The sequence below is a fragment of the Plectropomus leopardus genome, chromosome 13 (genome assembly GCF_008729295.1).
Source record: "Plectropomus leopardus isolate mb chromosome 13, YSFRI_Pleo_2.0, whole genome shotgun sequence".
Lineage (NCBI taxonomy): Eukaryota > Metazoa > Chordata > Actinopteri > Perciformes > Serranidae > Plectropomus > Plectropomus leopardus.
The window spans coordinates 25791636-25850058 of NC_056475.1; the positions used below are offsets into that span (position 1 = coordinate 25791636).

The window sequence follows — 58423 nt, forward strand, 5'->3', positions numbered from 1 at the left end:
ATTTTGCATAGTTAGCTGAGGTCCCAGCGTCTAATCTATGTCAGTCGATAATATTAAACATATATATTAATGCTGCAAAGGTGCTGACATGGTGGTTCCTCTCTGGGTCTGTAGCTCAGTAACTCAGGGTGACCTCCTCCCAGTGAGTAATACATTCAATTCATTACTGATCATAATTTTAATGTCATAAAAAGGCACCTTCTAAAGAAGGATCAGTCATGAATAATGGTGCTTGACATTGAGTTTTATCGTGATATTATTGTTTTGTATGGTTTTGTGCGTATACTGTCAGATTACAGTAAATTCATGCAATTAGTTGCATTACGTTCATGTTAGTTTAAATGAGATTTTGACTGTAAATGATAGTAAAATGATAACTTTATATTGTGACTTCACAGTCAGCTGTGCCATCAAATTGCTGACATATCTGTGCGTTGCTGTAGAAATAACTAAATGTTCAAAATTGTGATGTAACAAGTCAGATCAGATTACTGTGATGTAGCAGTATGTTTCTGTAGAAATGAATCAACTTTAATAACTGACATAAAAAGTCAGATCAAATGACTGTATTGAAGCAGTATGCTATGGTAGATAAACAGTCAAATCTGTAAAAGTAATTCAACTCAGATGCCTAAAATTAACTGCACTTTGTTGCTTAGTGATATTGTGGAATACTGTCAAGTGGTATTTCTCACAGTCTTTGTCTGTTAACCCAACGCAGACACAAACATTTCAAAAAGGGTAGAATACAAATTAAAAAAAACATTCGAAATGTGGCCTTTTTTGCATTCTCAAACACATAATTGTATCCATATGCACTTAACTGATTCATAGTATTCAGCTTTCAACAACACTGACAACTGGATGGATAGTCAACAAATTTGGAGGAAATTGATATAAAACTGTAAAAAAAAAAAAATCAGGGTTCTTGTTACTGTTATAGTATATAAATATGAACTTTACAATTTGTGAGTGCTGTTGATCAAGTCTGACTTTTGCTGCCCCCAAGCGGCCAAAGAATCAATTCTTTGAAGGTTTCAATCTGCTGAGTCTGCAACATTTTTGCATACTTTGAGGCATCAGCAGTATGAACGTTGCTTGAATTGAGATGGTTGCATAATATCTGACAGAGGGACAGCCTTATTATTCTAACAGAGTATTTAACTTATCAGTCATGATGTTCACTATGTAAAAAATGTTGTTTGTAGAGTTAATAAAGTCTTTTATTTCATAAAGTTGTAATACAGAAACAGGTCTGTCTTTTGTCAAAAAAAAAAGCTAATTTCTTACATAATGTGTGACTCCTGCTTTAAAATTGTGTGTTGAAGGACCATCTGAAATTAACAAATTCTACAATAATTTGCACAGTGTCTGGCTATGGTAAATGGTGTAATTATGAAAGTGTGCTTTTCAAGCTCTCCAGCAGGATTTGTGGTTTGGGGGGTATTTAAATATATATACAAAATGCAACTATTTAAAGGTTTACATCCCACCCCTAAGCCAAAAAAAAACCCAACAACAAACAAACAAACAAACAAATACAAGTCCTTCCCCAGTGCTTAAAAAAATATTTGACATGCCTCCCTTATTTTACAGCTTCCCCTCCCCTCTTATAAATAACAAACAGTCCCTAACTTTTATTACACCAACATACATTGGTCGACATTTTTGTAACATTTCAGTGCATTACAGTATTTGTAACTTTATTTATTTAGAATACAAACATAATACATAGCCCATTGTGTACGCTTTGTAAATAATATGAAAAAAACATTTTTTTTTTTTTACCTCACATGTTGTGGAGGAAACGTATTTAGCAATTACTTGCTATTCCTCCTACTAATCTTATAACCATTCATTTTTGTGATCGACTTCTTTTTGTTTTTTTTAAACCAGAAAACTGCCTGGAAAACTTTACTCAACCGAGGTCCTGTATGTTCAATAAACTATAGAGGGCAGCAGTGCACTGTAGCGGCATGTAATCTGCAGAAATGACACGAAGAAGAACCGGATTTAGAAAAGTGACCAAAGAGTCTTTGAGGAAAGAGCCTCATGGAAAGCGCTCGAAAAAATTACGACTGGATTAACGTCAGAATCTAGTTTTATTGCCAAGTATATTTACATATACAAGGAACGTGACTTGGTGTTTTGGCGCAAAACAATTTACATAAAGGAAGAGAAAAACAGTGAATTTAAATAAAATAGAACACAAGATAAAAACATATAAAAGCCATTTATATATTTATTAATAATAAATTAAATACTAAGGAACACAAAAAAGGTATGTATAGAAGGTGCAATGGAGGGATTGTACCGTTTTGGGGAAGTACAGTTACAGTGCAAATATCTTAAGTTTAAATAATTAAATGACCTACAGTGTGCATGTAAAGAAATCCAGTCCACTGTGCGTTAATGTAACGTATAAAAACTGACTTAGCATAACATTAATGTAATGTTTTCAGACTCGTGCTGGATTAGAGCCTGTGTCATGTGGGCGGTTGGGGGGGTGGTATTGTTCATGATGGTGACAGCAGATGGGAAGAAACTGTTCTTGAGTCTTGAGGTTTTGGTCCTGATGGAGGGTAGGGTCTCGAAGTCATTATTCAATAGAGAGATTCAATTTGAAATTACATAATTATTAATTGTGTGGCTGCTTACACTAGGTCTTAGATCCATCATAAAACAAAAATAACGACAAAAACAATGTCACATAGTTTAAGGCGTCACGGAACTCATGAAATTAATACTGACATCATCATCTGCGACGCCATCTTTCTTCCAAAGCCGTTATCCTACTTGGTTTTTCTCGTTGTGACCCATCTTACGTAGTCAAAGAGTCTTTACAATTACCCATAATTCCCTTGGAGCGTATGACCTGTCTCTGGCCTTGGCGTGTAGCGCGGTGCAGCTAGTTGTCAGTGCGTGCTGGCAGTGGGATTAATTAACGCCAACCAGCTCGTGTTCCTGTCCGATTAGTCGGCTAGTAACCTGGGAGCCGTTACAGCGGAGCTGAGCCACAATGCTGAAATGTAGAAGTGCATGGAAAAAGCTTGCACCACTCGCTCGAGCCTCCTCCACTGTGTGCCGGCAGAATGTGAGAAGAGCAGGTACCGTTAAGTTTAGTAACTAACTAACACTGGTAACTTGGTGTCTCCTCGCTAGCTTGCTTCAATTCAGACACATTTTCATTGAAGCATGATAGTGGACAGCGTCGACAGTTTGTCAAACCAGACGGGGTATGTTTTAGTTGCTTAGTTTGAGTATTTTGACCTTCGTCTGGCTGTTTGAAAGCTAATGTTGACTGAGCTAATTAGCATAAAGGTAACATGCAGAAGTCAATGGCATTTCGATAACTATTTCGGCTAGCTTAAACCATATTGCACTTAATGGGTTGTAGCTTTCGCCTGAAATATGCCTGAAAGCAACGCTAGTACATCAAAAATGGACTGTCACATATGTTTTTCATTCAGTGCTTGTTTGCAGTGTGCTTATTACAGGTGTTACGCCATAGTTTGTTCCCCCACAGATATGAGCGTGCTCACATAGGCCGATTTTGATTTGAATCACGGGGGTTTTTCAGCACCTTGTGACCCTGAAAGCTTAAGCTGAGGGACAACATGTCCCACAGAGGCTTCCTGCAAACTGTGCAGGCAGGATAGTTAGGTTGCATCTGCAATGATGAAGCGAGGAAGCAATGGGGAGTTATTAAATGAAAGTTCGAGTCAAATTGTGCGCGCGTGCTTTCTTTAATTAGCCTAATTAACAAGCACAAGGGTTCTTGAGCACACAGAGCACCAAAGTGTGCCAGTCCCTTCATTCTGGGGTGATGAGAAGTCAAAACTCATGCTGACATGCAAAGATGTAATGTTACTCAGCAAATCAGCAGAACATGCTTACATCGTGCAGAGACATCTTTCAACTGTCAGAGCCTAAACGCATATTCTGTAAATATAACAATAATAATTATAATAATAATAATAATAATCTTTATTTGTATAGCACCTTTCCTACAATAGAATGCATCTTCACTTGGACAGAACCCACGAGATAATACTAGGAAAAGTCAGATAAAAATATTGATAAAAATAGATTACACAGAATCCATAACATATGATGGAAAATGAAACCCAGTGAGATTATGTTAATTAAAATGAAGCTAAAAATGGACTGTATACAATTAAGGAAAATACATCATTTTAAAGAGGTGCAGCAGTGAGAAAGTGCAAAGCAAAATGTAAAGCAGTTTAAATATATCATACAGCCATCAGCATTTACAGATATTTACCCAACTTTTTACATGCCTGCAGATTTCACCTTCACCAGCAACAGTCATACTAAAGGGACAGTTCACCCCAAAATAAAAAATAAAATACTCTTACCTCTGGTTTTATTTATCAGTCTTTGTTGTTTGGATGTAAGTTGCCAAGTGTTGGAGTTATTGGCTGGAGAGATGTCTGCCTTCTCTCTAGGATAATGGCATTAAATGGCACTCAGCTTGTGGCGTTCAAAGCGCCAAAATAAAAAGTCGCTTTCCAGAAAGCATGACCCAATTACTCAAAATAATCCACAGACCTTGTTGTGAGCAGTTTTATGTAGGAACTTTTTTCTTACTACTGAATTACACCTACTGACTGTACCACTGGGCAGAGGAAAGTGTGCATCTTCTCATGGATGAGAGCATGAGATGCGTGCTTCCTTCTGCACTTTGATACAGTTGGCAGAGTAAGTTTTATTGAAAAAAAAATTTCCTACATGAATCTGCTCACACCAAGGTCTTTGGATTATCTTGAGTAACCGGGTCATGATTTCTTTCATTGTTTTTCAAATGTATTTTTTTGGTGCTTTGGGCACCACAAGCTGAGTCTAGTTCCATGATATTGGAGGAAAGTCAGATGGTACGTTTCGCCTCAGTGTTGTTGGTGTCTGGCCAAATAGCAAAGTGAGATATTATTGACTGAACAATGAATTTATAATGGTATTGTCAGTGAAGTAGCTGCAACCCAATAAGCCTTGGGGAGCATCTCCAGCCATGGTTTGAAGCTCCACTTTTAGTGTTTTATTATACATACTTCCACTATCCAGGAAAAGGTACAGTACTCACAAAATGTGACACATTTCATCCAGAAGACCAAATTCAGTGTGTCAGTCATGCTTGTATAGTGCATGTCTTTTAGATTTTCTGCATTTGTAATCGACCTCTACTTAGATTCCTTTTAAGAGCACTGATGCAGATTTGACTGATCAAATTTTTTTTTGTGTGTCAAATTGTTTTCAGGGTTCAACAATGGGAGAATACCAGCATGTGTACCTGCGGCTCACATGTCCACCGGGCCTGCAGGGGGAGGTAGGGAAAACCAGCTGTACGCCCTCCTGGTGGGAGCAGCTTGCGTCGGTGGTGGACTATATGTGAGTTAACTTCTGTCGTAAAATACAGCACATGCATTGAAAATCACAAGTAATCACTTGATGTCAATTTGCGACCGAAAACATTTCACAGGCGTACCGAACTGTCAAGGGAGACCAACGAAGATATATGCAGCGTATTGGTGAAATTGAAGCCAGACAACAGAAATCATCTGACGAAGAAGCAGCCGCCCCCATCGAGTCCGAGCCTCCTGGTGAGCAGTCTCTACTAAGTCATTTTAGTGATGGTAAAAAATACTGTATGGTAAATTCCAGAAAGAAGTCAAAGGATGTTCCTATCAGAGACACAGTATTATATAGTGGTAATTTGTGATCATTTAAGAATGTCATTATTTTGTATTTTGTTTTACTCTAGCAGTGGAAGCCGCTGAGACAGAGGGTGAGTGATTTCTCTTTCATTTCTGAGTAGGTATTTATCTGAACATGTATTGATCAAACTTCAACTCTGTTAATGAGTCAGTGGCTCGTAAAATTTAACCATCTATTCATTACAGTGAACAAAGAGCTTGTGCTGGAGATACAAATATATTAAACATTGGGCCTCATTCACCACTTTTTAAGTTTTTTCTTAAATTTGTACTTGATTTGTTCTTAAAGTGGATATATTGGCATATGTGGTATATAATATACATAGCTATGCTCTCATTGGTGCATAATCAAACTGAGAATCATTGTGTTTTTTCACCTTATAATGAGCCCTTTATATCTACATAAGGAGCAGGTCCTCATCCTCAGAGTCTGCCATGTTGATCTACAGTGGCTTAGAATGGACAAACCAAACACTGGCTCTAGATGGGGCCATTTGCGTTTTTAGCATTTTTTTCGGTTGGCCACCGTCGTTCTTCTGCATACTTGGCAGATAGGAGACGTTTGGTTGTAATTTGCAACCTCATTGCTTGATGCCTCTAAATCCTACACAACAGAACTTCAAAATGACATTTCTTTTGAAACCATTTTGATGAATGAGGCCAATTGCCTGTGTGATATTTGCTGTATCACTCTTTTGACTGAAAGGTTTTCATTTTTAAATCGGAGTTAAATGTTATTTGGTGTAAGATTATACTTGTAATCGGGTGACTCTGCAGGGTGCAGTTTAGCTGCCTTTGCTGTGCAGTGGTAACAGCAGAGTTTGAGACTGCAGAACAATCTATATTCAAATGTCAGGAGAATTGATTTAATTTCTCACTTGAAACCCTCCTTTCGCTCTTATTAATAAACCGTCTGCATGTCATATAAATGAAAGAAAATAGGCTGAATTTTAGTCAGGGCTAATTATTTCACATCTTATGTTTAATGTATTTGTTCATTTGTCTCTCAGCTGTCACTGAGCCAGAGCCTGAGGCAGCACCGTCACCGGAGCCCGAGGCAGCGCCGTCACCAGAAGAGCCAAGCCCTCCCGCCCCTGAAGCAGAAGTAGTGGCCTCCACTGAAACAACTGAACCAACCAAAGGTTGTCTGCTTCATACTTTTCTATACTCTGTTATGCATGTGTAACAAGTGCCTCCTGTATGAACAGTATGTTTGAACCAAAAAGAAATTGGGGAAAAACTTCAAAACACAGTAGATGTTGAAGTATGTGTACTACCACACTTTGTATCATACCTTGTACACATATTATCCTTCAAAGAGAACTGAGATGTCAAAAATGGTGACACTAACTGGGGAAGTCAGGTTGGTACAAAAATAGCAGGCTGTAAAATACACCTGTCTTTCCACTGCTCTTTATACCCTGTTCTTAATTCTCCCACACTAGTAAAATGTTAAAAATACAATTTTATGGTGATGATATGTTTCATACACGAGGCCTGTTAGATATATAGGCTTGTATTGTCTTGTCTGTGTAGTTAGTGTCCACAATATTCAGACGGTGACAAGTTCACAGCACGAGCTGTGACTTTGCCCTCTGGTTGCATGTCTAACTTTCATTCACCTTCTCGTATTTAGTGATGCATGTGTCCTTTTCAGTGTCTTCTGTTGGGTTTAATTTATTTTGTGTCCTCTAACCTTGTATATTAACCCTTTACAGTTTCAGTACAACTTTGCATTCTCATGTACAGTTCGCTCGTCCATTCTGAACTGTAAATATTTCTGTTTTGGGGGGGACAGACTCGTTGGATTTCCGTTGGATTTCTCAACATTTTCTTCAAATATGCTGCCTCCTGGTGCACTTTGTCATATTTGTGATATAGAATGGGACCCCTCCTTTCTGATATTTTATGAATGTCATACTTGGTGAAACTTTGTCTTAGGATAGTACTCACATTTCTTTTTCACTGTTTATGTGATAGTATTGTTAATAATTAGAAGCTGCCCTGTCAAGTGGGTTGTATTTCTTACCTCAAAGTCAAAGTCTTGCACAAAGTCTTCACAGCAGTTTCTGGTGAACATCAGTGTGGAAAGACATGTTTGAGTGAAAAATAGCAGTGACACTGTCATCAACGCTTAGAAATGTTCCAACTCCATACTCAGCTCCTTGATAATGTTTCGTTCGATTTGGATGGTATAGGAAATGTACATCTCTGTACAAGTCGACCACAAATTGGGCAGCTTCCACTTGTTACTATTAGAGTGCATGCCTTACAGAATGTTCCCAGGGTAAAGCTCAAGAAATGCATGGATGCTGATGGTCTTCCCCTTCAATTTTCTCATGAAGAATATCATTTTAACCCATGCTATGGATTGCCCCAACAGCAGATGAACCAGTGGTAGAAGCATCTCCAGCAGAGGCAGCAGAACCACCTGCTGCAGCTGTAGTTGAGGAGGGTAAGACATGAAAGGAGCAGGGTGGGCGATAGATCGGATTTCTTTTAGGCCACCAACATGAGACTTGTTTTGGCGTTTCGGTTCCCTCCCTCTTACAGACACACACAGAAAAAGACTCACTAACATGAGTCTTCAGATGTACTTTTCCGCCCGTCCAGACCACTTTCTCCTGAGTGATAATATTTGGGCAAAACGTGTGGATAAATCATCACTATTAACGGCACCACAGTAACAGTTCAACTTATTGAGTTAAACAGTAGTCTGAACAGGCGGGGTGTCTGTTTTTTGTATCTTCAGGGCTCCAGACAGTGACTTTTTAGTCACAGTTTGCAACCACAGAGTGCCAGTGCGAGTTACAAATACTATTAATATATGAACTGCGGAGCTGTTGTTATTTTTCCAGGTCACAGTGAATAAATCTGTCCACGGTGCCGCTGTAATAGTTAAACTTGGGGCTGTGTGTATTTGTTTCTGCAGAGTTCGGATTGTGATTATGGAGTCACATTTTGTGACGATGGAGCACCAGTGCAACTTGCCAGGTTTTATTAATGTATGAACTGGAAAACTGTTAGTTTGATTCCAGCTCACAGTGAATAAATCCTCACGGTTAAAGGTGCAGCGGTAACAGTTTAACTTTCTGCTAAAATCCAAATGTTGGGCGGAATATTCAAGTTCACAGTAAAAACATAATCACTTCCAGCCCAAGAAGAGCCAGGTGCTTCAAAATAAAAGCACCAGTCATTCTGCTTTGATAACAATACTTTATATGATTTGATTATAGCATAACTTTATTATAACAGCAGCTACATTATTGTAACTGTAGTTTATATAGTAAGTTTGTATTTTAGTAGTCTATAGTAGTTTAGAGATGTTTAAATATAGAAATATATATTGCATAATGCAATAAGGCCTAAAAATATATGGATAGTACTGTCAAGCCATATTGCCAAGCCCTGCTCTGATCTAATTATTTACTCATTCTTTTGGAAGAATTGGACTAATGCTGACATTTAAGATGTCATTCAAACCTCAGATTTTCCATCTGACCCGAGTCTGTGGAGTACATACATACTGCAGCTCAGTTAAGATGTATTTCACGTATTAACTGTACATATTAACATTAAAGGTAATTATATTACTTTGCCACTATACTAGCAGAACCATCCTCTCCCTCTGAGCCATCCCCAGCCGAGCTTACAGAGCCGCCCCCTGCACCCGTTGTAGAGAGTGGTAAGCACTCAGTCGGACCTGTGCATGGAACCAGAGATATACACTTCTGAGGGTTTTTTTTCTGTCTTAACTATTCAATGCTCCGGTTATACTAACAGAACCTCCAGCAGCAGCAGAAAGCCCCACAGCAGAGCCAACCGAGCCTCAACCTGAAGTTGTGGCACAGAGTGGTAAGAGTCCAGCCTCGGTTGGAGTGGGGAAGCGGGCAGTCACCGATACTTTGTTCCATTTTGTTAATTTCAAACACTTTTTCTCCTTTTTATATTTTATAGCTTTTTCCCTTTACAGCTCTTTTCCTTGCCTGTTCATGTCTTTCTCACATTATTTCAGATGCATTTTTCTTGTAATGATAAAGGTTAATCTCACTCATAAGTATTTCCTTACAACTCTGGCCACTAACATACTCACATCCTTTCTGAACGGTTAATATTTCTGTTTTTGTGGGACACAGTTGTTTGAGTTTTCGGTATTTCCTCCAAATACGTTGCCCTCTGGTGCACCTTATTGTCATATTTGTGTTATAAAATGGAGCCGCTCCTGTGTCACATTTCCTGTGAATGTGACCTTAGCTGAACTTTGTCCTGGTATATTGCTCATTTTTTCCTTTTAATGTGATAGTGTTTTTCATAATTGGAAGCTGCCTTTTGAAGTGGATTATATTTCTTATCTCTACACTTTTTGTACACTTTGCCTAAGATGCAAAAAGTCTTTGCAGCAGTTTGTAATTTAATTGGGAAGTCAGAAAAAAAAGTTGCTGCAACTTTTGAACATCAGTGTGCAAAGACATGCTTGAGCAAAAAATAGCAGTGACATTGTCATCATTGCATACGGCGGTTACACCTCCATACTCGGCTCACTGGTGGTATTCATCATGGACATCTCTGCAGAATTTAACCACAACTTGGGCAGCTTCCTCTTATTATTGTTAGCGTGCATGTCCTGCAGAATGTTCCCAGGGTAAAGCTGAAGAGATGCATGGATCCTCGTGGTCTTCCCCTTTAATAATCCCTTAAAGAATTGAATCTTAAATTACACTATGAATTGCCCCAACAGCAGATGAACCAGTGGTAGAAGCACCTCCAGAAGAGGCAGCAGAACCACCTGCTGCTCCTGTAGTTGAGGAGGGTAAGATATGAAAAGAAAGGATGCTCTGAAATAAGTTTCTCATCCTATTGAACATGTATTCAGATGCATTTCTTTCTTATCTGAATCAGATACACAGTACAGCTCAGTTAAATATGTATTTCACATAATAACTGTGGTGTACATCAGAGTTCATTATATAACTTTATACTAGCAGAACCATCCCCTCCCTCCGAGCCGTCCCCAGCCGAGCTTACAGAGCCGCCCCCTGCACCTGTTGTGGAGAGTGGTAAGCACTCAGTCAGACCTGTGCATGGAACCAGATATATACATTTACCATTAGGGCTGGACAATGTATATGGACATTGATATGAGACTAGATATCGTCTTAGTTTTTGAAAAACAGAATATTGTAAGTGTGTCCTTCTCCTGGTTTTAAAGGCTGAATTACAATAATGACATTTTCTGAACTCACTGGACTGTTTTAGGTGCTATGTTATTTGCCTTTAGACATTATATCCACATTACAAATTCTTTATTATTTATTAAAAAACCTCATTGTGTATTTATTTGAGAAAGCACCAGTTGTTAACCCTACATTATTATGTTAATATCAGTATGGAGGTAATTGGTCAAAAATATTGTGATGCTTCATATTCTTGCTGAACCCTGTTCATGATATCTGAGGGTTTTTTCGTCTTAACTGGTTAACGCTCCGGTTATACTAACAGAACCTCCAGCAGCAGCAGAAAGCCCCGCAGCAGAGCCAACCGAGCCTCAACCTGAAGTTGTGGCACAGAGTGGTAAGACCATAGTCCAGCCTTGGTTGGAGCGGGGAAGCGGGCAGTCACCGATACTTTTCCCTTTCTGTTAATGTTAATATTCATTTCAAACACCCTTTCTTCTCCTATTTATATTTTTGACCTTTTTTCCTATTACAGCCTTTCTCCCTGCCTCCTTATGTGTTTTTCACGTTGTTTGATTTTATGTAATGATAAGGTTAATCTCACTCACATGAAATTGCAATTTCTTTTTCCATTTTCACATTTCAGGAGTATTTTTGAAAGTCATGGGTACGGATGAGCGTCAGAGATTGTGCACTGATTGTGTTTCTCTCCTGCTTTTGCTTTTTGCCTTTCTCTTTCCCTCTCTCTGTCACTCTCCCTCTCTCTTTCACTCTCCATCTCTCGTGCTTGCTTTTGCTTTTATATGCAAACTCCAGGAGACTCGGCACCTGTCGCTCCCAAGATCCCCTCACACGCCCCCTACGTCCTTATTGGTGGAGGCACAGCCTCCTTCGCTGCTGCCCGATCTATTCGAGCCAGAGACCCCGGTGCAAGGGTCAGTCAGCATCTGTTTCCACTATTAATGCCAAGCGCAGAATTCAGTTCATCATCCACTATATCGTACTTGAGTTTGTCAGTTTGTGTCATGTACTATAGCTGCCGTTTTTGAATTCTTGCTCCCAGGTGTTGATTGTGACTGATGAGCCAGACCCTCCATACATGAGACCACCTCTTTCTAAGGAGCTGTGGTTCTCTGATGACCCCAGTGTGACGGAAACACTGCGATTCAAACAGTGGAATGGAAAGGAAAGAAGGTGCGTTTTAACTTTCTTGTATTGTGCTTTTGGTTTTGGCTCTCCTTGAATTCTTTCTGTCTCAAAGGGACTTTGCCTTTCTTACTCAACATCTGTCCACCTCTGCTGTGATAAGTTGTCCATACAGTCACACCATGTTGTCCTGTGGCGTCTCTTTGCTGTTTTTACAAGGGAAAAGGGAAACGTCACTGTTTTTGCACCAGGACTTTATTTTCCCTTATTTGTGTCGAAGAGATTAATGGAGACAACAATTATTAAAATTGGTTCAATACTGAGAAAGAGGGCTACAGCCGTGGGGGCGAAACCGGCTGCAGTGTTATGCTTTGGGGATATCGTGCACTGTCAAAGTAATTTCCACTAAAAAGTGTTTGTTTTTGCCACTGACAGGCAACGGAAAGGACCCTACAGATAAATGAAATGTTTTTTACCTTTTGCTGATCTGGTCTGTTTGTTAGTGTGTGTAACCACGTCTTGAGCAAGGAGAACTCTTATTGTGCATTGTTGAAATTAGCTAAATATTTAGCCATGACATTTACAATCTTTCACATAACACAAAGCTATGCTGTCCGTACTACAACTCAACAAACTGTACCCCCTGTCTCCAACTCTCTCTAACTGTTCCACTGTTATTTTCCTGCAACACATCACCTCTTGTTATGTTTTAGATCAAGCCTTCTCCTTAAGTGAGAATTTGTGAAAATAGCAAACAGGCCAGCGAAACATCAAAAAAAAAGTTTCATTTCTCTGCAGGCTCCTTTCTGTGATACTGTCAGACACTTATAAGAATCTGAGACAATCTGCAAAAACAAACACTTAGTGGACGTAAATATATGGTGCAAGTTTCCCTTTAGCTATCTGCACAACACTCTGTTCTTACTGACTTCCCCTTTTTACAGTATTCATAACAAACCATTGTTGAACAAGACTTGCATCATGTCCTGTGCTGCTTGGATTTTATCTTCTCCAGGAAAAAGCTGTTGAACACAAAATTTTTGCAACTTGGTATTGTCATAATACCAAATAAAACTGATACTGTCTGAAGATTTCTCATTCCTATTAGCTGGCTCATGTGTGACTTGCTGCCTGGAAGTTTTATATTTTATTTGAATAAGAAAAAATGTTCAAAAAATGTCATACTTTTGTGTTTATTTGGCAGTATCTACTTCCAGCCGCCATCGTTTTACATTAATGCAGAAGAACTCGATAGTGCAGAAAATGGTGGAGTGGCAGTTCTCTCTGGCAAAAAGGTCAGTTTATATTTGTTTTCCGTTATGACTCAAGCACCAGTATGTGTATCTTATTGGAAGATGCTCATTTTTTACTTCATATGTGCATTTTTTTTTTTTTTTTTTTTTACAACAAACTTGTGACTTGGTCCATTTTAGGTGGTTCACATGGATGTGAGAGGCAATAAAATAAAGTTGGACGATGATACTGAGATTTCCTATGACAAGTGTTTGATTGCTACAGGTAAGCCTATTTAATATTTATTTATTACAGTGTGTGGTCGGTGTGAACTTGATAGAGTCTATTGTCAACTGTTCTCTACAGTTGAGTCTAATGTCAACTGTTCTCTACAGGCGGTGTGCCAAGAAATCTACAGGTCATTGAGAGAGCAGGAGAGGAAGTGATGAACAGGACAACGTTGTTCCGTAAGGTCAGTGTTTCGCCACAAGGGGGCGATAGCTTTGTTTCAGTTTGGGAATTGCCTGCTGATTGTACAAACCTCCAAAAAGGGTCATATTTTGCTTGTGGGAGTTTCACTATTGGTTTGACATGATGGATATATTAAAATAGAAGTATTTGTGACTATGAAAAAGTTGTTTGGAAGTGTTGGATAGCAAGAAATACTCTCTGAATGTTGATTCCATCACAGGTAGAAACTCCAACAACATTAAGGCGGATGCTGTGTGCAACTTTACTTTTGTTTGTCCACTGATCTAAAGTTTCTTATAATAAGAATCTTTACAGTCACATAATAAGTGCACAGATAGCCATATACTAATTGAAGGCCTTTTTTTTATATGTTAAACAGGTGTAATTATGTGACATTACCAAAAATATTCTAAAAAAAAGTACATTTGAAATAAAAGTTGTTGTCTTCCACAGATTGAGGATTTCAGATCACTGGATAAAGTCTCCAGAAACATCAAGTCCATCACAATTATTGGAGGCGGCTTCTTGGGCAGCGAGCTGGCCTGTGCCCTCGGCAGGAGATGTAAGACTGCGGAGCAAGATGTGAAAATGACTCAAATAATGTTTCACAGAATTAATTTGTTGCAACGGTGTTGAATGGCTCATCCTCTTTTTTCTTTTTAAGCAGCTGACGGTGGCCTGGAGGTGATACAGATGTTCCCTGAGAAGGGAAACATGGGAAAAGTGTTGCCTGAATATCTGAGCAACTGGACAACAGAAAAAGTCAAGAAAGGTTCATGTCCGTTTAGTTCTCTAGCGTGTCTGAACCAATGTTTTTAAAATCTCATTGCTTCTTCTCTTATGAAATATTCCCCCTTTGGTTTTCTAGAGGGTGTGAAAATTGTCTCGGAAGCTCTGGTGAAATCTGTTGTCTACAAAGATGATAAGTTAGAAATCCAACTGAAAGATGGCCGATTGGTAGGTCCACATTTTTGCACAAATTCAGTCTAATTTATGAAATGAGTCATTAGTTACTGATTATCTTGTGCTTCACCCTGCAGGTGAAAACCGACCACATAGTTGCAGCTGTTGGCCTGGAGCCCAATGTTGACCTTGCCAAGTCAGCAGGTCTGGAGGTGGACTCTGACTTTGGTGGATTTCGGGTCAATGCAGAGCTGCAAGCCAGATCCAATATTTGGGTGGTAAGTTAATGTTTATAAGATGGCTCAAATATTCCAATAACACTGAAAGGATCATGACTTGCTGAAATAGTGACTGATTAGGTTAAACCCCATGTTCCAATTTTAATTTAATGTTATGTTTTTTCAAAAGTTGAGATTAATGATAAGTGGATCATCTTTCAATGAGTTAATAGTCATGTGGTGATATAAGCAGACAAACATGTATTTATTTTAAGACCCAGTGAAATGAGGAATAGATTTTCCCAGTTTCAGTCCTGTGCCCCTGTCTTAACTGATCATTTATCTATTGTTATATGACAAAAAAAGTTAAAAATTGATATCAAAGTCCAGTTGTTGTTTTTCTCTCTTCCAGTCAACTGGTTTCAAATGTTTGACTTATCTTGCACTGAAATCCTTCCAATCTGTCAGTACGTAATATTACCAAAAGTCAATTATTGTGTCTGTCCGACTAAAACTGGACTTTTAAAATATGTGTAAACATGTTTGTCCGACGGTATTGGACTAAATCAAATTTCTCAAAATCGGACTAACAATGATAGTTTGGGCCACACTGATTATATAAAACCACACACCAGCAATTTAGAGAGAAATGTGAACGGTTGTGGTTTTGGATATCACTGGGGAAAAAAACTTTTTCATTTTGAGAACAATGTGACTGAATTGTTTTTAATTAATTTCCCTCGTACACCTCAGAATCTAACAGCAGGGTTCCCACACCTTCTTAAACATCAAGTTTAAGTCGTTTTTTAGGACATTCTGGGCCCACTTACCTTAAATTCAAGGAACCAATGCGCACACTTTGTTTCAGTGATCAAAGTTAATTACTGTTATAACGCTGAACATTTTTATAATGACAGGTAGCAGGCTTTACAGAAGTTCAACAACAACAGACAAAAAAAGAGAGAGGCTTGAATGTGTACACTTGTGTTACAGATGGAAGACTGCATCAAAACAACTTCTATTCAGTTCTTGCAAAAAATACAAAAATTCAAACACTTTCAATCTGCCATGTTGATGCATTGCTATTTTCAAAAAGGCCTTAACTTTTCTTTAAATTCATAATCTTTCAAGGATTTCAATGAGCCATAGGACCCTGCACTTAATCTCACGTAATTGTAAGCCTACTTGCTTTTTAGCAGCCCATTTAATTGTGAAGGATATGATTTCAGTCTTTCTTGTGACTGTACACTGCTCAAATATTCAGACTCACTGATCACAATACAGAAGCTAAAATCACTTTTATTTGGAATTCAAACATGGCAGCTCTTTTTATCAACCACTTTTAATGAGTTGGTAAAAAAGTACTTAAATGTTAAATGAATTTCAATAAATTTAAGAATAACTAAATATCTTGTGCTGGATATTTGAGGTTTATTATGATATACTTATTAGGTCGAGATTAGCTGCATACAACATTTCATACATATTTTAGTTGTTGAGTGTCTTATTTTATTGTAGTGCCCTTTATGGCAAACTCAGGTCATGATCCAGAAACAATGCACCTCTGTAGACATGAAATACAGTTGTAGTATAGTTAGAAATCTAAATCCATGCCACACATTAATCCCTTCTGTCTTGATCTAGGCAGGAGATGCTGCGTGTTTCTATGACATCAGACTGGGCCGCAGACGAGTGGAGCACCATGATCACGCCGTCGTGAGTGGGAGACTAGCAGGAGAGAACATGACAGGAGCAAGCAAACCCTACTGGCATCAGTCCATGTTCTGGTGGGTATAATTAGGGTAGTTCCTATTTCCTGCTAGTGACGTTAACTCAAGGTTTTCATGGGTCACAAATTCAAACGGTTTTGCAAGTGAGAGCTGTGGCTGTGAGCTATGAAACCAGCTTGAAGTTGAAATGAAGGGAAATATTTAAGAAAGCGAGGGCCAGTCTGAATAGTTAATTGTGCAGGCCCCCACTTATTGAATATATTTAATAAGTGGGCACTGGAGCAGCATGTACGATTTCACAAATGACTCGGATTCAATCCTTTTAGACGTCAGATGCACATGCATGATTGCTCTGAAGTCTTGAATACCATTAAGTTCTAAAATATTTAAAGTGCCTTTAGAGGACATTAGGATAGGAATTTCCAGCAGAGGGCTGCGCTACTCAGCCAGACATTTTTTAAGCCCGTCATAAATTCACTAACTGTTAAAAACATCACTGATATGATTGCTAGAGGACTCTACCAGATATTCAGGGAGATGCCAAAAATTTAACTGCAGTGTGGATTGTGGTCTGTACTGTGCAGATGAATGTTGTGACTGCATGTTTTTAGCAGCTGGTGAAACATGACACACTATTGACAATATTATTACATTGCCATCCATAAAATAATGCACAAACATTCTTCACGCTATCATGCAGTTGTAGTCAGATGATATTCCTGTGCCAGTGTAGTCAGTGTGTGTGCAGAATTAGGCTGCCTTAATGCCTTCTGGGCATCATGTACAACGTCACCTCATGAACCAGCAGCAGCCAGTTAGTTCATTTGAAGGTCATCAAGTCCATTTTTTATGCCACATGATGTGATAAGATTTTGGTGATCAAAGGTCAAGGTCACTGTCACCTTGTGCCTCTTTAATGCAAAATCTTAAAAAAAACCTTGAGGGAATGTCTTCAAATTTGGCACAAATGTCCACTTGGACATATCAGTGAACTCATTTGGTGGCCAAAGGTCACGGTTATCGTGGCTTTGCATCTCATTTTCGTGAACAAGTTATCTCAAGAGGGCCGTGATGGAATGTTCTCGAATTTGGCACAAACATTCACTTGGACCCAATGATGAAGTGATTGGAATTTGGTTGGGCTGCCCCTTGAAAGTCGGAGACTCAAATCTTCTTCAAATCTGCTTCAAGTCGAGCAGTTGCTTGTTTGTTTTTTATTTATTTTTGACTTTTATGCAACATTTGATTCCAGCAGCTGCAGACACACTTGCAAAGGGGCTATACTTGGCCCTATTTTGTTTAGTAGGGTAATACTACAGCTCACAGCAAGTTAATGCACTGCAGTCTCTTGTTTTTGTTTTAATATCTAGTGTCGGCACAAAATGTTGCACATTTGCAGTCCGTCTATAGTGCTGTTATGTTGTTTACTATGTCGCTGTCACACTGAATGTCTTGCAGAGTCTGTTCAAACAACAATATGAGTTGGGTACCCTAGAATTTAGGGTTCAAAGTTCAAGGTCACTGTGACCTCACAAAACTTGCTTTTGGCCATAACTCAAGAATTCATATGCTAATTATCACAAAATTTCACAAAAATGTCTAATAGGATAAAATGATGAAGTAATGATTTTTTATATCCTAAAAGCTCAAAGATCAACTTCACTGTGACATCATAATGTTCTGCAAAAACACTTTTCTGGCCACCATTCAATAAAACAACTCAGGAACAGAAGGGGAGACATTTGGTCAGATTTTGAATTAGGTGTCCACCTTGAAACTGTGCCAATTGTCTAGAACTTCTTGTGCTGCCGGGCTGAAGATGTGTATGAAGCATCCATATTTTACAGTATGTAGCTTCTTTGCAGCAAAATCCATATTTGACACATTGTCAGCTGTCATGGCAACATTTGAGTTTGGACAGACATGGATGTAAACTGTACCTGCAAATGGTTCACGGAGGCATACAACTGTGTTCAGTTTATTCTAGTTTTCATGTTTAACTTGTAAACATGTGATATATGCACTGAAAAACATTTCAACAGACCCAAATTAATATCAGCTATAGGTCTGGATGTTTCTGAATGATGTGAAAGTTAGTGTACAGGCTCTCTGGTAGAATGACCACAGTGTGTAATTTGTTAATGTCATTTCACTGTGACATTACTTCAGGTCATCAGCCAGCTTGAAACTCATCCGTCACTGAAGTTTACAACTAAGTTTTTAACAAGTGCGCTGTCAGTCCTGCTTGTTTTGTGTGTGTGTGTGTGTGTGTGTGTGTGTGTGTGTGTGTGTGTGTCAAGAATGGGAGCTGCGTGAGATACACAAACATAAATAGTGTTTGTTTTTAAAGCTGTTTTGACAGTTAAGTTTTAAAATCTTGAAAGTGCTGTACTTCACTTTTGAGAATGAACTTCAGCCCCAAAACTTTTTAACAGAAATTTGCAGAAGATTTTGTTTTTGACACTTCTTGGCACAAAATGACAAGCATGTTTCCCTGCAGTGTTGGCCTATATTGACTCAAAGCAACAGTTGGTGTCTTTTTATGAAAACTTCTTGTTGTATTTGCTGAAACTGTCACTATATCCACAAAGTAGTGTATGAGAGCGATATTCTGTGGAAAAAAAATCATGCCCCTCTGCCCCTCCTACTGCCTCTAACAGCATTCACTAGAATCTATCAGTATTGAGAAGTCTCTAATGATTCTCTAAAGAGTCTGTTACTGAATTTTTCATAAACATATTTTAGTTAACTGTTTAGCTGTTAAATGAAAACGATTGCGACTGGCCGCCACGTTGGAAATAGTCAAGGGATGCACCAAGCACTGTCCACTGCCCTGCGGCCAGAGCAGATTTTCAGAATCTTGATTCATGTGTGATCTGCACTGTCTAGTTTGACAATATGACTGCAGGTTATGAGAAGTGATTAATAGCTACGTTAGAGTCTCCTCGGCTCTGATTGGTTGTCTTTTGTTCAAGTGTGGTAAGGCCATTAGAACCGCAACAAGGCAATAGAGGAAGCAGAGGAATATAAATATTTTACATCTCTCTCATGTACTTCTGTGTTAACAAAGTGGTAGTTTCAGCAACTATGACTAAAAGTTATTAATATAACAACTACAGTTTAAACTACAAAAATAAAATATCAAAAATAGAAAAACTGCTCGTGCACAGCTGAGCCTGATGAAGCTGTAAGCGAAACGCGTTGCTCCATTAAAATCTTAATCCTCTTTTCTAAGTTCTGTCTTGAGTGCGGTATGTAGCCACAACATATGTGGCTTTTCTTTACATGTTTGTACAGAAATAATATAATTAGAATGGATGGGGGGAAAAAGCTGTTTTGTAAAAGGTATATTTGTTTAGATATTCTTTAATACCATGTAGCACTGAAAGATTTTTTCATAGTGCGGGAAAAAGAAATCAGCGGTAAGAGAATGCTCTTGTTCTGAGAGCTTTGAATCAAGTTTTTCCTTCAACGTGTTTTCCAATCTCATGTGTTTTTACGAAGGAGTGACCTGGGACCTGATGTGGGCTACGAGGCGATTGGAATAGTTGACAGCAGCCTACCAACAGTAGGAGTGTTTGCCAAAGCCACTGCCAAGGACACACCTAAAGCTGCTACAGAACAATCAGGTATTTCTAAATTCCGAAGCTAAATGCAAAAATAATCAATGTGCCCCAGTGTTTCCCCTACAATGTTACAGGCCAGGTCAACGAGACCCCCTGCCGGGCCTAAACGTTTGTGAGGTGCAGATCATGTTGCTTTACTAAGTCAATGAGTATTTATACAGGTAATAGTACATTCTGAAAGATATTTGTACCTGACAGAATAACCTACTCCAGATTAATACTGGTATAAGTTCACTCTGATGCCACATCTGCCACATTTCAGTATGTTTATACAGGTAGTAGTCCATCCTAATCAATATTTGTACCTGACAGAATGACCTACTGCACCTTTTTACAGGCAGTAGTTCATTCTGATAGATATTTCTACCTGAGAGAATGACTTCTTTACATTCATATAGATTGTGGTCCATTCTGATAGATATTTTTCTTAACAGAATAACCTACTCCACATTTATACAGGTTAGGAGTTCATTCTGGGAGGTATTTTTACCTGACAGAATGACCCAATATATATATATGTATACAGGTAGTAGTTTGTTCTGATATTTGTACCATCAGAATGACATACTCCACATTTCAGTACATTTATACAGGTAATTCTCCATTCTGATAGATATTTCTACCTGACAGAATGACATACTCCACTTTTATATATGTTTATGCAGGCAGTAGTTCATTCTGGTAGATATTTGTACCCAACAGAATAACCTACTCCACATTTAACTATATTTACACAGGTAGTAGTCTCTTTTGATAGATATTGCTACCTGACAAAATTATCTACATTTAATCGGTGTCTCCCCTACAACCTTACCAGCCTGGCACAGAGCCAGGTCGACGAGACCCCCACGCTGGGCCCCAATGTTAGTGAGGTTTGTGTAGGTCAGCAAAGTACACTGTATTTTTTCTCTTTTAGAGGTAGAAGTCATGATCCGCCCTACTCTGCTTCCGATTGGCTGGCACTCTATAGTTTAGGCCATGTATGTACTTAGGGACCTGGATAAATTGTTGGAGACAGAACCTTGTTCATTCAAAGAAAGTTGCTCAGTGACATATGAAGGCAAAAGTGTTGCAAACTGTTGTGTATAAAATTACCGTGATGTTGGGGCACCCAGTAGCTCAGTTGGTAGAGCAGGCGACCCATCTACAGACGCTATGTTCTCGTTGCAGTGGCCGCAGGTTTGATACCGGCCTCGGCCCTTTGCAGTATGTCATCCCCTCTCTCCCCCCTCTTTCATGCTTAAGCTTTCCTATTTCCAATAAATGCAAAAGCCAAAAAAAAATATTGAAGCAAATTACCTGGACAAATGGCTCTGCTTCTGTACTCATAGAGCAGGCACACTAAAGACTTCACCAGTCAAGCTGGCTACTTTCAATTGTTATCAGATCAACTGGATCAAAGCCCGAAAGTGAAACAAGTCATTTAATGGGGGTTGTTTGGCTCAAAAAAATGGATGCACTGATTTACAGCAGTCTCATACACACATATATATATATATATGTAAGTCTATGGGAAAAAGTATTTTTGTCACCAATGGCATCATGTGACGGACTTCGGAGTTTTTGCCACTACCTAAATTGGCTTCAAAGCCGGGCGCACTTCCGCACAATAAAAGTGAAGGAAAAGGCAGCTCAAATATACTTAAAAAGAAAAAAGATTCAGTTTTACCTATTAAACATATTGCAGGAACTGGTATCCGTTCAGAGAGTGAAACAGAGGACACTGCTACCAGCCCAGTGGCCTCTTCAACACCTGCTCCCGCTGTGGTGGAGCACAAAGACGAGTACGGAAAAGGAGTCATCTTCTACCTTAGAGACAAAGTGGTGGTGGGTATTATCCTGTGGAACGTGTTCAACAGAATGCCCATTGCAAGAAAGGTACGTCACTTTATTAGAAACATGATTTTTGCCATTGTAAAGATTTAAAAAAATAGATTTTGGTCATAGTAAATCATCTGTTACTTTTAGATCATTAAGGATGGAGAAGAACATGCAGATCTGAACGAAGTGGCCAAACTGTTCAACATCCACGATGATTAAAATGGAGGCTGGCACTCAATGTGGGAGGAGAGGTAACGCTTCATGTGCAGACTGAACTTTGGCAGCCATTGCCACACTCTTGAAGACACCACTGATCACACATAAAACAAAAACAGGAGGATTCATGTAAATTATGTCATGTCGCTGAGATCTTTTTCATATTTGGAATTTGTATCTGCTGCACCTGCTTTGTTTGTTTGTTTTTTTTTCTTTCCAGGAAAAACCATCGTCTCATATTCCACCCAGCGTTTTGCACATGTATTTTTAAAATCATGGTCAAGATGTGATTGTCCTGCTTTCCCCCCACCAGGCTGAAAATGCTGAGCATGGATTATTGTTTTCCTCTGTGTGATCAGAGCAGCTTGTTGTGAGAAAGGCTGCAATAAAGGCTATTTTTAAATTGGAGTGATCCCGTTGTTTTCATTTTGCTCCTATTATAGCGCAGATGACAGAGAAGTTGAGCTGTGATGCTTGTTAAAGTCTGTGTGGCTGAACTCATCTGTCCCCGAGCATTTTTATCAATGTGTACTCTGGCAAATTAACTTTGCTCATACATGTGAACTTCACTGATTTGACGTTTTAAAACTGAGTGAGGCGATGTTAAAGGTCTAACCTTTAGCTAAAAGCACTGTGTACATGCAGGCTCGTATAAAGGGCACATGACAAGTACATTTTACTGTATGTAAAAGTACAATCTAATTGAGCAGAGTCAATGTGTGCCGCAACAAGAACAACATTAAAATGAAGCTTGGCCTACTTATCTTGTCCGGAGGTGAAAATGTTCAAGCATGCAGAAACATTGTGGTATTTTTTTATTCCTCTGCTGTGGGCTTCTTGTTATTAGGATTGCATTCATGTTTTGTATTCTCACACATTTCTTATCTTATGTGACACTGTGGGCTCCAGAGCGAAGTGTGGAACGGCCTTTCAAGTGTGAGGCAAACACGTGCAGCCATAACGTCCCGTCGCTTTCTTTGACATTAATTTTACATGAGTAAATGGCTGAACTGCCTCCCCCTCTGTATGGAGGGGAAAAAACATGAGCTTCCACATTTATATTTGAATTTGCCTGGCCATTTGAAGATGAAATAATTAGACCAGAAATGTTGGACAGCTCTGCTAAAGATAAATAACCTCTGGATGTGTACTGACACCTAAAGAAACGCATTACACTTGGATTAATTTGAACTTGATGCCCCTCATCCTATTTCCCTTTTCAATGAAATACAGTAATGTTGTTTTTTTCACCGTTCTCTATACACTATGTCTTCATTAGGATGCTGTGAATACTTATAATCTTATTATAATCTGAGGCAATTCTGTCCCTATTTAAATTATCTCAAAGATAAGTAAACACATTTACACTATAAAGAGTTGTATATTGACAGTGCTGCCTTTTTTGTCACACTTTATTACCACGATGTGACAAAGTAAGGAGCTGTTGTCAAAGATATGTCATTTAAACTTGTGTAAATATTTTCATTTGGAGGGAAAAAAAAAAACTTCATTTATGGCATAGGGAGAGAGCTGTTGAATTGATTCTCTAAATTCTTTCATGTTTTTGGATTTGGGGTTAATAATCTCTTGGACTGCCCAGCAATCTTTGACCAAGTGTAAAACAAGACATGTTAAACATTTTTATTAAATTGGTGAATAATTTAAAAAAAAGCTTTAATAGGTTTTATTTTTTTTATTATTTTAAATTTAAGTTTATTTTTTTTTAGCAATAAAATAAATATTTCTCGTAATCTAATGCTGCGATGAAGAGCAACACTAGCCACTCTGCTCTGAAAATGCTCCTGTCTCTTTAAATATTCTTGCAGTAATTTCTTGAACATGCATATGGCCATGAAAAAGAGATAAAGCTTCAAGTCATCCACACAAACACGGGCAGTTTGAATAATACAGCAGCAGCTTCCTGTATTTTACACCTGCAGAGAGGGGAGGGAAGCTCAGCTGAGTTCAGAACACACAGGCAGGCTGCAAGAGCAACAACAAGTTCCCTGCATCTCTGCTCCTTTTCCTTTCTTTTTTCTTTTTCAGTTTCTCTCTCTGTCGCTTTTATATCTGCAGTTTCTGCTAATTAAGAATGCTAATGCACATGTTGTGTATGGTTTGGGCTTCATCTGTCATTTTTCTGCAAGGCAGGTAAGTGAAGATTTTAAGAAGCAGTATATCAGTCTTCCTAAACTTACTAGGAAGATTGATCTGTAAGTTGCTGTTTGGTTAGCCATTGTAATGTAAATGCATGTGTTTGACAGTGTAATAAGTGTATTTACAGCCTTTCAACACTGACAGTGTAATACAACAGATATTTGTGCTTCTTTGAGACGTTTCTGTTCTCCAAAGAGTCTTACTGTAAATGTCTAATCTATAATTAAACAACAGTTGTAATATGCAGTATAATACTGAAATAAAGAAAACGGAAGCTTGAGGTTGATTTTAGCTCCTAATATTTAACTGTTCGAACTGGATCTTTGTATGAAGACGTTAAAAATAAAAATGTAGGGACTGTTCGTTATTTATGAGGGGGTGGTACAAAATGGGGGAGGAATTTAGGTTAATTCTTTAAGACTGGGGAGGGTGTTATGCTTCTTTATCTTAGGGGAGGACATTAAACCTTAAATGGTTGTATTTTGTATTTATTTTACATAACTTCAGAACCCCCAAATCCACAAGTGGCTTTTAAAGCAATGTTTTCTTGAAAAGCAACAAAATCCCAGCATTTATCACAGCTAGAAACTGTGAAATATGGTTATTTATGGTGAATGTTTTCTTTAAATATTAAGTGAAGTAAATATCAGTTCACCCAGAGTTTGTTTTTCTTGTCACTCGGCAGGTCTGTGCTCTGTAAGGAGATGAAGCTCCCGAGCAGAGCAGCGAAAGCCCCCTCTCCATCTGACTTTCTGGACAAACTGATGGGACGCACATCTGGCTATGACGCTCGCATCCGACCCAACTTCAAAGGTAACACGGTATGGTGTGCAGTGGGAGGACCTCCTCTGTCAGGGCAGGTGTGAGTAGGGGGAAATCTGCATAACAATCTGGGCGGTGAAGTAGCACAAATCACTCACAGATGGGTCTGGAGTAAGCGGTCCTGCAGGCTGTCATGGTTTCACACAGAAGTTAGGTTTTTGTGTCATTTGCTGAACTGTTTTTCTACTGACCCACAGCCTTAGGTTATGATATTTTTTACGTACACTTCTCTTTGAGATTTGTCAGAAATGTGCACTTGCCCTTGTGTGATACCCCACAGGCCCATTTCAGTCCAATCTTGATCTGTAGTGAGTGAAGCCAGCAGATTCTCCCTGACACACTTCCCCCTCAGTCTCTGGGGTCGCATTTCATATATATTTCATACTTGCTCCACATCCTTGTCAGTGCATGTTGGGTAAATCCCGGCTGATTATCTATAAATACACTAATGTAACTAAAGGAGAATCAATAAATTATTGCCTCGTAGGAAATGAGTTCCTAAAATATTTACAGTTTCAGTGGGGGACAGATGGACTACAGTAATGGGAGGGTACTGAAAATGACAACAGTTATCTTGGATAAGTCTATTTATCAGGACACAACGTGGCAGATTTTTCGGAGAGCAAGCAGATGTTATTTTGCCGGAACGCTCTGCTCTTCAATACTTCATGCAGCCTCTTCAGAAAACATCATCGGTGGTATTTAAGAAAGCAGTGTGACTAATGTGTAATGACAATCTGCTTCTGTCAGGTCCTCCTGTTAATGTCACCTGCAACATCTTCATCAACAGCTTCGGATCCATCACTGAAACTACTATGGTGAGAACTTTCTTTATAATCCTTTGTTGTCACACTTTATTTGGATAATTTCATGGTGACAAAAACAGCAGATAAGCATGTGATTATCTGCTTTTATCATCTGATTGTTGGGTATCAAATTTAGACTACTATCTTCATACAGTGTTAAGAAAAAAAAGGTCTTTAGTAGTTGCTTTTATAGTTTTATCATTTTCCAATATCAGTGTCATTCGAGTCTTTTTTGACAGGTTGATATAGTCAGCGTGCCACAGATTCTTGTCACAGTAGTTAAGTATCACATTTCAAAAGTGGTGAAAAAAGTGACAGTGTAGAAATACTCAAAACTTTACTTCAATACAAACAAATATATACGTAAGTGTTTATCAGAATATAGTTAAAGTACCAAAAGTACAAGTAGTCATTGTGAAAAATGGCCCATATGAGACTACAATACTATATAATGAAATTTGAATTATCTATGCATCCATGTGTAAGCATCACTTTAGAGTTGCAGCAGGTAAAAAAAGGGATTATTATATCTACATTATACACTGCTGGGTAGCCTTTTCTATAACAATACAATGTATCCTCATGTATTCATTGATCACATTTTTACTGATATAATCAACAATATTGTGAATCTTGAAAGAAAATAGCAACTAAAGCTGTCAAAAAGTACAATAATTTAGATTTTATTTAGAGATGTATTCAATGATTACATTTTGTAAAGATATAATCAAGAATCTGGAAATAAAACAGTAACTAAAGCTGTCAATATTTTATATTTTATTTAGAGATGTTATCTGTACTTAAAAAGGCTTCAGCTGGTTTGATGTTCTGCCAAACACCAAACAGAGCTGGTTGATGCTTAAGAATCTGTCTCGGACGTGTTTTTGGCTCTTCTCCGTCTGTTTGGAGAGGCCATTTGGAGCCTGTTTCGTGATGCTTAAACACACTGTCATTTGATTATGACTAATTGATGACTGTAAACACCATCTTGTAACCTCATTACATGATGTCAGCTATGATTTTCTCATCTCTCTATCTGTCAAAAAAAGGGAATCCTCTATTCATGAGGCCCATGGAGATTGTTTTGGAACGATGCTGTTTTTTTTTTTTAATGTACTCAAGTTAAAAGTTAGGAAGACTAATGCTTTTTCTAAAATACCTCTTGGGACAGCCATCAAATTTTAAATGACAAAATTGTAAGTGGAGTTTTCTGTTGTTCAGGTTATGGGCACTCAGCTCTGTTTGTCAGTGTTTATTTATTTATTTTTGCTCACACACAGTTTGCATGTGCACAGTGTTCTTTGCCTGCTGAGAGACGCAGCAGGTTCATTTATCTCTTGTTTGTGACCTAATGTTGTTCGTGATCTTTGCCCTATCACGCAGTTTATTAAAATGACACCATAATTAGATGCATAGACATATGCAAAACAGAATTTGTCTTATGTATGGTGGCCTTGAGAGCTCAACACACTGCAATTGAAGGGAACAAATGCAAATAGTAAAAAAACTGATTAGATTAAGAAAACATCTTCACTAATTCAACAAAACATACTGTAGGTCCAAATACAGAAAACATACTAAATAAAGAAGCATGCTGCAAGTAGCATGTAAGAGAAACTGTTTCCAGGGGAAACTAAAAAGTGATGCATCCATCAATGCTATTGGAAATTTTGCTAAAATGTAGTTGTACTGTCTTTTTTATTGTGCATTATTCAGGTGTTAGTGCAGATATCTTGTTAGCCTTTAGTGCTTATTAGCCAGCCAATTTAAACAATCTGACAAAATTCAAACAATTAATTGTGAAACCAGTCCTGCCCATAGAATTGTCTTGGCCCTTTAAGAAATCCAGTAAAATGGCCCTGACTCCCTCAGGGGGCTTTTGTAAAAATAACCTTTTTTTAATTTTTATTTTTACTTTAAAAAGTTAGTGTACATGCTGCCTTCAAATTTTAAGTTGACTGAATTTAAGAATACACATTGAATCAATCCCCAAAATTCTCTGAACTGTAACTTTTTTGAGTTGAAACAAACTTTTTTTTACAGTGCACATGGAGTGACCAGCTTTGGTTTTTTTTCTGCAATGGTTTTATACAAAAAAAGTATACCTGCCCTTTCTGTAATGACAGAATGGGTATCTGCATTATTTTGGTTTTGTTTTCTTGTTCGCTTTACTTTTCTTTAACTGATAAAAAAGTTATACATTTTGTTAGACATGTCAGCAAAAACATACTGATAGTTTAACTTGAAGGTCCCCTATTACAGCCTCTTAAAATAATTATTAATGTTATAGACAGCTAACATAATGTTATCGTATTTTACAATTAATTGTGTTCAGGCTATTTCTTCAGATTTTTTTTTTAATTTGCTGGCTAAAAATGAACAAAAGACAGATACTAAGTTAATTTTAGATGTGCGCTTCACTTTGTAGTGTCCCCTAACAGCACGTTTCTGTATTTGGTTATGTTTTCTCTTTTTGCTGCTTGTTTTCTATATGCTAAACCTGATGTAAAATGGATGAAGATTTTTTTTTCTTTATCTGCTTGTGTTTTGCTGTTTGCATGTGTTGTTTTTTTTTGTTTGTTTGTTTTGTTTAAAAAAATTGCATTATGCTGACCTCTCATGGCTTCCTTAGCTACAAGCTTAAAACCTTTAATATGATTCTACTATGACTTGAATTTCATAATTCCCACATGCGGCTGTAATTTTCCTTCAAACATTTATTAAGTAAAGTATTATAGAATTGCTATTTTAATACTAATTCTTACTTATTCCCAACTTTAGGACTACCGGCTCAATGTATTTCTGCGACAGCAGTGGAATGACCCTCGACTGGCATATAAGGAGTATCCTGATGACTCCCTCGATCTGGACCCCTCAATGTTGGACTCCATATGGAAACCTGACCTGTTCTTTGCAAATGAAAAGGGAGCAAACTTTCACGAGGTCACGACTGACAACAAACTGTTACGGATATTCCAGAATGGAAACGTCCTCTATAGCATCAGGTGATCTGATTTCTTTTTTAATTTTTTATTTGCTGATCTGGTTGAATAATACACAGGGATTTACTTCTATCATAATACAAATTCACTTCCATGATTTGTCAAGTTGCACACTGAATATAAATTTCCAGCTCTGTGAGATGTTTAAAGCACTAAGTATATGTTCCAACAACATGTTTGTTTCACTCCAGTTCAGCTCAGTTGTCTTTGTACTGTCCAGCACCCACTGTGAATAATAACTGCAGGCGAAAACAGAATCAGGTCAGTAATGTGGCACTAAAGCAGCGGTGAATCGTAGCGTGATGGTTTTCATTAGAATATAAGAAACATGAAGCGATGTTTAAAGCTCTATTAGCGATTCTGATAAACATGAACTCAATGATCAGCTGCCTCCCTGGTTACTGAACCTTAAAAGTAATCCCCAAACTAACTAGACTGCCACTTGGCAACTTTAATCATAAAATTTGAAACTGTAAAAAAATGTATATATTCGTTAAATATATGTATGCCCTCATTTACTTACTCATATAGCTAGACCGGTTCAGCTAGATGACACTGAATCAGGATCACTTGCTTTCCTCCTCTCCACAGAATTGCTCATTTATGGGAGACTCTTAACTTTGTCCTTGCTGCAATAAAGAGAAGAGGGCTCCTTTAAAATGAGCAATGAAAGACAACATGCCTGAACAAAAAGAGCACAGGCAGCAACAGAAACTGATGTATTAGACGTCAGTCCTTGCCAACACTTCAACTGAGGAATAGGATGTTCTTTTTCTATATCTACATGTCTTGTACGGTGAGGGAACACTCTTCTATTTTGACCAATTGTGCTGCTGTGTTCTTGGCCCATTTTACATCAAGCTCTCCTTATGGTCTGACATGTTGTCACTCAGCAGCTGTCAGTCCTTTGTGCAGGTTTGTGTGGGGCGCAGCCAAGTAGAAAGATGGAAAGGAGGACAGGTGTCAGAAAGGCTGCTTGATGTGACCCTTAACATAGGGTGAGTGTGCAGAAAGTGTTTGAGTGACACATGAGCAAAGATGGCTGGAGGTTTAGTGCTGTGGGCTGGTTGGGTATCCACTCATGGGTTGGAGTGTAAGGGTGTCACCCTTTTTTTTTTTGACACACCATGAGGGTACCATTATGGTGTTTCTGTCTCTGTTTTCCAGGCTGACTCTTACCCTCTCCTGTCCCATGGATCTGAAAAACTTCCCCATGGACAGCCAGACGTGTACGATGCAGCTCGAAAGCTGTGAGTTCATCTTTAAAATCAGGCTTGAAAACATTAAAGGTTCTATATGTAACTTTTTATTGGTATTAATTCTTTCTTTTTTTTTTTGCCAATACCTGAAGAGATTGTAATGGAATTTAAAAGCGGAAACCTTTCCTGACTTTCTTGGTTACCCATAACAGCCTGTGGACAGGGGCATATCTAGGGCGTGGCCTGCGTTGGCATGGGCCTAAGAGGAAGTGATGTGCCAGAGTAGTGTCTAGCCTGACTGATTTTACACACAAATAAACTAATGCAACTGTTAAAACGTTTGTTCACAAAGGCTTATTCATTTTAATTTCTAGCACTTTCATTTTGGTTGCACTTTATACTTGCTTTTGTACCATTTACTTTTGGAGGCACAATTTCTTTAACAAAGTATGGATGTGTTTTTACATGTGTGGTGTCACTCTGTTGTGTTGTAAGGGGTAGGTATATTTATCTTTTAAAGTGAACTATAAACAGAAATGTAAGACACTGCAATGTTAGTAATTAAAAGTAGGCATTAGTAGTGAAGACAAATATGGTAAATTAAAGCCATAGACTGTATATAAAGATGAATGACATTACAGCTCCCCCAAAGTGTAACTTTTCAATCTAGATCGCGCCCTGGTGTCTATCTGTAGTATAGGTCATAAAGCCCACCCCTCCATGTTAGTTAATGGGCCACAGGCCAAACTAAAAACTTAAGTACACACCAATTAAATTTTTCCCAAAGATTGTTTCTGACACTGAAGGCAGTAATCATCAACCTGATGTTTGTTTGTTTTTATGATAAGTTTGGTTTTAATACAGATTGACAGATTTTCATTACGTATTGTATACCTTCTCTATGTCTCTTCTAGTTGGCTACACCATGAATGATCTTATTTTCGAATGGCTGGATGTGGGAGCGGTGCAGGTGGCCGATGATCTGATGCTCCCTCAGTTCGTGCTCAAAGAGGAGAAAGGCCTCGGCTACTGCACCAAGCACTACAACACAGGTACATGACACACCTGCCAGCCACCATCCTCGACAGATACTATTGATCAACTTCTAATAAGACTATCAGTTTGCACCTGTATCTCCTCCTGTGGTTAGGTAAATTCACCTGCATTGAGGTCAAATTCCACCTGGAGCGTCAGATGGGCTACTACCTGATCCAGATGTACATACCGAGCCTGCTCACTGTCATCCTGTCCTGGGTGTCATTCTGGATCAATATGGACGCAGCTCCGGCCAGAGTGGGACTGGGGATCACTACAGTGCTCACCATGACGACGCAGAGCTCGGGCTCCAGGGCGTCGCTGCCAAAGGTGGGACAGTTTGGTTTGTGACATTTATAAGTAGAAAATGCAGTTTGTTCTGAATTGTGGGATGATTTCAGGGGAAAAATGGTTGTTGCATTGAATGTGTGCATTGAGCTTTTCTGATTTTGAAATTTTATTTATTGTTATTTGGAGCAGCAATGGTACTAATCTAAAGCAAAAGTTAAGAAAAGCTATTTCATTAGCAAAATTTTATTTTTCAAACAGGCTTCAAAATATGACATTTTAGGCAATGTAATGAGGGGGGATTGAGCCGATGTCATTATCTAGTTTAGAAACGGCAGGGGTCCGAGGGTCTGTTGGAGATTACTTTATTTATGTGAAGAAAAACAAAAAAAAATTCAGGTGGCAGGTGACTGCTCAAAAATATAATGGAGAATTATGCAGTGAGGCTTTCAGGCATTCTCTGTTGCTTTCAAATATTTATGTTATCCCTGCTGAGTCAACACACGGGCGAGAATGATTTAGTCTTCATAACTCTTTTGTTTTGGGAAAATAACCTCTTCAAATGTGCATGTGGCATCTATTCATGGCAATGACACATTATTAATTTTAAGTAATTTATGAACTCCTGGCCCGTGTGACATGTGTTCTCATGTTCACAGCAAAATTTTAGAATCAGCAGGCCAGGTGGGATTTTTTGCTTACTTCTGGACAACGCACATTTGTTTCTTCTATTTTTTACATTGCATTGTATATTTCCTTATTGTACAAATGAAACTCTCTTTACCAGGAAGATTTTTTTCAGAACATTTCAAAAAAGTTCAAAAAGTGATTAGTAAGCGCTGGGGACATGTCCCCAGTGTCCCTGTGTGTGGCATAGGTCCAGACAGAACTTCAAGGACATTTGCAGCACCCAGGGCTGGCTTTTCTGATTGGGCAGGGGAACAACTTTAAATTGAGCCATTACAGTTTCTGAACGCAGGTGCATAACTATTCATTCCAGTCAATTCGATTCCAAATTTTATTCATGACGCACTGAGCCATGACAGGCCCTTTAATGCCCCAAAAATTGAAATAGAAAGGACTGCAGACATGGTTAAAATGCAGTACTGAAAAAAAGAACATAGAATTGTCGTCTTAAATAAAAGTTGTAATACCATGAATGTAAATAATACTCTCATAATAGATTTAAAAGTACGGATTATTCTCAGAACTACACTTATCAAAATAAAAGCACTGGTTTTGCAGAATAACCCTTTTCTGAGTGTTTAGCTATTATTGTATATACATTACTGTATTATTATGGATTAGGCTTATTACTATTATAGATTTTGCATCATTATACATGTATCAATAACAATGATCCCCTAAGAAATAGTCACACTGACAATCTGCATGAGTGTTTTACTTCTGATACTTTGAAGTGGATATATTGTTAGAAATGGCGTATAATATTTTAATTATAGTGTAATCACCTAAAATGAAAAATCATTTTTAAAAAACAGTGTTTTTGTTACCTGAGAATGAGCCGTTTATATTTACATACAGGGCTCGTCCTCCTCCGTGGAGTCTGCCATGTTGCTTCTACAGTAGCCCAGCATGGACAAACCAGACACTGGTTCCAAATAAAATTTGAGTGCAACTTTTTGGCCGCTTCACGGTGACATGAGGCAACACAGCAGAAGGCTTTCATCGACACTAGTTCTCTGATATCAGTTGGGTGTGTCTGGGCCTTTATATAATTGGCACATGGGAGAACTTTCAGTTGGTTGCAATCTGCAACCTCACCACTAGATATCAATAAAAGCTTCACTCTGGACCTTTAAGTACATTTTGTTGCTAATGTTTTTGTACTTTTATTTTAAATCTAACTAGTAGTGGAGACTGTCTACAGTGAAGTTTTGTTAAATTTAGTAGTTAAACTTCCTCCACTATGCATAAAGTAATCTAACATGTAACTCTTGATGTAGAGTCATGATCTTGTGTCTCTCATGTCACTGCTTAACATGGCGTGAACACTGATGTTAAGAGTGACTTCACTGATTTGATTTTTCACGGTTTCGCAGGTGTCTTACGTGAAAGCCATAGACATCTGGATGGCGGTGTGTCTTCTCTTCGTGTTTGCTGCCCTGTTGGAGTACGCAGCCGTTAATTTTGTTTCACGCCAGCACAAGGAGTTCTTCAGACTGAGGAAGAAGCTCAAAGAGCAACAGCGGCAGAGAGCTGTGAGTGCAACCCACCCACTCAGCCCCTCGGGCGGCTGTCACCTGCTATTCCCTGCGCCCAGCTATGCACAGGCTACACAACTCAGCTGCATGTTGCACTCCAGCCGAGGAAATGCAGACAGCACTGACCTGTAATTAATTCAAGCCATCACCTTATTCCGCTGCTCTCAACATCGTGCTGCCTCATGTGGAGAAGAAAAACAGTGGAGACAAAATAGGCCAAAGCACCTTTTAAATATAAAATATTTCTTAAATGAATCAGTGTGACAGCAGCTGCAGGACTCATTAATACCTTGTAACATTTATAACACAATACACAAAACATCTGCTCGAGTCCTTTGTGCTTATTCATTTGTTGGGATTATGAAACGCCGCCGAAATTTGCTCTGACTTCATCTCCGAGTCCATTTGACATTAATGTCAGACTTGTATTCACTTTGTAAAGAGCAGATGATGACTGCTTGTTAATGAGGTTTGAAAGACACGCAGCACACAGGAGTTGTTTCATGTGACTATCGGATCATGCATTCTGTTTGATGATTCAATTCATGTGCTGCTTTTTCTTCCCCCATCAGCCGGGAAGTGGTGACAGCAAGGTGAAAGGAAAAAACATGTCAGGCAACAACGCTCCTCATGGGAACGTAGTCCAGCAGTGCAGTGCATGTGCCCGGGTATGTACTGTCACCTTGTTTAGTTTCACACCAGCCAATCAGTGGCGTCAGTATGATTCTCACTTGGAGCAGGTGGTTATCCTGTTCTGTTTCTTTTTTTTTCCCAGGAGGAGGAGCTGGCTCAGCAGGGTTTACTCTTCCAGAGTTATGGACTCACCCTGGCAGCAGGAACTGCACCAGAAATGGATGCAACGCCGGTTTTTGCTGATTTACCTCCTGGTTTAGGTTTCTATGACATTCGCAGACGCTTTGTGGATCGGGCGAAAAGGATTGACACCATCGCCCGAGCTGTTTTCCCCATGAGCTTCCTCATGTTTAACGTCCTCTACTGGCTGACCTTTAAAGTTCTACGACATGAAGACCTTCTAGCCACGCTGTGACAACACATTGACTTAGGACCATAAGAAACTGGATTACTTTAATTCTGCTCTCTTCACTGAAACATTTACAGGCTGAGAGTTCTCAGCGGAGTCAGGAAAAGTGTGCTGTGACTGCATGTCCAGTGTCACTGGGACATTCCAAGACATGGAAAAGTCCATCTGTTTCTTTAAATTTTTAATACTTCCAAAGAAATGCACTTTGTCTCAGAACTGTTAATTTATACATTACAGTGTACAGTACATGTGTACTGTCAGCATCTTAAAGGTCCAGTTTGTAAGATTCAGAGGGATTAAGTGGCATCTAGTGGTAATGGTTTAAAATTTCAACCAGCTGAAATTTCTCATGTTAGAATTACTTCAGTTTTAATTGTTCGAGAGTTTTTTTCCCGAAACAAGGTGATTTAAGCCAGTATAAACAGATTAAAGCAGTTTGATGTTACAATTCAGTGTTTTCCAACACTCTGCAGCTCGTTGGAAACAATCCGTTCGCCCAGCACCTGCTAATGTGTGCTCACCTTTTTTCTCTGATTCAGACATTCAGGAGGTTTATACCAGGGGCCGAATTTTCAGAAGGGTCCTCCTCTCCAAAACAAATTGACACAGTGATTTAAATTGGTAAAAACTGTGAATAAAGCAGTTTCATGTTACAAATGAGTGTTTCTCCAATGCTGTATGGCTCATCAGAGATGGGCCGCTTGTCCAGCATTAGGTGATTTTACACTAAAGAAAACATACTTATTATATTATATTCCATTTCTGCCAATACATCCCCCTAACTCCTACACTCTGGACCTTTAAGTGTATTTAGTCACACTTTTTTTTAAAAAAAAAAAATATCTGTAGTTTCATTGCAGCACATCCAACGCAGGCCAACATTTTTTTACTGCAATTTTACTGGTTCAGCGGTCAACTGTCCAGAGCCACAGGTCTGATATAAAACATATCACAACAAGCAGGAATTACACTGTGAAACACTGGCGATTCTGCTGTGTTTCTCACCTTTATGGGCTTTTAAATGTTTCTTTGTAACTGCAGAAATCTGGAATTTAATGCTGTTTTTTAATGGCATGACTATTTTATCATAACATAATATTCATCTGTTAACATTTCAAGTCCTCCAATAGGAAGCCTATAATAAATAATTAAATAATCCTTTTCTTAAATATTAATGTATTTAAAATTTAAATTAAGGTATTTAATAGCTAAAGAGTGAAGATTGTTCAGATATTTTTAGATGTCACTATTATATATTGATATAACAGCATGGCACACACATTATTAATTTTTTCATCAGGTTACGTCTTCAGTTTCAAACCTGCATACTGGCCAGAAATTTACATTATCAAGAATGCATGAGAACACTTGTCAAAACATATTACAAGTATTACAAGTTCTTCTGAGGCTTGCACACTGGGTGGTGGTGTACTGGTGTTTAACAAAGCCCAACTAAGTCACACACAGGGAAATAAATTATCTTTGTGTATTTTTTCTTTAGAAACAAATGTATCCCTGACATTATTTGTTGGTCGATATAAAATAAAGAAGCGTTTTAATTTGAAATACTGAATGCATCACTGTGTAACCTTTCTTTCATATGATGATGTGTCTAAATTGTGTCTTGATTTTAATGATTTTTTTTCTTTTGGCTTATGCCTTTATTATAGATAGGACAGCTTTAGCGTGAAAGGGGAGGAGAGAGGGGATGACATGGAGCAAACCTGCAGCTGCTGCGGTGAGGACAAAGTCTCTGTACATGGAGCGCCCACTCTACCAGGTGAGCTACCACGTGAGTGACCAGATGCCCTCTGTTCATTTTAACCTATATGTTGTGTAAGAAATTTTGTTTTTTTGTAATGCTTTGGTTTTTAACATGCTCTTAAGAGCATGTTAAAAACCAAAGCATTACAATGAATAACTTAATTACTGTATTGGTTTTTAAATGTAGTTAAAGCTTAGCTTTTATGTGTACATGACTCGAGACTGGGATCATCTCTTGAGACCTCATTTCATTTTAAAAATAAATCTTGTTATAAGACATTGAGATGTCATATTAATATTTAATTTAAAAGGTAGCCGTCACATACATACAGTAGGAGGAGAAGGGCAACAATTTACCACTATGAGTCTGCATGGAAGATAAATGGTATTTTTTTCTAAATAGCAGCCAAAAAATGATGAGGAGGAAACTGGAAATAAACTTTTGAAGAATTTTCAGACATCTTACCTGCCGTCCCCACTCACCCACCCACCCAAAAAAAAAACCCAACAAAAAAAAACATGTAAGTAAGTAAAAACAAAACAAAACAAAACACATAAACAAGGAAATTACCTGAAAAAAAGTGCTTTAAAAAATACTATTAATTTCTTGCAACTTATGGGACATTTTTTAAGTTGCTTGTTTTTCCCAATGGGAAAAAGGTTTGAAGGTTGAAATATTTGTGAAAGGCACCTGAATGAAGCGAAAGAAAAGTGATGTCGATCCAGGTTTCAAGAGTTAAAACACATTGACAAAAAAAAAGACTTTTTTTTTGGGTGAGCTTTATATGTATATAGTTGTTGGAGGAGATACATACATCACTGCAAAGACATGATTTTGCATATCTTGAAAAATACATCTTTATTTTAAAAAAGTATTCTGTTACAGTGGGCTTATCCTCAATCATCAGTCACACGGTCTTTGAATCAAGTAACCAGAACATAGCCCATACCAAAGGCTCAAGACAGTTTATTAGGCTATATTTATACAGCACCTTTTTTCTTTTTGACTAAAAAATGGATTAATCAACTTGCAGTGCATCTCATGTATGGTACTGTATGCCAAACCTGACCATTTGTATCTGTAGCCATAAGAGGGCGCTGTTGGCTCTTTCATAGCCTATGTGAGCATGTTGCACTCTGCCACATACAGGCCACATAATACAGCACAGCTCAATGTGAGTATCCATTAGTATTTATATGTATGGTGTGGTGGTGGTGTGTATTAACTAGCAAACAAACCACTAATTTTCTACAATTATTAATAACTTGCACCAGATCTAAATGTGCAACATCTAATATTATAATTCTCTCTGTGTCTTTTTTTTCCATTTTGGAGCAGGGAGTTTAATTGATAGGCCCAACTAAATGTCAGCCTAAACTATGGCTATCACTCAGTGTGAGTTACATGTTTTAATCCAGACAAAAGTCTTTAAGTCTTTCAGAAGGCTATGCATTTACTCTTGTTTGACTTGTCACACACAGGCAATTAAATCCAGATCCACATGTTAAATCAGAGGTGATTTCACTCAAATAGTAGTGTCAGAGGACTAAAACGTGAATGGTAGCCTGGTCCTGTTAGACATCTCTCGGGCTGTAATCATAACTTTATTTATATAGCACCTTTCAAAAACAAAGTTTACAAAGATCTTTGACAAGCAAATCAAAAGCAGAAATGGGATACTTAGAGGGCAATACAACAACATTAAGCAAAAGAGTCCTACAGAACACAGTGAGACAAAACTTAGAATTAAAGTTAGAATAAAATTAAAACAAGAGGACAAATAATGCAAGATGCAGGGCACAAAATGTCAATATAAAATAATACAAAAGCATATAACCACGAATGAAATTAAATAAACATGAATAAAATAACTTGATAAAAGTAAATAAAAAGATGATATCACTTGAAAGCAAGTCTATAAAAATGACAAATTATGTGATTTTGGATCTTTTCAAAGAAAACATGCCTCAGAAACTCACTTATGGGTTTTAGGCTTCTGAGGGTATTAAAATTATATACAAATTAAAAGCTTCTAAAGTTGTATGGCCTTCCCTGTGCTTATAAGAAATATTTAAGGTGCCTCCCCCGTTTTCCTTCAGCCCCTCCCCTCTAAGTCCCTAAGGTGGTATATGTGGTGTGATTTAAAGCTAAGCAAGCATGATATATGGCTTATGACACAACACTCAAAATATACAAGTTTAAGTATGCGAAAAAAATGTGGTGGAAAAAAGGTCTACATGTTGCACATAACTTATGTGCACATATATAATGTGATTACCGTATTGTATTAATTGTTACTCCTTTTGGAACACACGTAGAAAACAGCAACGGCAACATTATATTTTTCTTTTCGACATGTGGTAAAATACTGACAAATCAATAAAAAATATTTGGGGACAGATGTGTTGAATTTGCAATAAGTTGTTTTTCCATTTTGGGAGTGGGGCTGGTCTCCCTGGGACCCTTCACAAAAAGTGTCCACTGGCTGGAGACGTGGCAGCGCCTCCGGTCATATGATTTTAGTTCACACACGAACCCCACCCCGTCATTGCCCCCCCGAAAAGATTTTTTAAAATACAACTCGTCCGTTATTTTAGCGTGTAACGTCCACCGAGAGCTGAAAAGTCCTGCAAAATACCCCCTGCACAACTCAGCACAAATACTAGACACGGGATTTAGTGGCGGTGACCACCCAAAACAGTGCCATTTTTAGACGTTTACTGCTGACGTTTACAGAGGCTTCAAATAGCTTCCGTTTTACTCTGGTAGTGATTGGACTGTACTTACCAGTGAGCTAACATATTGGCTGAACAAGTCCGACATTCTACACTTCAATGGAGGAACAGCCCAAAGATCGGGCACAAGAAAGGCAATATCACCACCACGGAGAGGACAGACACCCTATTCAACATACAACTTGTTCAAAAAATGATCAGAGCCACTTCCAGCGCCAGCATCAGGAAACGCAGACGAAGAAAACAGGTTGGGCCATCCGGAAAAGTGAGCTAACGCTTGCTAGCCTTAGTCAGCTAATGTCAACGAGCCGACTAGCATTTGCTAACTAATGTTAACTCCACCGTTATTGGGAGCGTAGCCTGCTAGCTAGCTATGTATTTAAACTACATGCTTCCTGTTGCCCTGAATTATCAAAGAAATGTTATAGCTGATGAGTTGCCAACCGACTGGACCAGTAGTTAGCCACCGTACGACCAGAAGCCAAGCATTAAGTTAGCTAAGTTAGCTAGCTGGCTAGCTGACGTTGCGTGACAGTTGTCGCTGGTGGTGGTTTGACATATCGGGGATTGACCTTGTGAGCCGGTTTCACCACCCGTTTTTCTTTTGCAAATGCAACTAAAATGTGTTAGAAAATCATTCAGTACCACAGTGTTTTCTAAACGCATTCACTGTTAGGTGTGCATGACGTTTCGTCCCCAACAGGAGCCAAATCTTTGCCCTGTTCATTTCAGCATGCTTGTGTCCAGTTTAGGAAAGCGAGCCGGCTCCACTGGAATGTTCTGAGCTGCCATTTCCTGTCGGCCATGTTAGAATATTACTGCGAGCTAATGCTACATTTATCCGGCTAGTTGAAAATGTTTGTGCAACCACGGTACTTTGCACACTGACACGTCGTTGTCGTCTTTAGCTCATTTGGTTCGCGGTTGTCAGGTGGCTGTTATGTGGCACAATCAACTACCAACGGTGCCAGGGTGTGTTAATGCCCAGCCCGGTTAGTGGCTAACGCTAGCCATCTCTGACAGGCCTGTTGCATGTTGTCCAGTCAACGTGAAGCCACGCAGCAACTCGATTTTGGCCAGTTGAGAAAGATACGGTTTGCTGCAGATGTAATCATCGACCTTAACGTTGCTGGCAGCAGTGTTAATGCAAATAAGCGAGAGGCTGCTCCTGTATAATAAGAAAAGCGAGGCTGTGTGCAGCGCGCTGTGCCCACAGACATGAGGGGCAGCAGCACCATTAAATTAGAAGCCCCACGTTGACACAGCCATGCCCATGCCTGTGTGCAATGCACATACCTATTTGTGGTTCACTGCCACTCCATGTCATAAATGCTGCTGTTAGCTGTCCTTTTACATCTTGCAGCAACTGGTCTTTGATGTTAGATCATCGCAAGAAAGTTAGCATCTAGCAGCCCGGCATGCAGTTGTGAGGTATGATACATGACCATGATTTGTTACAGTAAATACAGTGAGCACCCAGCTCATCTTGGAATGTGTTAGGAGATATATATTCAGGCAACTCATTAGCATGAACAAGCAGTGGTATTGAGCCTGCCTGGCAAGATTGACAGCCGCAATGATTTAACAGAAAAGACAATCTGTGAACACCAGAAAATGGATTGCTATCAAAGTTATGGTGTATATCTGTGGTTAACACAGGAAGTGCCAGTTTAATCTGTGAATGGCATTGAAAAATATGCCAAATGTGAATGACATGGATATCTCATATTTGGTTTAATTTCAAATGCGAGCAAAGGAAGGTACAGCATTTTTTTCAGGTTTTGCTCATATTTGCATTACAAATGGCATGCCCCAGGGTTGACATTATTCTGTAGGCTGGTGCAGAAGTTGGCGTCACCCTGGTTCCCTTGTCACAAAGCTTATAAGATTTTTTCCTTTGAGTCATTGCAGAAAATATGCTCTGTGACAAACAAACATTTATGATACTTGTTGTGTTCAGCAAAATCTCCACAAATGAACACTGCTTTGATTTTTGATTTTTGACTGCGAGAAGTAAAATATTAGGTTGGGAATAAACTACACTACAGTCGCACTCACAAAACTGCCACACTAACAAAGCTGTGGAGCTGTGTTTGGTGCGGTTTGGCGTGATGATGTTCTGCAGACTCATTTAGCCACTTGGAAGCAGCCGCCTTTTTAAGATACATGAAAGCTTTAAAGTTAATGATTGGGGTATTTACTGACGCATTTTATGCCATAGAAGAAAACATGAAAATCTATTTCGTTGAGCACAGACCATATTTTAGGCATCTAATCAAAAAAAATTACTGACTTTGAGAAAAGGGAACAGGGAGTGCTGAAGTGCTAGCTCATATATACTATAAAACATTTGATTCTTGGAATCCCAAAAAAACTTGCTAAAACCAGCATTATTTTGTAAATCTTTTAGCAGTTGGAACAGTTTTATCACTATAAAACAAAACAAATGTTTGAGGTGTTGTATCATTTCAGTTTAAACTAATTTTGTTTCCCCTTTCAGGCAATAAAAAAGTAAACATCAGTGAGGAGGAGGGAGAAAAGAATCCACATCTGTCTGATACTGTTGGTATGTCACATCCCTCCAACAGCAATGGTAACAGACACACCAGTAACGCAAATGTGAAGCAGAAGTCGACGCAGAAGTCGTACACGACTGTTCCGAAAGCGGGCAGCAAGGGATTGGACTATAAGAAGAATATGGACCTTAAAAATGACAAGGAAAAGGCTGTGGATTTGAATCATCATGAGGGCCAGCCTTTGGATAAGAAAGACTCTCTGTTGCTTCAAAATGGCGTTGTAAACTGTGGCTTAATTACAAATGGCTATTCGAGCAAGGACAATGACGGAAGCGGCTCTGAAGGTGGATATACTACTCCGAAGAAACGCAAGGCCAGATGTAACAACGCCAAGAACACTGATAATGTGATAAGAGAAAAGGACAAAGACATGCAGCAGGGAAACACTACACAAGAGCATGGGGCTTTTAATCTCGAGACAACTGAGAAGGGATTGACTTCTAGACTTGATGGCTTTAGAGCCGCCCATAAAGGAGAAGCTCAGTCAGCAGCTCGACGAGCTGTTGTGTCAGAGGCTTCGATGGGCGAATCTCAGAGGAAAAACTCTGACGGCAAAACAGTTGGCACCTTTGGTAAAAAGACTGAGGAAAGGCACAAAGCCAAGCTTTCCTCACCTTCAAAAGAGGACTCGTGGACTTTGTTCAAGCCCCCTCCAGTATTTCCAGTGGACAATAGCAGTGCAAAAATCGTTCCCAAGATCAGTTATGCAAGTAAAGTAAAAGAGAACCTCAACAAAGTAGCTCAAGGTGGAGGAGAGTCACTGCCTCCTCCTGTTAGACTGTCCCAGGTCCCTATGTCTGCTATGAAAACTATCACCTCAGCTAGCTTTACTAATGGCCCTGTTTCTGGAAACGGAAATGGCTGCCCTTCAGTGGGTACCTTCTTTGCTCCTGCTGCTAGTAGTATTCCACCAGCCCCATCTATCCCAAGTGGCGAGAATGTAGCATCCCCTTTGGAAAGTAACTGTAGCTCTACGACCAGTCCTGTAGATGGAGAAGCATATGAGCTTAGAAAGTGTACTCTTGTAATTTACCCTTTAAATATGCAACCTGTGCTCCCTAGTGCTCGTCACCTTGACCCACCGGCTGCTCAGACAAATCAGAAAGCCTTGGGAGATATCTTCCAGAATCAGTGGGGGCTTTCTTTCATCAATGAGCCCAACTTGGGCGCCGAAGGAGGAGGCGGCCAGGCGCCCGCCGAGGACAAGACTACTGTGGTCACGGCTCAAAGCGAGTGTCAGGCTGCCCAGCCCTGCTTTGACGTTAGCCCATCATTCTTAGAGCCCGGCACTTTGACTCAAGACCCAGAGAAAAGGACTTGTGCCCCTTGCAATGTGTCTAACGCTTGTTCTCCTGCTTGCGGGATGACCGAGGAGGAGAACAAGCCGCAGCCATGTGGCCAGGACAAGACAAAAGTTGAGGCCAAGGGTGCAGGTTCTGCTGTGTCGGCCCCCAGTAAAGACAACGGTGCTAAGCCTGCACAGGGCCAGCTAACCACTGTGTTGTTTGGCTCGTCTAAACAACAGGCCCTCTCTAAAGACATTGGCAGAAGGTGTAGCTGGGGGTCCTTTGATATTAAAGCTGCTGTCACTTATCACACTAAAGGTAACTTTGACTATCTTTTTCCATTTCCTAGATTCATTTGTATAAAAATATAAGTTGTAATCCTTAGGGTTTATTCCTGGTTGATTTGGTAACACTTGTGGTTATTGATGTTAACGGCAAGTGTGGTTTAATGCTAGAGCAAACACAAGCAGATTCTTTGTCAGGAATACAAAAGAAGAGCAACTGGTTTATCTGTCAACAGTAAACAAACAGTCTTGAATTGTTTTAGTCTTCAGTCAATAATAATTAGATCTGCAATCTGATTCTGCAATCATATTTTATGTTGTGCAAAGTACGGGTAGATTTTCACATGACAGCAGGTTAATATAACCGGCAGTGTCACTATACAAGAATTTCTAGCTACACTATAATATCTTGAAAAATATCGATTTCTGATGCCACAGGGAACATCTGACTCTGAGGGCATTCATATAAAAATTCTTATTTCAAGATAAATATAAAATATTTATTTACAAGATATATTTTTTGGGTAATTAGCAGAGAACTGTAGCATGACTGAAGTAAACAAAACAATAAGAGGAGGTGAGAACTGGTGCTGATGTATAGATTCTGTGGAAAAATGACAATTAATACCGGTTTCAAATATGCAGAGTCGATATGTTCAGATAAATCAAAATTTTTGATGATCCCAGAGTGGTCACCTTTTCAGAAGTGAGAGGTGTGCTGCCTGTCACCTGCAGCTCCTCACCTAGAAGCTCACTGTGACTGCTCCCACCCTATCGCTTATGACTTTGCTAAGAATACAAATGATCCATTGATGAAAAATGCAAAACAACAGCGAGGCTGCTGCTGATGAGATAAAATTACAGATTGTAACACTGGATTTTATGCTGTATAGTTTCCTGTGAATCCCTCATGCATGTGGAAACCATTTGAATCCAGTGTGGGAATGGCAGACCCTGCTATTTTATTTTAAGAAAATTTTAAGGATTATAACTTAAACCTCAAGTGATTTTATGCACCAAATGTATACAACAATAAATTAAGAAATAATGTTTAATTATGATTTTAGACTATGTTATTTTGAGAGATGAATTTTGCATGTTTTAAAAATATTTTTGTGACCAATTAATGCTAAAATAAGTGATTAATTAATATGTTTTTTTCCCCTCAACAGAAATGGAATTCATTTTCAACTTGCAAAAACAAGGTAAACCAAACTTTGTTGTCCACTTCTTCCTGCCTCTGTTTTTAGAAATGTTTTGGCAGTTTTGTCAACAAGAATGGGCTCTATAAATGTTGAATCATATTTTGAAAGTGTAAAAAAAAAAAAAAAAAAAAGATTTGTGAAACATATCATTTTCCTATATTCAGAATATTTGGAATCCAGGCCTGTTAGTTAAGTTACTAATTTTTATAAATGTGCAGGAGTTAAATTAGTTAAATTAATTTCCAAAGTATTGAAATTTGTATTACATACACTTGTGTGTGACATTCCAAAATAATTTCATCTTTAAAACCGTGTTGACTGTGCAGCTATAGCAGCACATATAACATGAGGAGGATCAAGGCTAAATTGTAGCCGCTGAATTTAAAGATTGACAGCTTATGTATTTCTGTCAATGGATTTATACATACTCACAGTACAGCCTCCACATTAGTAAGACAGCCTGGTAACTATGTGCCTATGTAACTCATGCAGTCATGATCTTTATATTTTTGTGGTTACAATCAACTTATTAGTGACTTTGGAAAGATCCCAAAGCTTTTTAAGACAGCTCCTTATTATATATCACTTTACACAAATCTAATGTTGTAGTTTGTCCGTATGGCAGCATGTGCACAGAGGCTGCGTTAATACCTTCAGAAGGCCTCTCGAGTACAGACAGCTGTATGTCGTGGACTAACATCACATAACCATTAATTCTTGAACGCTAAAAGGCCACATTTGTTTTATTACCATAGAGCAGAAACATAAGCAACCCAGGATAATCACCAGCAGAGACACTGTTCAAATGACTGACATACTGCTGCTGTATGGTCCTCTAACACTGCAGTCATGCCAGCTGGCAAGTGACTTGTGTGTTCATATCAGTACAAACATGACTTCAATGATGTCTGAGGCTGTTATATTCATCCACAAAATAGAATCAAATACGCCATTTTAAGCAGAGCTGAGGATTATTTGAAGCTTTTTCATACAGTTTCTATGCAGATACCAAAACCTTTAGTATACATATTTAACAACAATAAAATCCAAACAATAATACCAACTAAGGCCAGACAAAAGAGAACAATTTCAGAAAAAAATAACAGCTACAGCCTGTACCAATAAGACTAAATACTGCTCAAAGAATATTAGCAGTGAACACACAAGTAATAGTACTAATGGTAGAATTAAACACGATCGGGGCAGAATAAAAGAATAAATTAAATAATAAAATAAAAGACATACTAAAATAGAAGACTTAGAGCAGACAAATTAAACTAACAAAAACACATTTTTTACTAACAAAAGAAGCCAATACTCTCAATCTTATTCTCCAGGCCTGGAAAAGTCATGGAATTTGTAATGTATTTAAAGTTTTGAAAAAAGTCATGGGATTTTTTGAGTGGAATGACGTTAATTATAACAATAGTCTTCCATTGATAACCTCCCATGTAATGTAACAAACATAATCAACTATTAGAGATTAGAAAAGGTTATTGTTTGTTATCATTTTTGAATAATACCTCTTGGAGCATGTTCATCCCTTTATTATTTATGAGTCCTTGAAAAGTCATGGGAAAGTTTTGAAATTGTACTCAAGAAAAATGTGTGGGAAAGCTATACAGATACAATGTTATTATGATAATCAAGACGTGGTACAATACTATTGTGATTTTAAAGGGTTTGAAATATTGCTGAATGTTGTGATTTATTGCAATGCATTTCCTTTTTAACAACTACAAATTTTTTCTACAAAGGAAAACTTTGTCAGTATGTGCTGTAATTAATAATTTGTAATATATTTATAAAAAAACCCAACAACAATACTTAGCGTCTGTGTATTGATACAACATTGCCAAGCAAATATTGCGATGGTAGGTTCTGTTTTTATCCCTGAACCTTCAAAATTTCGATGTAAGTCAGGATCATTTGTTGTTCTTTGGCGGAATTTAGTCAAACAGTTGTTATATTTCAGTGAGACTGATAGCATGTTGAATGATCTAAACCTTTGCCTCCTTTTCTCCCCCTCTGCTGTAGATCCAAAAAGAGTAGTGGTTTATGATGAGACCAAGGATGGACCTGATCAGTGAGGCAGACGGTCTAACAGTACTTACCTTCTTCTCTTCTGGGTGCTGCGATTATCTACCTTGGAAATCCTAAATCCTGTCGGACAGATCAAGTAACAACTGTGAAAACATTGATAGTTTAGCATGACAGATTTTCCTTGGAATCTCCGGTGGAAAAACAGACTTTTTTGGGGGCATCAGACAAACACACACTCACATGCACGCACTCACGCTCGCGCTCGCTCGCACACGCGCACACACACACACACACACACACACACACACACACACACACACACACACTCTGGAGGGACGTTAAAGGAGTTGATCGGTGCCTCTCCAACACGCTAAATGGAACTTTGGAGCTGTGATAGCTGTTTGTCTCATGGCTCCTTAAGGATGATGTTCGGGAGTTCAACAAAGGAAGGTGTCATGGATTGCACCTCCCTAAGCCTTTATCCTGTTGAACTGCGGCAGCCGTCAGTCTGACTATGGGATGCCTCAGTCGTTTTCTTTCTTCACGCATTCAAAATGAGTTCATTGTAGATATGTTAGACGTTATACATACACATCCGTGTGCAAGCTTGAATTCATCGTGGAGGAAAGGAGAACACACTTTGCAAAGAATGCCTTGAAGTTGTGGAGTTAAGATCTTTGGAGTCAAAACTGTTAAGTGGAAGCTCGAAGGTGAGGCCCCGTGCAGGAAGGGAGAACCTTGTCTTAAGTCCTTAAGGGGAAAATCAGAGCCCAGAAATTAAAACGCTTGCTTTTTTTTTTTCTTCGTTTAAACTGTTTCGTCTGCCCTTAAATGAATAGTGTTATCTGCAGTGTGACCCCAGAGCACAGGTACAGAAGTGCCCAATCTGAAGGAAAACTACGCCCCCTTCATTTCCTTGGTTTATTACAGGTGTGCTAAAGATTTTTTTTTTCAAAAAATCAGGTCTCCGTTATAGGCAAAATCTTTTCATCCGAAAGCTTTTCATCCATTTCATGCAAAATGTTATGAGGTCAGCGCAGAGTATTCTTAAATTCACATTCATATATTCCCTCTAATATATGAGTCCTGACTTTAGGAATTAACTGAGTGACGAATTGTTAAGCAAAAGGCATTGCTGCCCTCGAGGTCTTCTGCCTTTTGTGCTTTATGTCCAGCAGCAAGACTCAGGATGTCCGTTCAGATTAGTTTGCTTGCAATTCTTTTAATGTAAAAAAATGTTCACTTCCTTTTGTCAAAGGAACATGTGTTGCATTTTACAACCTTTTTTTTCCCCCCTGACTCTTTACTTTTCTGTCTTACGGCATTGTGTTTCTTGCATGTTTACTGGTGGAAATGAGCAAGTCAGAGGTCACTGTTCATCGCCATACAAAGACAACAGTAACAACAATTGCAATACTAATCTAGCCCCCCCCCCCCCTTCCGACTAGCCACTTTGTCAAACTGTGTTGAAATGTGAAGATAAGTTGTACTTTTATGTTTTTACTGTTAACATTTTACATTTGCAAACCAGTGTGCAATAACACCGTGTGATCCATACGATGTGTGAAAATGGGTTATATCGGAGCTACAAAATCATCACCCCAAGATGCTGGTGTGGTTTGTTCAAAAATGTTTGAGGTGCGGTTTCCGTTTGTTGCACAAATTCTTACTATTATCTGCTCACGTTGAAAGATCTTATTATGAAGTCTAGGGAGCCCAAATTGCTAACTTCTTAACTGGCCAGCTGTGACATCACTTTTCATCACCATCTCCAAATCAGGATTGGTTTAATTACGCAAACAAAGGAACTGTGCAGGTTTCTTTTCTCTAGAGGATTTGATTTGGTTAACGTGTGTATTAATAGCACTTTATGTAAACTAATTGCTTTTATCTTTTAACTACTAGAGAGATCTATATGTACTGATGAGAAATACTCCTTGAAAGAATGGCTCTGGGCTGTTACTTTTCAGAAAAAAAAAACAAAAACAAAGTTGATAAATACAGAATTATTAAATGTAACTCAGGTAGTGTCGATAAAGCCATGACTATGTTAAATATTGTTTTTGCCAAATGGCCCCTGTCATGTTCTCAAATTGGAAAATTGGAGTCCCATTCTGTAGAGTCTCATATGATGTTGTGACAAAACACCAAATAATTAATGTTGAGGAAGGCTGTCGTTGCATGCAAGGTGCTGTTATTGTCATTTTGGGCTCTAAAAATACACATTTTCCCCCTTTTTTTAAAAAAAGCACATTGCTCCATGCGCTGTTTTATACTAGACTGTAATCTTGCAATCTTTGACGGTTCATTTTCTCCCTTGTGTGTTTGTAGTGAAGCACCTCTTGATTTATTATTGCTGAACATCAGTGGTGTTTCTGTTGGGTAGCTACAATCTGAGCTTTCGAGTACACTTCTCTCCACTGTGTCCTGATTACGCAGCGCCGCAGCTCCTACTCATAACTGCAGCCAGTCGTCTTGACATTTAGCTTCCACGTTCTAATCTCAGTCAGCTCTCTGGTATTTAAAACGCTTTGTTTTTTGGCTTCCATTGTACAGCGTGTGATGGATGAGTGTATCATCAGATGCTGCCCTCTGAATAAGAACAATTGTGTTGTATGAGGAAGCAAGGGCATTTGAGCAGATACTGCCCATTAGCATTTAGACCTTAATGTTTTTACTGTGCTCGCGGAAAGTGACATTCGATCTGGTTTGAAACTACACAAAATTCAATTTCTCAGATTCCCCATAATCCATAGAAAGTGACATAATCAGGTTCTCAGATGGTAAATGCCAAAAGGTTCAGGCTGAAATCATTTTCTGCAGACAGTGATGCATCTATAGGCTTCTAAATGTAAAACAGGGTGATCAGAATGAGTTGTATGTGATGTTACTGTAGTCTTATGACCTTTTTCTTTCTTAATTTTGTCTTGCTATGTTTTTAGAGGATGGTCCTGTACAGGGAAATCAGAGAATCCTCCCACCCCAAGGCACCTCTGTTTTTAGCACTTAAATACAGCAAAAAGGCTATGTTGAATATGCATTTATAAAGATAGAACTATTATTTAGTATTGTAGCCTGCAAACCAAAAACAGGTTCTTGAAGCTGAGTAGATGGTTAATCAGTGATTGGGGGGGGGGGGGCGTTTGAGTGACTGACTGTTGGTGTGTTGAGAAAGAAAAAGCCTGATAATGTGGAGTTTATATCTCTACCTCCCTCAGGATGTGCAATCACCTCAAGGATGCAGGCTTCCAGGTTGTGAGTTCGGCCTCGTTTTGTGGGTGTGTGCATAGCGAGTTCTTCCTATTATATGCAAGTTCCTCATATATTTCAAAATCCCCCCCTCCCTCCTCCTTGTTGTTTCATGTTCAGGTGCCTGTGTGAAAAAAAAAACATACTTTTACAGCAATTTTGATTGTTTAAAATCTGCTTCCAGCATATATCCGTGCCATTTTTTTCTTCTTTTTTTTTTTGTAACATTTGCAATGCTGTTTAAGTTCTCTTGCAGCTAATCCTATTTTTTTCTTTTAAACGACATGGACGCAGCTGAAAGCAATGAGCATTTTATTTGTTTTTGTAGGTTTTCTTTTGAAATTGTCATGGCTTGTGTGTTCGGAATTGTGTGACCTAAAGCCAAAATCAGTTTGAATGGGACGGGTGGCGTCCGCTCGCTGGCGTATACTTACTCATGCCAGTCTCATTGTCAAGTTTAATGTCTGAAGTAGCACATAATTAATTTGAACTGATTTAACAAATTAATATTTTAACATATGTTTTTAATAACATTTTATTTTTGACTCATAACCTAATTTATCCATAGATGCACAAGTAGGATGAGACTTAAAGGAATAAATGATACAGAAAATAAAGATGTCTCATTTTTCATGAGTCTTACAGGATTTAGTTACTGATAAAGGCTGATCTAGACCCCCCTCCCTCCCCACCCACCCACCCAATAGCACCAGTGTTAATATATCTGAACACTTTTTCAACAGATTTTCTACCAATTACTTTCATTCATTTTCTCAGATAGTTGTGATGGAGTGATGAGCATTGAAACACTGCATCCCAGAGTTCCTCTTAATATATTTTCTATTTGTAGTGATGTTGATCATGTTGTGAGGGGGAGTTGAGGTTTTAACGTGTGGTTCAACAACTCTGAAAATCTGCTTTCGCCAAAGGTACACTACTCAGATATTCAGCTAGTGAATGGCAAGCGCACAGACTGGGGACGTTGTTGATGATGTCATAACCGGCCTCCTGACATCTTGCTGGGTTCGGAGATTTCAGTGAAGAGAAGTCACTACTGTAGCAGCTGAATGTCACTTTGAACGTGTTGTTATACGGTGTGAGAGAGGAGCAATCTTCAAAAGATAAAAACAAATACCGAAAGTGCTGCTTCTTCATCCAGTAAATCAATCGTCTGTAATGGGAAATGCTGGACTTAGGTGTTTGTGCTCGACTTAAAAACTGTTCCTCCTTTAAACTGTCATTGCCTCTTGTTAAAATGTTTTAATTTTGGGGGGGGGGGTTTGTTTTATTTAATGACACGTGAGAGGTACAGTGTTTATGATTCCACACATGATGAATTGAAAAAAAAAAAAGGGTAACGTGTCTTTACAAGGTTCAGTCATGAAAAGAGGCGAAATGTTCCGCCAAGACATCTTATTTTGTTTCTCTGTGTCATCTCAAATGGCTGTTGTGCTTGTTGATGCATTTTTTTTCTTTTTGGACCTGCTCCTCCTTTTGTCGCTTTTACATCTCTTGCCCCCCTAAAATACGAGGCAATAGCATTTCTTTCTCAAATGTCTTACAGGTTGACATTTAAGTTTTTTAAGTGAGCAGTCTGATTATTTAATTTCTGTTTGGAATTTAACAGAAGTGTCACATTACAATGTTTTTTTTTTTTTTTTCTTTTTTAAAAAGCATGATAATAACCCTCAAATTCCAAACAATGTAATAGAGTCAATATATAAAAAAAACTTCCAGTGTTCACAATTTTAGTTTCCATTAAAATGTCAAATTTTCATGAAGAATTTGGTGTTTTGTGTGATGTCGGCTTGGACAGAAAACCACAGGGCTCAGTCGGATTCTGTTCACATTTCAATCTGACCATAAACTGGCATGTTTAAATGGTAAATGGACTGCTCTTGTAAAGCGCTTTTTTTAAACAGATATCATACACACAACAAACATGTCATAGTATAGTATGTTGTGGCCTTAAAGGAAGGTAGAAGGTAGATTTATTGGGGGTTTTTTTTGTTTGTTTTTTTTTTAAGTTAAAAAGCAAAATTACATTTATCCTTGATCCTGGTACAACTTTGGAGTGGAAGGTTTAGTTGATCAAAATCAGCATCTACTATGAAGATTCCATCCAGTTGCTTGGTGATGTTGCTGCTGATGGCATCATTCAATTCCTGCAGTGCATTTTTTGAATTTGCATCAGAGTCCCAAATGTTAACCGTGTCTCTGTGAAGATGTGCACAGAGCAGTCCCAGATTTCCCGTTGCTGAGTGAGCCAAAATCACATCTCATCCACTTTACTCTCCTGCAATCAGACAATAAGACTGAAAAAGGTTTGGTAGAGGAACGGCTCCTGCTCCTAGTCAGACGAGCCTTACCATGATACCAACTCTTCTCCCTCTTTTCATCCGGAACTTCTACTTTCAATTCTCCCCTCTGGTCTGACCTGCTTGTTGGCATATGCCGTTGGCGGGGACCCTTTCGCGATCCGCTGCATTCAATCCAAGCCCACACAACTTTTTCCGATGCTGATAAGTGCAACTCTATTGTTGAAATGTTGTGCTTCTGCAGAAGGGGCCATGGTGTTGAAAAACCATTGCTGAATGAGCCCTAATCGCATCTCATCCACTTTTTTCTCCCACAAGCAGTCATTAGACAGAGGAAGGCTTGGGAGAGGAACAGCTCCCTGCCCAAGTCAGGTCAGCCTCGCCCTGATACCGGCTCTCCTCTATCCCTTCATCTTGCCAAAATGCCACAAAAACAACATAGTATAGTAAGTCACCCAAAATCACTAGAAACGACATGGTATAGTATTCGCTCTAAAATCATTAAAAATGGCATAGTATAGTATGTTGTCCAAAAATTGTTAAAAGCGACATAGTATAGTATGTCTGAATCTATATCTCTTTCTAATCTTGCTATATTATAATGTATACAACTTTTAAGTAAAAGTTTAGAAACTGATAATAATAATCAAAATAATAAATAAATACATTTAATTTCCATAGCGCTTTTCTCAACTAGAGTTACACATTACCAAACTATACAATAAAAGAAAACAAAGTACAACATCATTCACATAAAATGCAATGTCACATATGTTATATTTATTGTGTTTTAGACACATTTTAAAAATAAATATGATTCGGTACCTTTCTTTCTTTCTTTTCTTTTTTCTTTCTATTTTGAACATGAACAACTAAACATAGTACAAACTAAAGACATAAACACAAATAAACATAAAAACAACAGAAAAGAAAACAACAACCAGAGAGTCAAATAAGTTTGTCATTTGCATGTTCAAAATGGAGTGGGAGAAAGTCAAAACTTATCTAGTCCCACCCCTTCACCTTGCACGAGTCATTAATATTTTTTATACACCTCAAGGAAAGAACAAGTGGTAATAATAATAATAATAATAATAATAATAACAATGATAATCACAACATAAACAAAACAACCAAACAATATAATAAAACAAATATTAATGAAGAGAATGAATAAATAAATAAACAGAGAAACGGAACAAGAGAAACTATGTCAACCTTCAGTGATATTCATGCACTTGCATCCTCATACCTTTTAAAGATCATATTTTTATACTTTTTCTTAAACTGCGCCATGTTTGGACATTGTTTCAATTCATCATTCAGACAGTTCCAAAGTTTCACCATATAAACAGATAGACAAAAGCTTTTCCTTGTAGTTCTTACTTTTACATTTTCAAAATAAAACAATCCCCTTAAATTATATTTTCTCTCTGTCTGACTGAACATTCCCTGAATATTTCCTGGTAGTAGATTATTCTAAACATGATTTGTGCTGTTTGATATTCTATTTGAAAAGTGAACTTAAACAGTTTTGAAGAGAGCTCTTGAAAGTGTTACCCCAAACCTCACCACAGTAGGTTAAATATGGTAAAACTAGAGAACTGTACAGAATGTGAAGTGAGTTCTTATCAAGAACCTGTTTTGCTTTAATGGCAATGATTGGAACTGTTTTTTATTCTTTTTTACAGCCTATTTGATATATTTGATATCAAAATATAAGCTGTTATTCAGTTATTACATAAACACAACATACACAAACAAACAAACAAACAAACAAAAAAACATACACTTGAATATTAAAACATGTCAGTACTCTCTAATGGACAAAGTATGTTATTACATCACAGTTTCTAAGTTACCTCAGATTTTACTTTGACATTTCTTACAGATATTCCTTGATTTTGACAGATGCATCTGCTGATACTGGTTTAACCTGCTTTGGGACAACTTCACCTGATTTCTCAGTCAAAACCATATCACTCATCTTAGCATGCCTTAATTTGTTCTACAATATCACAATCAATCAGTGTCTGAACTGTATAAATCTACAACCAAATGATATTTTATGGCATAAATAAAATAAAATATTGGCTGATATATTTGTCTGCTCTGCCGATACTGAATTTTCCCTTTCAACACCATATGACCCTTATATCAGCAGTGACGTCTGTCGAAAACTCGACTGATATATGAGTCAGGCCGATAATCAACTAAGTTCTCTGCAGGGAAAATTCAGTATCGTCAGAGATGTCTGTCGAAAATTCGACTAATATTTGGGTCAACCCAATAAATGAGCCTGTATTTTCTTAGAACAGATAAATCAATATCATTAGAAACGTCTGTCATTTTTTGATTGAAGTTTCTTGCTTTTTGAAAATGTAAAATGTATTTTAAGATGTTCACTTCATCACTTTATTTAACAGTGAGAGCCACAAATTTCAACCTAATGGTGGTATCATTAGAATTCAGTTTTGTACAATCACAATTTATCATCCTTTTATCGACATGGTATACTATGACGCGCCTCTGTTTATTGGGTATGTCATATTCGACATGCTATAAAATGGCATTTTCAGTAATTTTTTTGACATGCTATATTATGTTTTTGGGTGTTTATTCAACATTCTATGCTATGATGCGTCTCGACATCATAGTATACAACCCAAAACACCAGAATATAGCATGTCGAAAAAATGACTGAAAATGACAAACTATAGTATAGCAAAAAATGCCAAAATATGATATGTCCAAAAAACAGCATATGAAATAGCATGTCAGATGTTCAAAATAAAGAAATCAATCTATCAATCAACCACCAGGATCATGCTCCTACTTCAGTCGACATCAGTTTTCTGCGGGGTATAACTCCAACTGTACTATGGAGGTTCAGCTCCCAGTTGTTGGTGGACAGTCAATTTAAAGATTTTGTCGCTATGCAAATCTGCTCTTACGTGGACTTTAGCGATACCTCTGATATTGGCAGTGGCACTCTGTGGGAAGCTCTTGAGGCTACAGTCCAGGGACAGGTGATAACATATATTTCCCAGTTGAGAAGGGCAGAAAAGGCTAGGTTGGTAGAAATCTCAGCTGAACTCCGAAGACTAGATAGAGCTTATTAGATTTCTCTGTCTCCCGTCCTTTATAAGAAATGGCTACAACTCCACTCAGCTCACAGCCTGCTAATGATATAGTGGGGAAGCAGCTGCAACAGTCCAAACAATGTTTTTTTGAACAGGGAGACAAGGCTGGGAGACTCCTGGCACAGCAAACCCACGCAGACAGCATGTCTAGATTAATCCCCAGGATCAAATTAGCTGATGGCAGTCACATTTCTGATCCTATTGAGATTGATAAGTCTTTCTCAGAGTTTAATGCCAAGCTGTATACCTTTGAATGCCCCCAATCATTGCAATGACCCCCAGTCCCTTAGATTCATTAATATACCCCCACATTGATGAAAATATTGCAAAGGAACTGGATAAACCCATCTCCACCTTGGAGATTCAAGAAGCAGTTAAATCTATGCAAAATGGGAAGTCACTTGGTCCTGATGGCTTCACAGCTGAATTCTATAAGGCACACTCAATGCTATTAACCCCTTTTCTGGCCAGAATGCTCAATGATTCCTTTACTGCAGGCCGACTACCAGCAACTCTGTCAAAAGCATCAATCTCATCACTTTTGAAGAAGAGCAGAAACCCTACTTCTTGTGGTAGTTATAGACTGATTTCGCTTTAAAATGTGGATTACAAGATTCTGGCCAAGGTCCTCTCCATCCGCCTCCAGATGTTAAGCATACACCCTTTTTCCAAGACCAGAAGGCTTTTAAATATCAAATTTTCACCCACATCCCCTACTCCAAAAGTCATAGTTGCGCTTGATGCGGAGAAAGCCTTTGATAGGGTGGAGTGGAGCTTTCTGTTCAGAGAAATTCGGCTTCGATCCTAGTTTTTTCTCTAGGGTTAAACTTTTATGTGCCACTCCACTGCCTTCAGTTAATGGCAACGACATTCACTGACCATAAATCTCTCTCCAACACGGGACTCGACAGGGCTGTCAGCTTTCAACCTTGCTGTTCAACATAGCTATTGAGCCACTAGCTATCTGGCTCAGAGAGCAGAGTGCATTTAAGCGCATCACTTGCTTCAGCCTAGTTCACGAACTTTCCCTCTATGCTGACGACCTTCTGTTATTCATTTTGAACCCCACATCTTCTCTCCCCCTTATTGGATCAGTTTGGACGCCTGTCAGGGTATGAACCGAATATCCAAAAAAGTGAACTACTTTTTGTAAACAATCTGGCAAGGTCACTCCACATGATCCACATTCACCAACAAACTTTCAGCTGTTGATAGAAAATTCAAAGTAAATCTTTCCAGATGGGCTGCTCTTCCCCTGTCTCTTGCAGGTCAAGTAAGTCTCATCAAGATCATCAAGGTCTAATCTTGATCAGCACCTGAAACCAGCCTGTCTGAGGAAACCTATTCTTCAACTCCCTAAATCTTAAGTAGTACTAGCGCTTCAGAAATTTCATCATTACCTCTGGCCATGTAAGATTAATAAACTACTGTACTAGATCAGTGGCACACCTGCTGACCCTTACCCACCTTGGGTTCACATCGAAGTGTCATCCTCATCCTGCTCTCTCCATTCGGTGGTCTGTTCACAGCTGCCCATAACTGCTCATACGGTCTCGCTCAACCCGGTAGTTTCCAACACAATTAAAATTTGGACTCAATTCAGAAAACAGCACAGCTTACACAGAGCTTCACCTCATGCTTCAATTGTAAATAATCATGCCTTCCTACTGTTGGTTCAACCAACAGAAAACTTACGGACCTATATGAACATGGAATCTTCTCTTCTTTTGCATCTCTGTCAATGAGTATAACTTTCCCAGCAGCCATTTCTTTCGCTTTCTCCAACTAAGGCACTTTATCCAAAAACAGTTTCCGCACTTGTCCAATCATCCCCTGAAGCAGAAATTGACCAATTCCTCTCCCTTGACACTTGGCAAAAACGTATAATATAATAATCTACAACAATATTAGCCAGTAGAGCCAGTAGAGAGACATCTTAAAACTGGTCCAATCCTCATCAATATATGCCAAGCACGGCCTACTGCAGAGCCCATTTCACTAATGCCAAACTATCGAAAATATATCCCAATTACAGTGATGCTTGTAACCGTTGTAAACAGTTTCCAGCCGACCATTTGCACATGTTCTGGACGTGTCCAAAGCTGGCCCATTTTTGGGCAGATATATTCAAAACTGTCGAACAGAAACTTTACATAAATTTAGAATCAAACCCCTTGACCGCTCTTTTCAGTCTCCCTCCAACTGGATTGCCCATCACTGCAAAGCGTGTCATTGCCTTCTCTACCCTGCTGGCCATGTGTGCCATTCTTTTCAAATGGAAACACTTTTGTCCTCCAACTCAGAACAGCTGGATATGCAAAACTTTACAGGGCCTACAAAAACAGAAGTTGAGAATCTCAAAGAAAAGAACTTTGGCATCCTTTCACAAGATTTGGGGCCCCTTGCTAACCTTTATTATTGACAACCATACTGTCACTCCTGATGATGCCAAGGATATGTCTTAAGCAAAGCTAACTGGTGGAGAGAGAGGAAATATCCAAAATAGGGTGTCAAGACATGCTATAGCATAGGTCGTTGCAAAAACGTCCAAAAAATCCAAAATAATACATGTTGAAAAAATGACCGAAAAGACAAGGCTATAGTATGGCTAAAAAAGTCCAAATTGACATGTCTAAAAAAAAGCTGAAAAAACCTCAGAACAGCATAAAAATAATGTGCCATGACACGCTTTCACATAGAATGTTGCAAAAACAGCCAAAAAAATCCAAAATACTACATGTTGAAAAGATGACAGAAAAGACAAGGCTATAGTATGACTAAAAATGTCAAAACGTACGTCTCAAAAACAGCTGAAAAAGCCTCAAAAAAGCATAAAAAAAGTGCCAAGACACGCTATAGCAAAGAATGTTGCAAAAACGGCCAAAAATTCCAAAATTATGCATGTTGAAAAAATGACCAAAAAGGCAAGGCTATTGTATGGCTAAAAATATCAAAATTGACATGTCTCAAAAA

The 58423-nt window shown here is 38.5% G+C and overlaps 3 protein-coding genes across 16 annotated transcripts; all 3 read left to right on the forward strand.

Moving 5' to 3' along the window:
- Positions 1-2878: 2878 nt before the first annotated feature.
- aifm1 (apoptosis inducing factor mitochondrion associated 1) lies at positions 2879-22678 on the forward strand. 13 transcript variants are annotated; one of them, XM_042499146.1, is made up of 25 exons: positions 2879-3107; positions 5276-5406; positions 5498-5618; positions 5780-5803; positions 6743-6874; positions 8116-8187; positions 9343-9417; positions 9516-9587; positions 10471-10542; positions 10715-10789; positions 11232-11303; positions 11723-11841; positions 11970-12100; positions 13257-13347; positions 13486-13570; positions 13681-13757; positions 14210-14318; positions 14421-14528; positions 14625-14713; positions 14797-14937; positions 16522-16664; positions 20112-20236; positions 21921-22111; positions 22202-22305; positions 22491-22678. In XM_042499146.1, the coding sequence occupies exons 1-24, from the start codon at positions 3020-3022 to the stop codon at positions 22271-22273; spliced, it is 2415 nt and encodes an 804-aa protein (XP_042355080.1). In that variant the 5' UTR covers positions 2879-3019; the 3' UTR covers positions 22274-22305; positions 22491-22678. The 13 variants fall into 13 exon arrangements, with proteins under 13 accessions (XP_042355080.1, XP_042355083.1, XP_042355081.1 ...); XM_042499149.1 differs by having other exon boundaries at positions 14424-14528; XM_042499147.1 differs by having other exon boundaries at positions 10718-10789.
- Positions 22679-24362: 1684 nt separating this feature from the next.
- On the forward strand, positions 24363-34852 carry glra4b (glycine receptor, alpha 4b). Its single transcript, XM_042499514.1, has 10 exons — positions 24363-24421; positions 25113-25240; positions 26000-26067; positions 28837-29060; positions 30225-30307; positions 31171-31308; positions 31407-31621; positions 33643-33801; positions 34377-34472; positions 34580-34852. The coding sequence occupies exons 1-10, from the start codon at positions 24363-24365 to the stop codon at positions 34850-34852; spliced, it is 1443 nt and encodes a 480-aa protein (XP_042355448.1).
- Positions 34853-39203: 4351 nt separating this feature from the next.
- On the forward strand, positions 39204-51648 carry nufip2 (nuclear FMR1 interacting protein 2). 2 transcript variants are annotated; one of them, XM_042498960.1, is made up of 4 exons: positions 39204-39611; positions 41847-43526; positions 44665-44697; positions 46735-51648. In XM_042498960.1, exons 1-4 carry the CDS (start codon positions 39446-39448, stop codon positions 46785-46787), a joined length of 1932 nt encoding a protein of 643 aa, XP_042354894.1. In that variant the 5' UTR covers positions 39204-39445; the 3' UTR covers positions 46788-51648. The 2 variants fall into 2 exon arrangements, with proteins under 2 accessions (XP_042354894.1, XP_042354895.1); XM_042498961.1 differs by having other exon boundaries at positions 39205-39593.
- The last annotated feature ends 6775 nt before the right edge of the window (positions 51649-58423 follow it).

Coding starts and splice junctions, on each gene's coding strand:
- aifm1 (XM_042499146.1), top strand. CDS start 3,020: ATGCTGAAATGTAGAAGTGCATGGAAAAAGCTTGCACCACTCGCTCGA. Junction 5,407..5,497: donor GCGTCGGTGGTGGACTATAT/GTGAGTTAACTT, acceptor AACATTTCACAG/GCGTACCGAACTGTCAAGGG. Junction 16,665..20,111: donor TGGCATCAGTCCATGTTCTG/GTGGGTATAATT, acceptor GTTTTTACGAAG/GAGTGACCTGGGACCTGATG.
- glra4b (XM_042499514.1), top strand. CDS start 24,363: ATGCTAATGCACATGTTGTGTATGGTTTGGGCTTCATCTGTCATTTTT. Junction 25,241..25,999: donor CATCCGACCCAACTTCAAAG/GTAACACGGTAT, acceptor TGCTTCTGTCAG/GTCCTCCTGTTAATGTCACC. Junction 31,622..33,642: donor CCAGGGCGTCGCTGCCAAAG/GTGGGACAGTTT, acceptor ACGGTTTCGCAG/GTGTCTTACGTGAAAGCCAT.
- nufip2 (XM_042498960.1), top strand. CDS start 39,446: ATGGAGGAACAGCCCAAAGATCGGGCACAAGAAAGGCAATATCACCAC. Junction 39,612..41,846: donor AGGTTGGGCCATCCGGAAAA/GTGAGCTAACGC, acceptor TTCCCCTTTCAG/GCAATAAAAAAGTAAACATC. Junction 44,698..46,734: donor TTTCAACTTGCAAAAACAAG/GTAAACCAAACT, acceptor CCTCTGCTGTAG/ATCCAAAAAGAGTAGTGGTT.